This window comes from Mytilus edulis, chromosome 2 (assembly GCF_963676685.1).
Source record: "Mytilus edulis chromosome 2, xbMytEdul2.2, whole genome shotgun sequence".
NCBI classification, from domain to species: domain Eukaryota; kingdom Metazoa; phylum Mollusca; class Bivalvia; order Mytilida; family Mytilidae; genus Mytilus; species Mytilus edulis.
In genome coordinates, this window is record NC_092345.1 from 41,342,248 (window position 1) to 41,413,912 (window position 71,665).

At 32.3% G+C, this 71,665-nt stretch overlaps 2 protein-coding genes and 1 pseudogene across 6 annotated transcripts; all 3 read right to left on the reverse strand.

Annotated features, from left to right (window-relative positions):
- Positions 1-1,068: 1,068 nt before the first annotated feature.
- Positions 1,069-42,183, reverse strand: LOC139512155 (sodium-dependent glucose transporter 1-like). 3 transcript variants are annotated; one of them, XM_071299557.1, is made up of 4 exons: positions 42,125-42,183; positions 8,975-9,179; positions 2,816-3,101; positions 1,069-2,167 (listed from the first exon to the last, which is right to left on the reverse strand). In XM_071299557.1, exons 2-4 carry the CDS (start codon positions 9,176-9,178, stop codon positions 1,074-1,076), a joined length of 1,584 nt encoding a protein of 527 aa, XP_071155658.1. In that variant the 5' UTR covers position 9,179; positions 42,125-42,183; the 3' UTR covers positions 1,069-1,073. The 3 variants fall into 3 exon arrangements, with proteins under 3 accessions (XP_071155658.1, XP_071155657.1, XP_071155659.1); XM_071299556.1 differs by lacking the exon at positions 42,125-42,183 and adding an exon at positions 10,206-10,250; XM_071299558.1 differs by lacking the exons at positions 8,975-9,179; positions 42,125-42,183 and adding an exon at positions 10,206-10,420.
- On the reverse strand, positions 10,425-41,638 carry LOC139512154 (sodium-dependent glucose transporter 1-like). 3 transcript variants are annotated; one of them, XM_071299553.1, is made up of 4 exons: positions 41,532-41,638; positions 37,860-38,113; positions 24,459-24,744; positions 10,425-14,122 (listed from the first exon to the last, which is right to left on the reverse strand). In XM_071299553.1, exons 2-4 carry the CDS (start codon positions 38,097-38,099, stop codon positions 13,026-13,028), a joined length of 1,623 nt encoding a protein of 540 aa, XP_071155654.1. In that variant the 5' UTR covers positions 38,100-38,113; positions 41,532-41,638; the 3' UTR covers positions 10,425-13,025. The 3 variants fall into 3 exon arrangements, with proteins under 3 accessions (XP_071155654.1, XP_071155653.1, XP_071155656.1); XM_071299552.1 differs by lacking the exon at positions 41,532-41,638 and adding an exon at positions 39,932-40,049 and having other exon boundaries at positions 12,949-14,122; XM_071299555.1 differs by lacking the exon at positions 41,532-41,638 and having other exon boundaries at positions 12,949-14,122; positions 38,039-38,121.
- A 683-nt stretch (positions 42,184-42,866) lies between the features above and the next one.
- Positions 42,867-44,453, reverse strand: LOC139510851 (uncharacterized; annotated as a pseudogene).
- Between the last annotated feature and the right edge of the window lie 27,212 nt (positions 44,454-71,665).

Here is a 71,665-nt window from a genome sequence, read left to right on the forward strand (position 1 = left end):
AAAATATTTTTTTTGTAATTTTTCCATTTATAAAGGAGCACAACTCTAGAATAGATAAAGTGACTCTACCAAAGATCACACTTGATCTGTGTTTTGTGGTTATAAGCATTGTGTATAAGTTTCATAACATTTGGTTGAGGTAAACTTAAGTTAAAGAACGGACACCAATTTTGGGACGTACAGACGGACAAGGGTCATTGAAAACTTAATGTCCTCTCCGCTAAAGCGGGAGAATAAAACTTGTCACATATTCAGGTGCCACTTAATCCCAAGACAGAAACCTCGCCCGTGTGTGTATTATGTTGTCGATTCCTTATTGGATAATTAGGTTTTGATATCACATCTTTGATGGTTTCTGTTTGATTTATAGGCACTTTTATAGACACGGGACAATTTAGAGTTTAACATATTGCAAAGATATCTGGCTGTTGTTATAGTTTGCAAGTTGTCCCGTAGATGTCTTAGTTGATTGGGGTTTTTTTTTTGCCGTTTAGTTTCTGTCTCATTGATGTTTAGATATTATCTCCGTTAGGGACGACATCAAAAGATTGATGTAGGATAAAAAAAACTTAAATCAAATAGTTTGGGGGGGGGGGGGGGGGGGCAACATTGCTGCATGTTTTGTAAATCTAAAATCTAAATCTATTTTACATATATCCCTATTGGTCAATCAATTTTTCCCAAATTAAGTTAAGAGGGGGGGGGGGGGGGGTCAGTGAAAAAACTATGTGAATTAAGTTTTTTTATCCTTCATTGAACTTTTGATGTCGTCCCTTATTCATATATAGATATCATCTTAAAAGCACGAAATTGGATTAATTTGCTTTACGACAATCAAAGAGACTGTGCATGTGTGCAGTCGTTCATTCCACGTGCATTTTTTTTTTTATAGATACACAATGAATGCTATAACCAAGATTTATAAACTATATATTTAATTGTAGTTTATTAACTTCTTCTCTTGTAATCTTATTTTAACAAGAGATTCGTCTTTTTTTTTAATTCAATACGTCTTGCTTACCTGCCAGTGGCATCTGTTTTAAAACGAGTACAAAATAATAAGAGATGGAACATTAAATTTTATTATCACTTACAAGTGAATCAATAGTCTCTAACTTTATCATGGTTTCTCTTTCAAAATGCGACTGTTGCTTAGAACATTTTATCAACTTTGCTATGTATTCTCCAATGCTAAAACATAAAAATAGCATTCCACTTTCCACTAACAAAACATAGCCAAACCAAATCGGTGCGGTCTTCATTTTTCTGCCAAGGATAATTGGGTTGACAATCACACCTATCATTGCACATGTCATGATCAATGCAGTCATTTTACCGTCAACATGGAAAAACTTTTCTTCCGTCCATGAAAAAAAAATTGGAAAAAAGATTGACATAGCAAATCCTGCAATGACAGATGCCACCCATACACCTTCACCAATAAGATTTAATGATGTTACAAGCAAGCAAATAAATGCTGCAATTATCAGCAAACTGTACACCCGTAATAATCTAGCTTGTCTGAATATATTTACAATAAAAATACCAGAAAATCTTCCAACGGCAAATGAAGTCCAAAAAACTGACGTTGCAAATGATCCTTGCGCTTTTGTCCATTTTAAATGCTTTACGGTGAAAGTCATCAAAAACCCCGCATATGTGTCTTCCACCGCAGTATAAAAAGCAATTATAAAAGCTAATATAACCAACACAGATACTCGTAAACGAAACGGTATGGCTTCTTTTTTTTCTTCCTCAATTTGAATTTGTGACGTAGGACAACTCGATTCATTATTGAGAATGTAAAGAACTAGAAAAGGAATGGCAGAAGACAATGATATGAACGCAATTATTGTATATGCTTTGTACACTTCTGAATCTCCGTTACCTCTGTCATATTCGTTTTGACTGAAAACTTCAGATATATTAAATGACACATTGGACTGTTGTAGTGTAAAGTTTACTGCAAAAGGTAGAGTTGTGTTTTCGTTATGAATCTTGACTTCGGATTTATTGAGGCTTAAATCATTGTTTTGATTCCGAGACGATAAAAAGGATGCCGATATGATAGGTGAAAGAATTCCTCCAAAAGCAAAGGTGAAATGTAAAATTTGTATATATGTCTTCACAGTCTTTGCAAATATATGCAGCAAGATAGCATTACCAACTACAAAAGAAAAAAGAAAAGATGAAACTAATCGTTTACGAAATTAGAAAATATATAATTCTGAGTTGAGTCTTTGAGATGAAGAACAGCTATACAAGCGCGGGTCAATTGCTTTTTGTGTGTTTTTTTGTTTGTTGTGCATACACTGATTTTATGTCATGGATGGATACCCCATACCAAGGATTCGTATAGTGACTATATATATATATATATATATATATACAACTGAATCCTTGCCCACACCCTTTGTTTTTCTATTATTTTTTCCAATCATTGCTGTACATATACTGATTTTATATCAATCTAATCTTAAAGATATGTTGTTGCAAGTCAAGAACAATATCATCACATATTAAAGAATGATATGGAATGTACTTGTATCCCTCACCCATTTTCTCAAAATTTTGACTAAAAAGACTGACTTGATTGGTTGTAATATTTGAAAACTGAATTACTCAATAAAAGATATCTCATAAAATAAGTTTTATAAGATATATTATAAACTATCTGAGATATCTTATAAAGTTTGTAAGCTATCTTGAAGTTAGAAAAAAAGTAGAACGGCTTACCATACAATACTGTTTCATTTCAATTGGATATCCGCCTTGAATGAAGGACATGTAACAATAAAAATGGTAGAATATTTACCTGCATCAAGAAATCCCAAACAACAACCTTTGAAAAAATGTATGGTGACCATAGCTTCATATATAATGCACCACGGAATAGCTGCAACTACCCCGGACAATATAAGAATTGGAAAGAACATCTGCAACAGCTTGTTGAATCTTTCGAACATAATGCCGGTCAACACCGAAGATATTAGATATCCAATGGTATGGGCATTAAAGAAATATGATGCTTGATCTAAGCTACATCCTGTTATCATCTGCAGATCCAAGAGAGTTGGTCCAAACTGACCGATATTCAGACCCTGTAATGATAAGTTCAATATTTCTCGTGTAGGTATATACTATCTGTACATGGATTATTATTTAATTTTTTTAATGTGAGATTAAAGACTCAAAACACTGGTGCAAATGATATGTGGTAATACAAAAGTTAATAATATTAAAATCAGGACAGATAAAGTTAGTTAAAAAGACCATCATGACACTGACCTTTATTTGTAAAACATGTTAAAAGATACATGAATGAGAACTAGATTTTAAAGAAAAAAAAAAAAAAAAAATTATATTATAAATGTATATCATAAGTAACAATTTTTGATTTTTATTATTAACTCTTCTCCTCTACAGAGAGAGTTTGTCTACAATATCTTCAGACATAAATATTGTGCGAATCTATTAATTATAAAAATACATGTATGTACACACACACAACAACTGATATATGCATACATTTCCTAAGAAAATGTACAATTTTATGAATATAAACAAATGTATATGTACTTTATTTTATACATCACAAATCTCTGTAGTACACAGTTACATGCAACTCATATTTTTATGACTTATATTTACTGGTTTTAGTGTATGCTTATTTTATTGATCATTGTAAGCGCACATGATTTATACAAAAAAAAAAACTTGAAAATTTCAACATGGAATATCAATGGTTGTATTAGTAAGGGATTTAACAAATTTGAAGATGGTATTTTTGTTGACAATCTTTTACAGCAAGACATTTTTTGCTTGCAAGAAACCCACTGTGATCTGGATAATTGTTTAAAACTTCCAAATTTTCGAAGACCGGTTCATCTTATAAGACCTAGAACCAAACCTAGTGGTAAAAGACATGGTGGCTTGTCAGTATTTATCCTGCAATTGGGTGTCCTACTATACAGATACAGCCCTACAAATATCGCTATGCTGTATCTGTATACTATACAGATATCGCTTTAAAGCTCCGCCCACTGCCGGACTGAGTATTGTTTGAACCTGTGTGACCTCATAATGTGTATTTCAGTTGCATTCCAATGACGATGACAATTGTCGATTTCAAAACTTGAATGTGTATGATTTTGTTACAAAATCAATTTCAGCATGCATGTTTAGTGAATGTCAAGTCTGAAGCGTAGGACAACTCGTACATTTCTTTTTCAAATTTGACAATGTTTTGTTATTTGTTTTTACTGTTGATATTTAAGAATTGAATGCTTCTTTTTGTAACTTCATTGGGGTGTAAAAGCGTTGACCGAAGTACATTTTGTATGAAGCGCGGAAGCGCTTCATACTAAAAATGTGCGCACGGTCAACGCTTTTACAACCCTATGAAGTTACAAAAAGAAGCATTCAATACTTATAATTACATTTTTTTAGCAATGATCATGAAAACACGAATTTTATAATTGTTTTATTTAATTAACCGGTGCACTTTATTGTGGGACCACGTCTTATCATGAATGAAAAGTTTTAATGAGCAATGCAATTGCTTACGGAATAACACGTGATGTGCAGTTAGCCAATCAGCATAAGGTATCATAATGAAACATACATCTAATGTAATTATTAGTTGTTATGTTAAAATTGATAATTATTCACCTTGAGCAATGTATTATTGTTGACATTCGAGATTCTCTTTTGAGAACCCGTCTTCAGCGTAATGTGTGATTTTGATATTACTACGCGGGCCTCAGGGGATTACAAATCGAAAATAAATGCTAAATATGTTAGTTTTTTGTCTTTCAAAACACAAACAATATACAGAATTAATTGCAGGATAAAGACAATAACTGTTTAGTGTCTTTAAATATCAGCTGTATTTGTACTCGGCTCGAAACAGGTGTAGTAGCTCGCTAAAAGCTCGCATACACCTTGTTTCCAAGCCTCGTACAAATACAGCTGATATTTAAAGACACTAAACAGTTATTGTCTATATATACTTAATACAATAAGACCGGGTGTTAAATTTTTAGAACATGCCACAAATGATTTTATATGGTTAAAGTTAGACAGAACATTCTTCGGGTTTCAGAAAGATTTATACATTTGTTTTGTATACAATCCACCTGAAAATTCTTCCTTCTATAGAAATTTGAATTATAATATTCTTGAAATGATTGAAAATGATATAGTAAAATATTCCCAATCAGGAAAAATCATGATAGCAGGAGATTTAAATGCAAGAACTGCTTGTGAAATTGATCATATCCAAAAGGATTCAGACAAACATATTCCATTATTTGACAATTACAAATGTGATTCTAGTCTAATTCAAAGAAAAAGTAAAGATAGTTCTATTAACACTAGGGGCAGACAACTCCTATCTCTATGTATATCTTCATCATTGCGTATCCTTAATGGCAGACTAATGGGTAATTTAATGGGTGCACACACTTGCTTCCAACCTTTAGGAAGTAGTGTTGTCGATTATTTTTTAGCATCTGAGGAACTCTTAGAGAATAGCGAATGGCAAGATCAAGATATAATAAATTTAAAACAAAACTTATATCGAAAATACAAATTAATGCAAAATCACAACACAGATCCTTATGTACGAGGGTCCTTTTTTAAATGCCTGGAATCGTATCGAAAACAAAGAAGAGGAAAAATAAGAAAATTCAAACGAGACAATCACATCATGAATAAACTCGATAATTTATATGATCAAAATCCCAAAGCCTATTGGCAACTACTAGATAAAATTAAAAATATCTCAAATAATAGTCAAAACAAATCTGAGAATACTATCGACTCATCTGAAAGGCAAGAATACTTTCAAATATTAAATAAGAATGAACAATATAGTGATGATTTGATTAAGAAGAAACTTGAATCATTCCAAAATGAACATGTTTTTAATGAACTTGACTACTTAATAATACCTGAGGAAATAGAAAAAGCAATAAAAAGTCTTAAGAATTCTAAATCGAGTGGATTCAGCATGATCTTGAATGAAATGATAAAATATAGCCAAACCGTGTGTATCCCTCTAATACAAAAACTCTTTAATTTAGTATTTTCAAGTAGTATTTACCCAAAATTATGGGGCCAAGGCTTTATCACCCCCCTTCACAAGTCTGGATCTAATCATGATCCATCAAACTACAGGGGCATTACTATTGCAGATAACATAGGCAAGTTATTTAATTCAATTTTAAATAACAGGTTGACAAAATTTTTAAAAACTAGAAATATAATTAGAAGTGAGCAAATTTGTTTTACTAAAGGATGTCGCACAACAGACTATATGTATGTGTTAAATACCATCATTCAAAAATTTGTGAAAAATAATTCGAAGCCTCTGTATGCATGCTTTGTAGATTTTAAGCGTGCATTTGATTCAGTTTCACATCTCCACCTTTTTTATAAACTTAAATGTATAGGTGTTGGAACAAAATTTTATGACATTATAAAGTGTATGTATGAAAACACGGAAACTTGTGTAAAAATAGACCAACACAGGACAAACCTTTTTAAATCAAATATAGGAGTAAGACAAGGGGATAATCTCAGTCCCTGTCTCTTTAATATATATTTAAATGATTTGCCAACCTATTTTGACCAAACATGTGACCCAATCCCATTAAATACACATCCCTTAAATATTTTAATGTATGCTGATGATGTAGTTCTTTTATCATCATCAGAGCAAGGACTTCAAAATTGTGTTAACAAATTAAATAAATTTACAGTTGATTATAAAATGACAGTTAACACAAAAAAGACCAAGGTTCTTGTATTTAACAAATCAGGAAGACTTAAAAATATTAAAATATCATTAGGAAACCAGACGTTAGAATGTGTACAGAACTACACATACTTAGGTATAAATTTTTCATCATCTGGGAGTTTCCAAATAGCAAAGAAAGAACTTTATAACAAAGGAATGAAAGCATATTTCAAATTAAGGAAGACCTTTTCAGTGGAAAGCCCAAAACCTAGTACTTTATTACACATCTATAACCATACAATCCGACCAATCTTGTTGTATGGATCTGAAATTTGGGGTTATATACCACATAAGAAACAAATACATTTGGATAACTTTATATCAAAAGAAACTGATTATCTTGTACTAGAGAAAATTCATACTAAGCTTTGTAAATTTTCACTTGGAGTTAATATAAAAACATCAAATATGGCATGTAGAGGAGAACTAGGTTCACTCCCTACACTGTATTATGTAATAATGAATATGGTAAAATATTGGATCCATCTTATGAAAGATATTGAACCTTCAAATATTATTCTAAGGGAAGCCATAAATCTATCTCATTCTATGAACAAACATAACCAGGAATCTTGGATAGGAAGCATTAAACATTAATAAAACACAATTTCTAGACTTAGAATAAAATTGAGAAAGGAAATGGTGAATATGTCAAAGCGACAACCACCCGACCATAGAGCAAACAACAGCCGAAGGCAACCAATGGGTCTTCAATGTAGCGAGAATTCCCGCACCCGTAGGTGTCCTTCAGCTGGCCCCTAAAATATGCATAATAGTACAGTGATAATGGACGTCATACTAAACTCCGAATTATACACAAGAAACTAAAATTTAAAATCATACAAGACTAACAAAGGCCAGAGGCTCCTGACTTGGGACAGGCGCAAAATTGCGGCGGGGTTAAACATGTTTATGAGATCTCAACCCTCCCCCTATACCTCTAGCCAATGTAGAAAAGTAAAACAATAACAATACGCACATTAAAATTCAGTTCAAGAGAAGTCCGAGTCTGATGTCAAAAGATGTAACAAAAGAAAATAAATAAAATGACAATAATACATAAATAACAACAGACTACTAGCAGTTAACTGACATGCCAGCTCCAGACCTCAATTAAACTGATTGAAAGATTATGTCTTCATCATATGAATATCTATTTGTTAACCAGTCAAACTTTAAACAAAACCATATTCTAAAAAAAGTAAAAACATCTTTAACTATTAAATTTAAAGAAAGCTGGTTAGCTAGTTTAGAAAGCAATTCTGGGAAGTGTACTAATTTACAATCTGGCAATAAATTAAGAACTTACAGAAAATTTGAAAATATTTTTATGTTTGAACCATATTTAAAAATGAATTAAAAAAAAGACAGGCAAATAATCACAAGATTTAGAACTAGCTGTCATGATCTTGAAATCGAAAGAGGGAGGTATATTGGAATTAAAGCTGAAGACAGAAAGTATAAGCTATGTAAGAACGCAGTTGAAGACGAACTACATTTTCTTTTTAAATGTCCTGTTCTAAAAGATACTCGATCTCAACATCTATCTAATTTAAATTCAAAAATTTTTCAAGATTATCTGATGAAATGAAATTTGTTTGGATTCTTTCATCTGAAGATTTGTTTGTTACTTCAAACTTATCTAATTTATTGCACTCCCTTTTTGAAGAACGAAAGAAAATTATAGAAAATATTGTTGTTTGAAAAAAAAAATAGAAGAAAAATATATATAGATATATATATAGGAAATAAAATTGATCAGGAGTTGTCTCCCATAGACCTAGAACTATAAAGATTTATGTAATTTCTCCAGGTCACAGTGGCACCCATAACAACTATGTTTTGTCAATAACTTGGTTTATATCAGGTTAATTAGTGTAAATGTGTATTCATGTGGTTTTTTTGTTTAAATGTACTTTAATCATTCTAATCATTTTTTGTGCTTTATTTTGTAATTCATTTGATTGTATAGCTCAAATTTTGGGCACCATGATTGGTTAATAAAATTATCTATCTATCTATCTATGAGATACATGATAAAAAAGCTTTCATTTTCTAATTTAAAAATCGACAATGCTTAATTCATTTTAAGGTTATTGTAAATTTCAAAAATGACTTAAGGAAAAATTATCCCTGCAAAATGAAACAATATGATAGGTAAGTGGAACTTACCAATACAAGAAAGGCGTAACACAGGCAAATAAAAATGATAAATTTCCTTTGAAATAGCTTGTCATCCTTAAGTTGTAGGAGGAAGTCATTAACTGCTGATGATTTAGCATTTCCGCCCTTGTTCTCTACATGACCATCCAATAATGTAACGGCGTTCTCTCTTTGTGCAACGTCTGCTTCTATTTTATCTGATAGACCAGCCATTCTAAATCAGTTAAAACAGGTCGATTAACCATGATTAAACGGATTTAAGAAAGTTGTAAGAACCGAGGTAAGAACAATTCAGTTGAAATATGATATAATAAAGGCCAATAGTGAGAAACAGATATACAATAGGTCACTTTTTCAACATACAAATGATTTATACTGTCTAATGATCATGTTTTAGGTAAGAAATTCAAGAGACATTATGTAGCCAAGACATTTATAAAAACCAAATAACAGGAAGTACACCTGCTCCAAAGAATTCCCCAATGAATAAGCAATAAAAGTCAGGAAATGGAATAAATCGTATGAAAGTTTTTAAAGTTTGAGTCAAATTCGGGTGATGAAAAAAGACATGTCCTAGACAAGGCTATATTCTGTATAGGTAAAATACGTGCATTTTTTGTTAACAGTATATATTTAGGTAGATTCTTTTTTTTAATTACTTTGATTGTAACTGACTTAAGGAGGCATTATATATACGATTAATTGACAAAACAAAGGTTGATTTTTTTTCAAGAATAGGAGACAACTCTCCACCGTGAATAGAACAACTGACACAGAAATGAACAACTATGGTTACCGTACGGCCTTCAACAATGAGCAAAGCACATACCAAGTAGAATACAAGTGATATAACAATACGAGTTTGGGTTTTATTTTGCTTTGATTCTTAGGTTTGTATTATTGCATTCTGTTTTTTGTTAGTTTTTTCTTCTTTACCAAATCATGTCATATTTATACTAGTGGAATGCGCAAATGAAGTATATATATATTTTTTAACACAATAATCCTGGAATCTCATTATCAGAATATGCATATTCTGGAGTTAGTGGGTTGCCGTAGATTATGTTTCCTTGTAATTTAATCGCAAAAGGGTTGTCGTACTTGTAATGTTTTGTTTGATTACATACGAATAATTTGATGTAATATTTGGTAAATCACGAAAGAAAAATATGTAGGAGAAGTATGAAAACGCTGAGATATTTAGTCAGAATTTTATATAAAACAAAGAAATTCAATATACCTGGTTGTTTCCCCGTGTTATCGCCGACAAATATAAAAGTACGATAGACCATTGGGGCAATTTTGTTGTTGAATGGTTGTGCATTAGATAAGTAGGAAAAGGGGAAAATCTGAAGAAAGGAGAATGGGTTTATATGTTTATATGTTGTAGGTGTTTTTATATGTTGCGGTCGTATACTATTATGAGTTCTATGGCGTTGTCCAAAGACATCAAGTAATAATAAATGAATAATCTTTATTGTAAAACATGAAACCCTGGCGGGTTAAAATGCAAACATAGTACATTGTATACACAAGTGACAAGAAACATAATACAAGATAAATGTTTTAAACAAGTGAAGTTTATATTAATAATATATTTTGAGTTGTGTATATATATATATAATAATTGAACAATGTGGACCTTATTTTCGCAATTCCATAGTAATATAAATAATATCATTATAAAATAAAAATAATAAATAATAATAACTTTATTTACTGAGGGCATAGTTGTGTAATTCACATCTATGCAGAGGGTAAAATCAGTTAGTACAATACTAATTTCCCCTGATCATGCTGATGCCATCTGAATAATTCAAAATATAACAATAATATATATTATAGGGTAATTGCATGAATATTGGGGAATATTGTCCCGAGTAGAATTTTATATTGCACGAGCTTGCGAGTTCAATGTATGTTCTACGAGGGACAATATTATCAGATTATTACATGGCATTTTTCATATCGCATGTATTATCAGCCCTAGGTTTAATATCAGCCCAAGAGCCGCATGGCTCGAGGGCTGATGTTGACCGAGGGCTGATAATACATGCGATATGAAAAATGACATGTTATGATCTTTTTATTATATGCTTCAACAAAGGAGAAAAATAACAGATTCATATATTGATCCTTTTGCGTGGTTCCCAAAAAGAAGTTCAAAGACTGAAAGTTCACGGACGTAAGACCCCAAATTTAGTACATTCGATATGAAATTTTTCTATCATATGCCTCTGACAACAGAGAAGAAAAACATTTTGATTTAGACGAATCGAACAACAACAACAAAATTCAACAATATACATAATGAACACTGTTTGGAAAGTCAACTTTTTTTCAAGTAACTTTCTAAATTATGTTTGAAACTGTTAAAAATGCATTTACTTAATAATAATTTTTTTTTTTTTTTTTTTTTTTTTTTTTTAAATTATTTTACACAATATAATTTCCAGTATCCAAATAATTGTTTTGTACACTTTTTTTGTAATGTTTCACGAAAAACGTAGCATTCAGGTGTATTTTCCGGAATTTGCCGAGTATCACCGGAATGCCATGTGATAACGTTACGGAAAGGCATGTGATAACGTTCGAAGCATGTGAGAAACTTTTCATATCAGCCCGCTAAGCACCAATTCGAAAAATATTGAATTTACTTTGATTTAATGCTATTATCATACAGTAAAAATCATATGTTATTTATTTTAAGTATATGATAATACCCAATATTCATGCAATAACCCTTTTATTGTATAGCAATATAATATTTGAAAGTAAAAAATGATTTAAACTATGATTTTGTCGTTGATGACGTCATGAATTTGAAGATTTATTGCTCTACAGGTGCAATATTAGAATTTATTGCACGCTAACTTTTGGTTACTTTCTGTGGGAAATATTATATTGCTATGCAATACATACATATACATACATACAGCTTTTTTATGCAAAACAAATGGCGAAAAACATACAGAATCATTTCATGGACATATTTTGTTAACGATATACAAGACAAATAATGGTAAGTGTTGGTATTATTATAAATTTTCACTTCTTCGTACGATTTGTTTTGTAAAAAATATTTCCATTTTCAATTTAAATTGTATACCTTACCACAAAATTATTTTCATTTTACCTGTGTATATTATTGTATATTATTGTACATATAGAGGGTTTTTTTAATTGGATTATAAAAGACCCAAATCTAATCAAGATCTCTGATATCGTCATATGAGTTATGAGCACGCGTGTTACGATATATTAAAAGATCTGGAGTCTAACCAGATTGATAAGTGATGTTTATTCTAATTGATAAGACTGTTTCTCGAGATTTTCATTTAAATGATTTGTTATCAAAATCCTCCGCCGGGTGCAAGCTTGATATGACCGTAGAGGTCGCACCCTGATCAATTGAGGCAAGTATTGACACATCGGTTAAGCTTTTAAGAATTTGGATTGTGATGGAATATATGACACAGCATAAGTCAGTTGTGACACAGCATGCATAAGTGTGTGACACAGAGTAAGTTTATGACACAAAATGAATGTGATCAAAGAACTGAAAAATTGAAATTGGACATTTTCTTATTTATATGGTCCAATATCCAAAATCTACTGAAGGACATGGTTAGAATCAGCATATCAGAAAACCCCAAGAATTTAATGTTTGATGAAATCAAACAATTGTTTTTATTTATGACCCTTTGGACCTGTGGATCTCGGATCTGTATTTGTGTCTTTTTTGTTGGGACGTACAAGTACCAACATCCACTCTATATTTTTGTCAGATGTATTTTTATTTGTATCCATCTGATGAGTTGAGCCTTTTTCAACTGATTCTTAAAGATAAACAGCTTTACTTTCAACAGAATTTTGTGTTTGGTTTAAAAACTCCTTCCTTTTAATTATTGAGATAATAACACATAAATTGCCAAAATTTGTGATGGCGTTACCTCTGTCAAAGTTGTAAGAAAGAAAAATGATTTCTAGATGTCATTCTTTTAATTTAAAACGTTCTGATTTCAATAGTTAAATTAGTAGCATAACAATATTTTTCTCACTATAAGCTACTGATTTCATTTGAAGGACTATTACATTCTTTTACTTCCATAACCATATCACCTTCTTTACCGTGATTTAAACGTTCTAATTTGACCAATCGTGCTATGTAAACTGCCACAGCAAAGAATATCAACAATACTGCACTTTCCACCGTTAATATATATCCAAACCAAATAGGTGTAGTGTCCATAACTCTGGCAAGAATTATAGGGTTTATAATTACTCCTATACATGCGCATGCCATTATCAACGATGCAATCTTTCCGTCAACATGAAAAAACTTTTCCTCTGTCCACGAGAAAAATATAGGAAAGAAGATAGACATGCCAAACCCTACTACTGCAGATGCTATCCAAACTCCTTCGCTTACTTGATATAAGGATGTCACTAGAATACAAATAAAGGCTGCAATTATAGTTAAACTATAAAAAAGCAGCAACTTTACCTGACCTATTAAATTCACAATAAATATTCCACAAAATCTTCCAATAGCAAACGAAGTCCAAAAAACTGATGTTGCAAAAGCCCCTTTTGCCTTTGTCCACTTGAAGTATTTCACTGTAAAAGCGACTAGAAAACCAGCATACGTGTCTTCCAATGCCGTGTAGGAGGCGATTATCATACATAAAATGATCAATCCAAATACTCGTATACGACCAGTTACTTTCTCTGTTTTGTGCTCTTCATTTTCACTTTTTAATGATGGACATGTTGATTCGTCACTTCTACAATAGAGAACTATAAACGACAAGGCTGATAATAGAGTCAGAATGGCTGATATTGTGTATGCTTTAAAAACCTCAGAATCGCTAACGGTGCCGATGGAAAAATTAGATTGTATATAAATCTGTTCAGAGGCATTGATATGACTGACAATCAGAGATCCTGTTGTATTCTGGAAAAAAGTATAGTTATCTGTACTATTGTTCCACGTTGTCCTGTTGTGTGACTGTAATTCCATAGAATCTTCTGTTGACAAAAAAGGTGCAGATATCAATGGCGCTATAATTCCACCAAAAGCAAACATAAAATGTAGAATCTGCATGTATGTTTTTACTTCTGACGCGAGAAGATGGATGAGTAAAGCGTTTCCAACTGAAATAAAAATAAACGTGGTCAAACAGAGACATTTTATAAATTAATGTATCAATATTGTTATATTAAGGTTTCAGACAAGGCTCAGAGAAACGAACCCATAGCCGGGAATTTCAGATTAACACCTTGTCTGAAAACTGGAAAACTCATATTACGGATGACTTCTGCCTTAAAGTATTTTCCAGTACCAGGTACTTGTTGAACATTTACCTTCCAGTATATTTATTCAGTACATGTTTTTTGTAGGTACTTTGCTTTAATAAACAATTTTCTTAAATAGGTGATATTTTTGAAGTATAAAACTATTATGTTTGTGATTTTTTTTGTATTTTTAACTAACAGATATCATATATTGATACTAGTAACTCACTCCTATTTTTTCCACATACGTGAAAGATTTTGTTGTTTGCAATGAAAATAATTTCTCGTATATGCGATACTTTTTAACAATACTTGTAACCATTAATTTAGTATTTTAAAGTGTAAATACCGTAATTTCCAATTAAAAACCTACCATTGAAGGATTCTTATAATTATTTGGTCCTCAACGCTCTTCAACTTCGAACTTTATTTTGCATTTTTTAATTTTTTTTAATTTTTTTTTTTTTTTAACTTTTTTGGATTCGAGCGTGTCTTATGAGTCTCTTGTAGACGGAACGCGCGTCTGGCGTAAATAAAAAATCTAATCCTGGTATCTATGATGAGTTTGTTGTTAACCTCATTGTGAGCCTCTGACATTCTTTTACTGATTTATTAATACTGCGTCATAGTATAGTTATACTAGTTCCAGTTCTTTTATCGTTTGCCTCTGACCATTACAAGGATTGGATAATTAACAACCATTTTATCACCTGTTCCAAATATTGACTTGTTTTGAACGGTTTTCCATTTTGAAACAAAAAATACAGGGAATCAGAACCGAATAAATATATATTAAGAACGAGGTATACCATGGAACAACCAACGTCAGTAAGTACGAATTGTCAGTAAAACAACACTTTTTTTAATGACAGTTTGAAGTTAAAACAAGCGATTTGTTTTTGAGGAATCACATTTTACTATTATAAGAAGTAAAAATTCGTTGAAATTTATCAATAAAACCGAAGTAGAAATCGGTGTTTATCATATTGCGTGAAAAAGAAATCATAGAAACTTCGTCTGAACAGACCTCCAAACGATTCAGGATTCCGTAATTAGGAGTACCCAAATTCATAGTTAAATTCATATCCTTAAAAAATGAATAACAGATGTTTTGTTCCATTTCTTCAAATATTAAGAACAATCTGACATTGATCCATGATTACTATCCATTTTATAGGAAATGGATGCTTGTAACATATTTGTGTTGATCATTTTTAGAAGATGACTTTTTGAGAACGCATGACGACGTTTCCGTAGATTCACTATTTCCAGTTAACGCTTCATCTATTGATATTTACTGTAAACGTTTTGTGTATATTTCAATATATTCAGCTATGTTGAAAGACGTGTATAATGTCAAATCATAAAAATACGAAGTGTTTAGTTTGGAAGAAAACTTGAATAGGTGCAATTTGGGTACTGTGACGTTACCTGTTGCAAGCAGGTCATAAATGAATAACAAACAGTAATCAGAATCCATTATATATATGCGCCCTTTTTTAATGCACATATTTTTGTGACGGAATTCCGTTACAAACATGGTCACAAATTACCGGCCTTTGACAACAAAGGGAAGAGAACCAGTTTACGATCGTTATGATTAACGTGATTGAGGTTCTAAGTGTCTATTAAACTTAATAAATGAACTAGATAAAAATATTAGTGGGATAGGAAAATCGGTACATGAGAGAGGTCCACTTTCTCCATCACACATGCCAAGAAGATAGGCAGGTGACGTGTTGCAATACTCTTGAAGAAAGAACTGAACAATCTGCTCAACCCTTTCAGTGCCTTGGAAACGAAGGTATTTGATACGTCGAAATAAAAGAAATAATTGTCAAATTAATTCTTTTTTCTTATTAGATGCCATATAGAAGCTCAAACAATAGCACGGCTACATTTATAGAATATATCGAGATATTATATGAAATTATGCAATCATTTGGAGCAACGCATACAATTATTATTAGAGGAAACCCAACTTATTACCTCGAACATCAAAAGAACCCCATATATTTCTGTATTTTTTAAACAAAAGAAAGTAGAATACACAGAACGTCAGAAAGACTTTTATACACCCAAACGGCAAAGACTGTACTGCAATTGGTTATATCTTGTATCCTGAACACTTAACAGCTATGAAGAATATAAAGAACAAGTACTATTAATATATATCTGATCATTGTGACAGTGTGTGCCAATGTTAAATTTTGTTTCTCAGTGAAACCTATGCAAGGTATAAAGCAGTAATAGTGGACAAGCTCGTAAAATAGATTGAAATAAAATTGACAAAGATTTGTCATGTCAAACATGCCTTATCTGTTCAACTTGATAAATGTGACTCCACAATAAATGATCTGGTAGAGATTGATAAGGCAGTTACAAACCTCAAAACTGCAGTAATTTATGCATTGACAGATATTGTACCACTTCATAAAATGGAAAAATAAACGTAAAACAAAACTGAAATTTATAACCCACAATATTTATCTAGCAATCAAGGCAACGAAAAACGCCTTATGGGAATGAAAAACCAACGGCAGACAAGTACAATTGATGTTAAACTTTTTTTATCTTTAAATTATCCAAATATGGCTAGATGTCTACAGACAAGAAGAAGTAACTACTGATGAATTAGAAAAAAAACAAAACACTACATTAATTAGATAGAAACCTGAGCAGCGGACGTTTTTGGTAATACTATAGAATGCCTTCTAATTGAATGGGGCATTCTTACCTAATAAAAAATAAGGGAGCCATTTTGAGTTCAAAGTATGGATTTACTGAAAACACTGCTCCAATAAAAGTAAACCATGGAAAAAATCAAAGAAAAAGTAAGGATTTAGAGAAACCAACAAAATACGAAAGGTCTGCTTTTGATGCTACTTCTAAAGCTAACCGGAAAGGATGCATTTAATATCAAGCAAATTGTAACAACAAAGAAACATTTAGTCTGATGCATACAGGATTAATTGGAAGAAATGGTATAGACCCAGTGAAGACAATAAGTATGCTACATACATTTGTATTTCCGATTTCGGTTTATTGCTTAAAAATGTTACTGCTTACTGGAACAAAAATCTAAAATCACTTTCAAAACAATATAAACAAGAATGTGTCCATAGTACACGAATGCCCCACTCGCACTATCATTTTCTATGTTCAGTGGACCGTGAAATTGGGGTCAAAACTTTAATTTGGAATAAAAATTAGAAAGATCATATCATAGGGAACATGTGAACTAAGTTTCAAGTTGATGTAACTTTAACTTCATCAAAAACTACCTTGACCAAAAACTTTAACCTGAACTTCGCACTATCATTTTCTATGTTCAGTGGACCATGAAATTGGGGTAAAAACTATAATTTGGCATTAAAATTCGAAAGATCATATCATGGGGAACATGTGTACTAAGTTTCAAGTTGATTGGACTTCAACTTCTTCAAAAACTACCTTGACCAAAAACTTTAACCTGAAGCGAACGGACGCACGGACGAACGAACGACGGACGGACGAACGGAGGCACAGACCAGAAAACATAATGCCCCTCTACTATCGTAGGTGGGGCATAAAAATAATTAAGCAAATCCTTACTTCATCCGTTAGAGGAGCGAACCCAGCAATTTGCGTAATGATTACTTTCTGTTGAAGCAGTCATACCCAAAAAAACACTTATATGCACGACTTGATACAACTCAACTGAATAGAAAATTGCAGAATGCAGAACAACGTATAGAAATTGAAATCACCAATAGTAACAGTTGGTTTATTGCTAACAAAGCCGTCTTCTTTGCATATGCAATTGCTGATCCATACGTGTAATTTTGTACAACTTTGTCCAAAACACAATGCAATAATTTAGGTAAACAGAAAGTCTAGTAACTATTGGTCTAACCGGATTAAACAAGAAATTCTATACTGTATACAAACTTCATCAATTACAAGAATCTTGTCAGCCAATATTAGAGACGTCTCTAGATTACCAGTCCGACTAAAGGTTTAAACCGGAAAGTAAATAATACAGACAAAGACCAGTTTTATATAGAACTACATCTGATGGTATCTGCTTAATGACTTAATGTGTAAGAAGAACGAGGAAACCATGAGTCAGTTCCTTTGAAAAGTGTGGATCCAAAGCGCATACGAAATTCACTCATTTCAGAAATAATAAGCATTTGTAGTGTGTGAGTTATTGTTATGGTCATAATAATTACATTAGATGTATGTTTCATTACAATACGTTATTCTGATTGGCTAACTGCACATCTTTTGTTATTCCTTAAGGAGGGGGGGCAAGGGGGTCCCAATAACAGCAAAACAGCAAATTGATTTGGCTCATAACAGATAACAAGGAATTAAAATGGACAAAAACAGATAACAGTAAATGAAATATTAAAATAATTCGGTCTTTGACAAATCAGTATTTCTTATTACGGATCTAATCCTTTGTAATGCATTCCATTTTCTATGACTTTTCTAGAATGCGTTTAAATTACTACTCTATATATTATAATATTTTTTATACGCTCGTTTACGGAACGTATTATGGTATACTGTTGTCCGTCTGTTGTCAACATGTCGGACATTAACTCAAAAACTCTTTGACCAATTTGCATTAAACTTTGGGAAATTGTTTATATCTATTGACGTGAGCTCCTTTTTTGGTTGGTTTTTTTTATAAATTTTAGATTTTAAGTTTTTGGGTAATGGGGTTTTTATTCAATAAAATTTGTGCTTTTTTCAGTTTTCTGATAATATCTCAAAAATGCTTTCACAAAGCAAGGAATTTTGGTGAATTGTTTATATCTATTAACATGAGGTCACTTTCAATTCTTATAAATTTTTCAGACATTAACACAAAGAATGTTTTCAGCAGTTCTCATGAAACTTTCCTGAAATGTTTATATCTATTGTTGTAAACTCCCTTTCGATTTTTATTAATTTTAGATTTTATGTTATTGAGTTAAAGGATTTTATTCATTAGAAAAAGTTGGTATTTCTAGTTTTCAAAAATAACTCAAAAATGCTTTCAGCAGTTCTCGTGAAACGTTGGTGTATTGTTTATATGTATTGATTGAAGCTCCCTTTGTTGCTAATAAAAAAAAATGACCTAAAAGAGTTTGAATATTCTGACTTTTTCTAAATGACCATTTAATGAGGTGTGTGAATTTTTCTTAATAAGACTATGAGGCAAAGTGGTATATAGGGTAGAAAAATCAAAAGCACCAATTATAAGCATGCAATTTATCAAGTACTTCGAACGAATTTGGCACTCCAAAAGCAATTTATTCCACTATTTTCATAGGCCTTATTTGAACAATTTTTTATCAGCTGAGGTTTTTGATTGTACCAAGTGTACTTGTAAGTAGAATAATAGTTTAGTAGGGAAACAATGGCTTGAAACGAAATAAATCTTTGTTTGTAATGAGTTATGTGCAGCTTCGGACCCAAGTACATGGTTGGAACTTTCATTGTACAATGCATTTAGTTCTGCTTTGAAAAGAATCACAGAGCTAAGTCTAAGTACCATGTTATATAAAAGGTTAAGTGGTTGTTAGGACCTAGTCCTTAATTGAGATCCTTGTCAGATATTCCTGGCCATATGTTTTCCTATTTGTCATATTAAGAATTGTTTTAATTTCATATATGTTCGTACGGGAAACAAGGAACATTAGTCTCATACAAAAAATTAAGATAATTCTAAATACACATTCATAAAAAAAATGGAATTTATTACAAAGGATAATCATAAGATATACTTGAATTGTCCTGGACCTGACACTTCTGAGATGGGTATATGGTAATGGAATCCTTCTCTGAATACGGGACAAACATATTAGTAGTGGTAGACCCCAATGTCCAATGATCTTCAATTTATACCGAATATTGACTGTCAAAAAAAAATGCTTACATTCCAATTTTCAATAACAGTTAACAGCAAATACATTATCACAATAACAGATAACAAAAAAACTAAAAGCCCAATAACAGCTAACAAAGAATAAGACAATAACAGCTAACAGCAAATATATTTTCAAAATAACAGATAACAAAGAATTAAATTGCCCCATAACAGCATAACAGTTAAACCCCTTGCCCCCCCCCCCCCCCCCCCCCTCCTTAAGCAGTTGTATCACTCAATAAAACTTCTCATTCGTGATGACACGAGGTCCCACAATAAAGCGCACAGGTAAATAAAATAAAAACTTGATAAAAGGCGTGTTTTCACGATCCTATAGGTAAACATGTAATTATAAGTATTGAATGCTTTTTTTTGTAACTTTATAGGGTTGTAAAAGCGTTGACCGTGCGCACATTTTAAGTATGAAGCGCTTCCGCGCTTCATACAAAATGTACTTCGGTCAACGCTTTTACACCCCAATAAATTTACAAAAAAGAGCATTCAATTCTTAAATAACATTTTTACATAGTGGTAGTGTATAGTTTAGTTTATTTTCAACTTCAGATATTTTACTTCACTAATAGTTGTTAACAAAGCCCCTTGCTGTAAATACAACAATGGAACTAAGGTTCTTCCCTGCAGTTGATTACTAATAAAACATTAGCAAACTTCTTATTTGTCTATAAATCATTACGCTTTAGTTTCAATTTATCGAGTAATTCTGCAAGCACGTATACTTAGTGTGGCCTATAGCTATCGACTGAGATACAAGAAGCTTAGAACTGCGAAATTGCATTCCTTGTAATGGACTGATCGCATCTGGGAAATGTACAGTGTTTTGCCTCATAACTTAATATAGGTATTTACTACCTCATGGACCGGTTTATACTGGTTTGGATCTGAAAACGTAGATATCTTCCCGTTGGTTTGGCAATTGGAAGCCATATAGACTGAAAAATTATACGATCTGTAAATGTGTATGCCGTAAATAACAGATTTCATAGAAGCTGTTATAGTTTATATTGAATTATATAAAAAATAATATAATGCAGCAAACAGTAGTATACCGCTGTTCAAACGTCATAAATCGATTGAGGCAAAAGTATCTTGGTTACAAACTAAAACCGAGTATAATTTACCACTCTTATACTGTATCAATGTATCATAAGTCGTGTAGAGATAGCGCCACGCTTTTCCACGTTAAAAACCCTTGTTTGCCAGAACTATATGCGGGGTCCGTAATAGGTCTTTTGTAAGGCAAAATGCTTGCCACTTTCAAATATACACTCATGTTCCAATGGCAGTCAAAAATTCCCCGACCTTCATCTAGGATGGCCCCTATAACAGGACTTCCCTATTGCATTTGATGTTTCTTTTTCGCAATCTGAAAATGCCTGAAATATTTGCTACTGGACGTGAAAGACACCAACAATCAATGAATAATTATCCCTGAGACTTTTCTGGAAAAGACTTATTGAAAATTGTTCAAAGACATCTCTTAGCAGCAATATAAAAAAAAAAAAAAAAAAAATACCGAACTACGAGGAAAATTCAAAACGGAAAAACCTGAATCTAACGGATAAATCAAAAGCTCAAACATATCAAACTAATGGGTGACAACTATCACATTCCTGACTTAGTACAGGCATTTTCTTATGTAGAAAATTGTGAATTGATGGAAGTACACCACAAATTCATGGCCCCATTGCTTTTTATGTTAAATTCCTTAATTTCAAGCAGGCACAGCTCTTTCATTTTAAGATTAAATAAAATGACATTCATTGCATGTCAAAGCTTTACTTTATGGTGTCTTGTACTGAAAAAAAATTAACATACCTTTAATGGCATATAAGAAAGAACTGGTTCCCGGAACTTCGGATGTACCAAAACAGATACTTCAGATCTGACAAACAGGCAAAATGTTCCCTCTTTTTAAAATTTGGTGCAGTTTTTTTAAATATCCAAAATAAAAGTCAACCAGATGCTCCGCAGGGCGTAGCTTTATACGACCGCAGAGGTTGAACCCTGAACGGTTGGGGCAAGTATGGACACAACATTCAAGCTGGATTCAGCTCTAAATTTGGATTGTGATTAAATAGTTGACACAGCATAGGTTTCTGACACAGAATGAATGTGTTCTAATGAACTTAAAATTTTTGTTTTCTCTTAGAGCAATTCACTATGCTGTTGAATATTAATCCTCTCAAAAAAATGTTTGAAGAAATTTTCTTTTTTATTTATGAAATTTCAAATGAGAAAAATTGAACCCAATTTTTTTAATCACATCCCCCTTTCCCTTATTCCAAAACTAATCTCAATAAAAATTTCTAATGGAGTTTGCATCAATAACTACTCATTTAAATACATCATAAAATATTAAGATGTAAAAAAACTGCTTGTTATCACTGAATGGTAAAGATTATTTTAATTTATCAGTTGGTAGTAAAAAGTGAATATACATTGTATATTGTATATAACAAAGATTTAAGTTGATTCTGGACAAAGAAAGATAACTCCAATTAAAAAAAAATCTTGCTATTGCACAATATTTTGCAATTAGATATTTCTTGCTTACTATTCTGGACAAAGAAAGATAACTCTAATTAAAAAAAAAATTGCTATTTCACAATATTGTGCAATTAGATATTTCTTGCCATTGCGCAATACTGTGCAATTGAAAAGACTTGCTATTGCACAATACTTAATATAATAATTTTATATCCTGATTTGGACCAACTTGAAAACTGGGCCCATAATAAAAAATCTAAGTACATTTTTTGATTCAGCATATCAAAGAACCTCAAGATTTCAATTTTTGTTAAAATCAGACTAAGTTTAATTTTGGACCCTTCGGACTTTAGTGTAGACCAATTTGAAAACAGGACCAAAAATGAAGAATCTACATACACAGTTAGATTTGGTATATTAAAGAACCCCATTTATTCAATTTTTGATGAAATCAAACAAAGTTTAATTTTGGACCCCGATTTGGACCAACTTGAAAACTGGGCCAATAATCAAGAATCTAAGTACATTTTTAGATTCAGCATATCAAAGAACCTAACTGATTCATTTTTTGTCAAAATCAAACTAAGTTTAATTTTGGACCCTTTGGACCTTAATGTAGACCAATTTGAAAACGGGACCAAAAGTTAAGAATCTACATACACAGTCATGACAGTTAGATTCGGCATATCAAAGAACCCCAAATATTCAATTTTGATGAAATCAAACAAAGTTTAATTTTGGACCCTTTGGGCCCCTTATTCTGTTGAGACCAAAACTCCCAAAATCAATACCAACCTTCCTTTTGTAGCCATTAACATTGTGTTTAAATTTCATTGATTTCTATTTACTTAAACTAAAGTTATTGTGCGAAAACCAAGAATAATGCTTATTTGGGCCCTTTTTTGGCCCCTTAATTCCTTAACTGTTGAAACCAAAACTCCCAAAATCAATCCCAACCGTTCTTTTGTGGTCATAAACCTTGTGTCAAAATTTCATAGATTTCTATTAACTTAAACTAAAGTTATAGAGCGAAAACCAAGAAAATGCTTATTTGGGCCCTTTTTGGCCCCTAATTCCTAAAATGTTGGGACCAAAACTCCCAAAATCAATACCAACCTTCCTTTTGTGGTCATAAACCTTGTGTTAAAATTTCATAAATTTCCATTCACTTTTACTAAAGTTAGAGTGCGAAAACTAAAAGTATTCGGACGACGACGACGACGACGACGACGACGCAGACGACGACGCCAACGTGATAGCAATATACGACGAAATTTTTTTCAAATTTTGCGGTCGTATAAAAAGTGTTCTAAAATGATCACCTGCATTCATTCAGCTTTCATTTGATACCAAAAATACATAAATATTCTACATATTTAGAAAGTAACACTTATGGGTCTGAATTAGTGGTGATACACCTGATCCTGGTTTTATAGCTAGCTAAAACTCTCTTGTTCTTATTGAAGAAAAAAGTGGAAGATTTGCAATTGTTTGACGATAACTGAATCTGAAAACAACTTTTGTTATAAAGTATATCTAACCTTTATTTACGATTGCCTTATCCACAATATCTGTTGTCAGTGTTTGTCGGGTCAGCTGTACACGACTCAAGATACAAGATTTATTTGTCTACATGTTTATTACTTTGTCATTCATCAGCTAATAGTCAGTCAGACAAATAAATTGTAATTTAAATGCATCTAATGCATCGTCTACTCGTTTTTTGGACATTGATCCAACTATATATATAATGTTATTCTTTTATTATATTTTAATACTTCTTACCTGCATCTTCTATTCCCATGAAAAAGCCTTTGAGAAAATGAATGGTAACCATAACTTCATATACCGAACACCATGGAATAACGGCTACCACCACGGAAAGTAAAGCGGCAGCAACACACATTTGAAGAAGTTTGTTAAATCTTTCAAAGGTAAATCCAACGATAACTGAAGAAGACAAGTAACCCAAGGTATTGGCATTGAACAGAAATGAAGCTTGGCCAAGACTACATCTTGTTATGTTCTTCAAGTCGAGGATTGTAGGTCCAAACTGACCAACATTGACACCCTGCAAGATACAATTAAGTTTTTGTTGTGTTATTTTCGATGTTTATATTTGTTTTTTTCTTCATGTGTTACCTCTAGCTTAATAGTTAATCCTTGAATTAACCCCTAGCAAAGTCTGCTAATCTAGAGAATCAATTTTAATACAGAATTACAAGGTAGACTACCATTTTATGTATCTGTTCGAATATTTGATATTTAATATTAAAGATCTTAGAGTAGTGAACATACTATAAGATAAAATCCAAACCAGCCTAAGAACAGCTTTGTATAAAGAGGAATCAATATTTTTAGCTGCATTAATAACATTTTCTCTATGGATAAACAAAGTGTTGATCTTGATCTAACGATTGATTGATTCAATGGAGTGTATTTCATGGCATGTCAATGTATGGAAAACAAATAGATATAAGAACTTAAATACAGAACAGATTTCTCATATTTTTTCCTGCAAATTAAAAAAAACAAACTTTGATGTATACAATCGAAATTTGCAAAGAAAAAATAAACCTTCATGGGTTACCTTTTGAGATTTTTCAGTTTTATATTTGCATGTTTATTTTCACCCCTTATTTTATTAATTTTGTATTTATATTTTGTCATAGATCAAACATATTCGTTCAGTGTATAATCCCTTTTGTTTATATGTTTTTTTTTTATTGAATTAAGCCATTTCAATTGATATTTTATAGTGTGTCTTTCTATGTTGTGATGTTACACTATTGTTTCGGGTAAAGGTGAAGGTTGGTACCTATTTAAACGTTTAAACCCGCTACATTTGTTTGCACCTGTCCTGAGTCAGGAACCTGATGTTCAGTAGTTGTTGTTTGTCGATGTGGTTTATAACAGTTTCTCGTTTCTCGTTTTTTTTTATATAGATTAGACCGTTGGTTTTCCCGTTTGAATTGTCCAAGGAACTTTTTTCCCCTCCTCTCTCCCGAAAGTCAACATGCTAAGTAACCCACTGTATGTTCCATTCTAAGGTGGTTTTTTTTTTATAAGAGTTAGTTTTTAGGCTAAAGTTCAAATACAAATGTGAAGAAATTTAATCAATTAATGATTATTTGTGCAATACGTGAAACTATAAAATAGCTGTTTTTATTGAAATTTGATATATGTTCATGGTTATTTGAACAATGGCTTCATATTGATCATTATCGTTATCTTCACTAGTGATCTACAAGGTTTTTGTGATGCTTAAGGTTGTAAGCATTGGCAATTTTAAGTTGTGTGCTTTATGCTCTTAAAAGTTTTATATGGCAAATCTCTTTTGTTAAAAACAAAAACTTATTGAAAACTTAAACTCGCTTTGAAGATATTTTCCGAATGTCCCTTTTTATTTAGATGTTTTCTTATATTTCAAATTGTGGATCATGAAAAAGGCCTGCAAGTTTAATTGTAAAAATTGAATTGCACTATATCCTCTTCACCTTAAAACCAATGCATTAATTATAGCCTAGACAAAACAGCTTAAACCTAATGGTATGTATGTAAATTAATTCTTTTAAACCAGATGTATTCATAAGCACATTTCCCAAGTCAGAAGCATGTTGTTTAATAGTTGTTTTTTTTTTGTGCAGTTCATATTTGCATTTGTTTCAGGTTTAAAGTTAAATTATATTTGTTTTTTCTGTTTTCATTGTTTTATAACAGTGTTTTTGGTGCCCTTAGTAGGATGCTGTCCAATGTGACCCAAGCCTTTGTTATGAAGGCTACATTATAACATATAACTGCTAATTTTGACTACACTGTATATAACATTTCACGGAGAGTTGTCTCACTGGTATTCCTACCACATTTAAAAAGATATCCCCTCTGACATTTGACAAATTCATTAGAATAATCTAAATATTGAAATTGAACTGAAGTTGCCTTGTTAGTTTCTTATATTGACATATCCTTTTTCTCTCTTGCTGGATAGTTTTATGCTGGTCATTTGGGGGCACTGTGTAGCCTACTGATCAGTGAGATGGCTCAAAATCTCCTTACACTGTTTTACATTTTCGTATACTTAATATGAAACCGAAAATTCATCATCTGATCGTCTTCAAGAAGTAATAATTATTTATTTTTATTTTGACGAACATTTTGAAGAGCCTTAATTACAACAAGAACATATATAGTAAGATAAATTTATCTGTTCGTTGACCAAAACTATATAATAGAAATTAAATTTTCTTATCTCTGTCTGCATCTATCATCACTCGGTGTCTATAAATAGACGTTTGATATCTTATCGCTGATCCTGTTAAGTCTGCTAAAATTGCATGCATGATTAATTTTAAGGTTATCGATCGTAATTAAAGGGGCACTAGCTACGAGATATTTAAAAAATCTAAAGTTTGATTTTTTTCTGTTCAATCAATAATGAAAATGAAACAGTGAAATAACAATTCGCTTTTTGCAGCCAAAAAAAGGTTCAATTTTGTCAAATTACGCTAAGAAACATTGATAATTAGTCATTCACTTGCAAGTGAATGAGTCGACCTCTTTAAATCCGTATTCATGTGAACTTCAATTTAACCCCTAGCTAGAGATTGGCAACGCATGCATTGTACGTGTACTGGTTATTTAAAGAAAAGAATGTCAACAATGAAAGTGAAACTACGGTAAATCATTTGATTACTAATTCGATGCACATAAAATCATTCTTATACGGTTAAAAACAATGAGAAACATCTATTTCTAATCTATAAAATAAAATAAAACATACCTATAAAATCCAATTGCATGTGTCGGTTTAATCTATTCACAACAATTCAATTCAATTTAATTCAAAGTTTTATTGCCATATAAACTATACAGTTTGTGACATATAACAACAACAAAAACAAATAAAGACAATAACTAAGTAACTCAATATATATACACAAATTCAGGTAAATATTAAAGGGTCCCCTGTCAATATATATCATTTATTCTGGTATCACCTAAGTTGGACAAAGGTATACAGAAAAACACATTAGTTTACATTACATTACATATAAGTACATTTGTTGAGGAAGCATTAAATATGAGTTTTTTTACAACGGTATGATCAGTATAGCCGACAGGTTATTATCAGAGAGAATCCAGTTTGTCATTTATAATTCTAATAAATTGGCACAATTTTCGGAGTTTCGATTTCTGTTTTTGGTTCATAATAGTATTAAATTTTATAACATTACAGTTCGTTAGGTATTTATTGTCAATATGTAGTGTTCTATCTGTCAGGAGACTGCTGCATTCCATTACATAGTGGTATTCATCACCTATCGCAACTCTGCATACCGGACACTTTCTCTGTTCTCGGGGAATGTTTTGCCATCTGCCATTTTCAATCGGCAGTTTATGGTTCATTGTCCTAAACCGCGACATTGTTATTATATCTTTATCATCAAGTGCATTAAGGTAGTGTTCGAAATTGTGTGATGTCTTGTACAGGCGATAATTCAGGGCTTTCGGCGAATCGTTTACCTTTCAGGCGCGGATCCAGAGGGGGGGTTCCGGGGGTTCCACCACCCCCCTTTTGTTTGGCCGATCAATGCATTTGAATGGGAGCATATAGCTGGAACCCCCCCTTTACTCTGCGTTGGGAACCCCCCCTTTTTAAAATGGCTGGATCCGCCCCTGCCTTTCCTGTCCATGACTGTTTAAACTGATCTTCTAGTCTTTGTTTAATTGTAGATTTAATGTTAGGTGATATGTTTTGGAATGACCATAAGTAAGAGAATCCACAATTGTCTAGAGTACTTTTCATCTTGTCTAATGATCGCGATCGAAATGTTGTTTCTTGTGATAACTTTAAAAGGTATCTAAACATGACAGCAGCGAGCTTACTTTCTTTACCGGTAATCAACTTTGTTCAATAAGATATAATTCTAGTTTTGATATCTATTTCTAGGGGATACCGACCCAATTCTCCGTAAATGAAGTCGTTTTGAGTAGATGGCTTAAGATGTAAAAGTAGCTTAAAAAATTTAGTTTGAACTCTTTCTAGTATATCTATGTTTTCGTAACCCCATATTTCGCATCCATAAAGCAGAATAGGTTTTACCAGTATGTCAAATAAGTCTACGTGGCATTTAATTGATAAATTGTGAATTCTTCCCTTCCTTAAAATTTCGTACATTGCACTTATTGCTTTGTCCTTTAGATTTTGTTTGCATTGTTTAAAGCTGCCTGGTTTGCTGAAGATAATTCCTAAGTAGTTAAAGTGTTTTACAGTTTCAATAAGATGATTGTTGAATCGGAAAAGTTGAGGGTTTGTTGTTCTTCCTTTTGAAAAAATTAAGATCTTAGTTTTATCAATATTTACTCGCATCTTCCAGGTTTCGCAATACTTTTTAAATTTGTTAAGTGCATGTTGCAGTTGGTCAGGTGATTCTGCCAGGATTACAGTGTCATCTGCGTAGAGAATTATGAATAATTTCATTAAAGTTCCAAGTTTTTCTTCTATATCTTTACTAATTGTGTTCATGCCTAAAACATTTTCTGAGATGAGATAGTCTTCTAGGTCATTCAAGTATAAAGAAAATAAAAACGGTGACAGATTATCTCCTTGTCTGACACCGATTTCACAAGCGAACGGTTCACAAATTTGACCATTATAGCTCAAGCTGGATTTAATATTCTGGTACATGCTGAAAATAGTATTAAACATTTTCCCCTTTATATTGCTGTTCAACATTTTAAACCATAAGAAATTACGATTAACCGTATCGAAGGCCTTTTCGCCGAAGTCTACAAATGCGCAAAATAGTTTCTTTTTTGAGTGTTGTAAAACTTCAATTAGAGAGTTCAGAAGAAACGCGCAATCAATTGTTGAGTATTTTTCTCGGAAACCATTTTGATTTCCTTTAAGAAGAGATGTTTGTTCTGAGAATTTTTTAAGGCGTTCATTTAATACCGCTGTAAAGACTTTTCCGAAACAGCTCACAATAGTTATTGGTCTGTAATTTTTGGGGTTGCGTTTGTCACCTTTGTTCTTGTAGACAGATTTATCATTCCTTGGACCCATTGTTTTGGGATTTTTCCGGAGTCGAAAACTAGGTTGAAAACTTTCACATATATGTCGATAAGAACATGAGCTGATGTTTTTAAATATTCATTAATCAGTTTGTCTTCGGCGCATGCTTTGTTATTTTTCAGATTTTTCAGCGCTTTAAGAATTTCATGTTTTGTAATTCTGCTATTTAACTCATCGTTTATTTCTTCATGGGAAATATTACTTTCAATTTGTTGATTTTCTGTATCATCTCTCAGATCACTGTTTAACTCTTTGAAATATGAGACTAATTTGTCGAAATCAATCTTGGGCTGAGCTGTACTTTTGTTTCCATTAAGAAGTCGCCAAAATTCCTTACCATCATTTTGCTTTAGATCATCCATTTTCTTTCGGAAATCGCTTCTGTATTTCTTATGTGCTTTGTTCATTGTATTTTTATATCTCTTCTCGGCATCTAACACAAGTGCTCTGTGGAACGGTGACTTATTTTTATTTCGTTTCATCTTACGGAATTCTGACCTAGCGGCTTTGCAGTCATGGTCAAACCATGGTTTATTTTTTCTATGTTCTGACTTCTTTCCTGCACTGACTTTAAACCCAAAAGTGTTTCTTGCTGAATTTATTAACACTTTGCCTATTTTACCTATTATCGTATCTACTGTTTCTTGCGTCACTACTGTCGTGCCATCAATTTCAGAATTAATATTTTCTATTTCTGTAAGGTTCAAGCATTCTAAGAATTTGTCCTCAGTTCCATTGACTTTTTTATAAAGGATCCTAGTTTATTCACTTGTCTTGGTGTTGATGGGTTAAGTATATATATAACTTTGTCATTGTCAGTGAGATTAGCAAATGAATTACTTTCTCTGTTAATGCAATTAAAATATGTTAATCTAATATTTGAATTATGAGAACAATTTATTAAGAAATGTTTCTCATCATCTAGTACTTTGCATTTTTTGCAAAGTCTCTCTTCGCGAGGAATTTTAAAATGCCTTCCTTTTTCAATTAATAATGAATGGTCACTGATTCTAAGTTTTGTAATTAATTTTCTAAATTCAAAGTTTGGGTTAGAGAGGTAAGGTTTCATGAATAGATTTGGCTCAAGTCCTTTATAAAAATTTAATTTACTTTCATCATCAATAGATTTCAACTTATCCATCAACAGGTTGTTGTAATATGAGTTTATTTGGGGTTTAATATAGCTTTTAATATTTATTAATTGTTTTAAATAATTACAGGTTTTTAGTCTATCTATATCAATGTTAGATTCAGAAAGAATATCTTTTGCAAAAGTGAACCATGAATATGAGCCACTAGAATCCAAAGTTTAGTTAATTGAAAAGATTCATGTAATAAGGGATTCAAATTTGAGGTGAAAAGCCTTGCTAAATACATAATAGTTTGGGTTTTTATATGACATTCAATAGGCAGTCTTCCCAATTCGTTCCTTGTACCAAAATTTGAGGCACTCTTGTTAGTCCCAAGGGTAAACTTGCAATAACCAAGATGCAAGTTTTCTATTGGAGTCTTGTCAATAAAATTAAATGGGTCCACAATTTCTCCAGAAACCAAAGCTCTTTTTTTAGCTTTGAAATATGTTATATATGAGTCCAAATATGTTATTTCAGAATTATAAGTTAATATAGGTCTCACTAAGTTGTCGATGTCAAATAAGTTGACACTCTGATAGGAAGGCTGCCAAGAGAATTAGTATATGTTTTAATAGAAAACAAAACCTTTTTTGCCTTTTTTGTTAATTCAGCTGTACTATGACTGAGATTACCATTTGATTTAATCAGCAGACCCAAGTAAGGATATTCCATAACATTCTCTATTTTTTTTGTTTTTATATACAAGTATAGATGTTTCAGGCTTTTGCTTTGTTGTTGAAAAGTCCATACTTTTTGTTTTATTTATGTTTAGAGAAAGCTGCCAGTTTTCACAAAACATGGAAACTTTATTTAGACTATTTTGGAGACCCTCCTTAGATTCTGATAGTAAAAGCAAATCATCAGCAAACAGGAGGGAGCCTAGTTTACTGTTTATGAGCTCCAATGGACTAGAGTTGTCATCTTCCAAACCTTTAGTGATATCATTTATAAAAACATTGAACAAAGTAGTACTTAATGAGTCCCCTTGTTTCACACCTCTAGTAATGCCAAAATAGTCAGAAATGTGATCTTTATATTTTAAAGAGGATTTTGTATTTAAATATTGTTGTTTTATTACCCTGTAAAAAGACTTTCCTACTCCCATTTTGCATAATTTATATAGAAGGGCTGTCCTCCATACAGAGTCAAATGCCTTTCTTAAGTCAATGAAGCATGCATATGTTTTTTTGTTATTTTTGTGTATATATTTGTTAATTAAAGATTTTAATATGAAAATACTATCAGCAGTTCTGTGGTTTTCTCTGAAGCCAAATTGACAGTTATTCAGCTGTTTATCCACAACTGTGATTAGTCTATTATTGAGTACAGCATTGAATATTTTAGGAAGATTACTGATTAAAGATATACCTCTGTAATTATTGGGATCAGATTTGTCTCCCTTCTTATGAAGTGCTATTATACAGGAGTCCTTCCTTGATTTTGGGTATATACCCGTTTTTAGAATTAAATTAAATATTTTAACAACTGACTTAATTATTACTTGATATGAGGTTTTAATTATTTCATTTATAATTCTATCTGGTCCAGCAGACTTTTGAAGTTTTAGTCCTCTGATTACCTTATTTACTTCTGAACAAGATATTGGAGCATCTGTTGCAGCTTTGAAGTCTATATTATTTTCTAATAGCTTTAATTGTGATTCAATGTCTATCATAAAAGCATTATTTATAGATGAAGGTTTACATCTTTATTTATGTTTACATCGCTTATATGTTCATCTGAGGTCAAATCGATAGTTAATTAGATGGCGTCTGGACTAAAATACATACGAAACGAACCTATATATTATCTACCCCATGCTCTGTAAACTGTTTATTTTAGACTTTTGATAGTTTGGATAAATGTTTTACATCCCCTTTAAATGAAAAGCGAGTAATAATTTTATACTACTTTTATAGATTTTAGTTCTGACAAATCTCGTTTCGGAATATAAATAGCATTGTTTACATGATATCTTATCTCATAAATTAACACAGCTGGTTTCAACGTTTGACTCTAATTAAAATAATTACGCAGATATATGTAAGGTAAATATTAGCAGCTTGTAATTGCATGCAAGGAAGTATTCAAATGCTCATTAAAAAAGCTTGTGTCATGATAAATTTCGCATCATATGTAACATATTTCTATAGCAACTTAAGATGCTAATATAAATTGTAGAGGCCTGTCTTCTGATAAAATTAAAAGAAGAGATATATTTAGTAAATGTAGAGAAAATTATGATATGGTCTTCTTGGTAGATACTCACTGTTAAAAAGAACTTGAAAGTATTGGCAGGCAGAATGGGGTTATAAAATAATATTTGGGTCGCATACCACGAGCAGTAGAGGCGTGGCTATCTTGTTTAGAAGCACTTTTTCTTTTGAAATTTTTGGACAGAAAGTGGATCAAAACGGGAACTATGCAATTCTAGATATAAAAATTTTCAATCATAGAATGACAATAGCAGTGGTATATGGACCCAAATGAGGACAAACCAGTTTTTTATGAAATACTCCAAAGAGATATTGAAAATTTTGGTAATACTTCAGTAATAGTGGGGGGTGATTGGAATTTACCACAACATTATGATATGGATACTTTAAACTATTTGCATAAAAATAATCCTAAAGCTCAAAAAAAAGGTTAATGAAATGATGTCAGAAATAGATCTGGTTGATGTTTATAGGAAATTATACCCAGAAAAAAAAAGTTTTCCTGGAGAGGACCTAACAAGAAGCAGGCAAGACTGGACTACTTCCTTGTCTCATCTGATTTTCAACCACTGATAACCTCGTGTGATATTGGTGTTGCATATAGGTCTGATCACTCACCCATATCTCTGTCCATTCAATTAAATACAAATGAAAAAGGCAAAGGGACGTGGAAATTTAACAATGCTTTATTATACGACAAAGAATTTATTACTAATACTAAAACTTGTATTGCTGATTGTATTGATCAATATAAAATAGTTGATTCTGAAAATAGGGAAGAAATAGAATTTTCCATTTCCGACCAACTGTTTTGGGAAACTTTAAAACTGATGATACGAGGAAAAACAATTTCTTATTCATCTTTTAAAAAGAAAGAACGCAGTAGGAAAGAACAAGAACTAGAAAGTCAATTGAACAATTTGAACAATAATGAAAATATCAATGATAAAAGGGAAGAAATTACACGTATTGAACTTCAGTTAAGGTCGCTCAGAGAATCTAGAATAAAAGGGGCAATAATGAGAGCAAAAGCTAAATGGCAAATTGAAGGGGAGAGAAGTACAAAATATTTCTGTAATCTAGAGAAAAGAAATTATATTGACAAAGTAATACAAAAATTAACTTTAGATAATGGTGAATTTATCACTGATCAAGCAAAAATTCGTGCGGAACAAAAGTTATATTATGAGAATCTATATTCATCTAAGAAAACACTTATAAATAAAACACACCGAGCTAATTTCTTTTCTCTTGAAAACCCATTTATCAAAATTCTCTCTGATGAACAAAATGTTAATTTAGAGGGGGAACTAAAAAGCTCAGAAATTCATAATGCATTAAAAAATATGAAAAATGGAAAATCTCCTGGTCTGGATGGTTTTACAACTGAGTTTTGTAAAAAAATTTGGCACGACATTAATCCTTTCCTACTGCGTTCTTTCAAAGAAGCATTTCAAGAAGGTAAATTATCAATTTCACAAACACAAGGTGTTATCACCTGTCTACCCAAAGATGGTAAACCAAAACATTTTCTAAAAAATTGGCGACCTATTTCACTACTTAATGTAGACTATAAAATAGTATCAACATGTATTGCAAATAGAATTAAAAAAGTCCTTGATCACCTGATTAGTGAAACTCAAACTGGCTTTATGAAAGGCAGATATATTGGTGAGTGTACAAGACTTATATATGACCTCTTGAAAAAAGTAGATGACGAAGATATTCCTGGCTTGCTCGTCTTGTTGGACTTTGAAAAAGCCTTCGACTCTCTTGAGTGGAACTTTATATGTGAAACCTTGAAATTTCTAGGTTTGGATTTACTACAATTCAAAAAGCTGCATTCAAAATAATGGCTATCTATCTGATTTTTTTGTAATAGAGAGGGGGTACGACAAGGGGATCCATTGTCTCCCTATCTTTTTATTTTATGTTTGGAACTGCTTAGTGCATCAATAAAATATGACAACAACATTAATGGTATAAAGATTAAAAATTCTGAATTTTTACTCAGTCAGTATGCTGATGATTCGACTTTGATCCTGGATGATAGTGAAGAATCTCTCAACAGTGCTCTAAATAAGATAGACTTGTTTTACTCATGCTCTGGTTTGAAGGCTAATTTTGAAAAAAACCAAGTTATATGGATTGGGGCAAAAAGGGGCTGTGGTGAGGAGCTAAACACAAATAAAACAATAATATGGAACCATTCAGGAAATTTCAAACTCCTAGGCATTCAATATTGTTTGTCAAAAGCTGATATATGTGTTGGTAATTATTTAGAAAAAATTCAAAAAGTAAAAAATCTTTTAAGTGACTGGTCATTCAGAAATATTACTATATATGGGAAAATTGTAGTTGTGAAAACTCTCGCCCTACCAATTCTAATTCAATGTTTTACTGTTTTACCAGATCCATCCCCAGATTTATTAAAGCAGATACAATCTATGCTATACAGATTTGTGTGGGATGGTAAAGGGGACAAAATTAAAAGAAATATACTTATCTCAAATTACGAGGATGGTGGTGTAAAAATGCCACATATTGAATCATTTATAAAATCACTTAAGATATCCTGGGTTAAAAAAGTTTTAGACCCCACAAATTATTCCTCATGGAAGGTTCTATTGGCAGATCACCTTGAAATGAATGGTGGTGAAAATATGTGGCATTTATCAAAATCAGCACTCAATGAAATTAAAAAAGAATTTAACCCTTTTGATGTAATGTAATTTCATCATGGGCCTCATTGTGTGAGCCTCTGACCACAGCCCCAAGTGATATCTTGTCTCAACCATTGCTTTTAAATGAAAATATTATGATTGATGGAAAAACAGCTTTTTATAAAAATTGGATACAGAATAATGTATTTTTCATAAATGATCTCATTAAGCAAAATGGAGAATTTTACAATAATGATGAATTTATTAGAAATTATAATATAAAAAATCTTTCTTAGATTTCTATGGTCTAATCTTGGCACTGCCAAAGGAATGGAAGAATGTTATTCATTCTCAAGTATTTATCAAACTAAATACTGTCAGTCACAAAATTGTTACCGCCATTAAAACAGTTGATAAAGTATCAAAACATTTGTATAAATTTTTTCTAGATAAAATAAAGGAAACCCTATCACGCATACAAGAGAAATGGAAAATGAAATTGGGAATAGATATTGTGGCCGAAGAATGGAATTATTTTTTTAGTCTTCCTTTAATTATAACTGAAGATCCCACATTAAGGGCATTTCAATACAGATTACTCCATAGAATTCTAGGAACAAATACTTTACTTATGAAGTGTAAATATAGTGAAACAGAACTGTGCACTTTTTGTACCGAAACTAAAGAAACATACATACACCTCTTCTTTGAATGTAGTTATGTTCGAACATTCTGGCTTAATTTTTTTCAAAAGTTAGAAGATGTATGTAATGTAAGCTTTCTCCCAACCTTATCAAGTATAATCTTGGGTGTTAAACATCATCTATTTAAAGATATTCTTAATACATGTATTCTGATATTGAAGAGATATGTTTATTTATGTAGAGTTAGATTTACAGTCCCATCTGTTGCTGAAGCAATTGAATGGCTAAACTATTATTATAGGGTTGACATGGTCTCTATGAACTTGTGCTCTACCAGTAAAGCAATAAGATTAAAAGAAAAATGGTCAAGCATTGATAATATTATTAAGAAATAGAGCTCAATGCAGATGTACTCTGTATTCTGTTACTGACTTTGTATTTTATAATTTGAAACAAGTATGGTTAACTATATGTTTAGGATTTATAGCAGAATAATTTGTTTGTGCATCTTTATTTGTAGATGAGATTTGAAAATGATATGAAAATAATAAAAATATATATTACAAAAAAAAAAACTTAAGATGCTAATGCTTACTCAACAGGTCAATTGATAAGCTATTGCGCACGTACATGAAATGTGGCAATAGCAAGAACAGATGTTTTCCGAATAACATTAACTCGAATAATTCAAGCCCTTTCCGTGTCCGATTTTCTCCCACACGAGGAGCCTTCGTAGATCAGCGGAATATAACGACTGAATTATTCGGGTTAGAATAACATCCGGTGTTCCATATAATAATAATCCAAGATGGCTTCCAACAGGGGGAGTACGTTCAACATAGGACCCTGTGGGGAATATGTACAAATGTTTTCTTCTAGAGAACCAGTGAATAGAATGAACCCAAAGATGGCATGACTGTTCCTAATGAAGTGCTGACAAAGTGTGGTTATTTTGTAGCCGAACCATCACCCAAGATGACCGCCAGCAAAGCAGTTCGTTAAACATAAGAGATTCCCGCCAAAACTTCTATGGCTTCTATCTCAAAACAAGCACATTGACCTTTATTTTATTTTTGCTTTTTTGGTTCCTTTATTAATCCCCTATCAATATATACTAGTGTTATGAAAAGCTTGTTATTTTGAAACTGAGTAGCGAACTTCCTTAGTCCTTAATCATGCAACAGGGTATATCATCTAGACACTTTAGTGCAAAAAGTGATATTTTTTCTGTCTATTCGAAATAACATAAAAATTGTGATGCACAAACGCGGGTTATTTAGTGTGCACCACATTTTTGATGTTATTTCTTCATAGACAGAAAAAATATTACAGTCATTCCTTAAATAACATATAAAAGGTAAAAGATTGTTGTTGATACGATATTAGTATGTTTCTAACGTTATCTTTTCACAAAATCTGAACTGTTGGAAATAAAAGTTACAAAAATGTACTCACCAAAACGAAGAAATTGTAACAGATTGTAACAAAAATGAGAAACTTTTTTCGATATGCTTCATCAAATTTCAATCTAGTTTTGAATTCCAAGATGGATGACGTTTTCTGATTGTTTGAAACTTTTCCTTCGGGTGACAATTGCTTATCCTCGGAAGACTTAACGTTATCATCAGAATTACCATTGCAAAAGCCTTCAGTTACGTCTTTCTCATCGTTTTTTTCTATTGTTCCTTTTCTCATTGTTGCATCTAAATCTAAATTAAAATTAACTAATTATTAACTTATCTAAACTGTTGACACATAACATGACTTGCCTTATGTTATTTTGATAGTAAAATGCAAAAAATTAAAATCAAAATGGCAACACTTAAGAGGCCATGTCAATAAACATTGACTTTCATACTACATATACAAACCGTGAATGCGCATAAATTTATATTCAGTTTAAAATAAAATGCTCTCGTCAATAACAAAGATCATATATGTAAAAGAGAACAGATTTTTTTCGATCATGTCATCATGGTCATTGCATCTTAATAGTGTTTTTAAGTAACGAAATCAAAGAACATTACGAATACAAGTGTGGATACAGATCAGCGTGGATTGGATGTTTGACAGTGTTTTCTGACAACAAGAGATCTGTTTTTCCCAAAAGGTTCTATATTAAACTGTGTTGCACAATGACAGCCTACCTGAGCAAAACACTAAACATCAGCAGTGCTGTACATTTTTATTTTATATTTTGTTTTAAAGAGGCACTAGCTGCCAAATTTATGTTCCCCGATTTGACTCAAATTCTCATATTTTATTTATAACAATGTAAAACATTTTTCCAAACTTCCAAAAGTATAAAATAATCAATTTACAGGACATGGTCTCAATAAGATGTAGCTTTGTTTCGTGTGAATTTTAGCCAAGACGCCATCTAAATAACTATCGCGTTGATCTTCTATGACTATATAAGCGATGTAAACATAAACATAGATATAAATAGATTACGCAACTCGTGCACTTGGAGTTTTATAGGTCTGTTAAATTTTGTAGTATAGATTAAAAATTTATGTTTATCGTCGTTTTTACCTATTTAAGAATTATGTTTTGTGGATCGAATCAGTTAATCAAATTATTTACCTTTGTTTCACTTTAAATGATGACATTCTTTTCCTTTAAATAACCGTACACGGACAATGCATGCATTATTCTACCTCCCTCTACGGGGTCAAATTGGAGTTCACATGAATACGGATTTAATGAGGTCGAATTATTCACTTGCAAGAGAATAATTCATTATCAATGTTAGCTGATTTTGACAAAACTGAACTATTTTAGCTGATAAAAGCAAATTATTATTTCACTATTTCACTTTCATTAATGATTGAACAAAAAAAAATAATACTATAGATTTTTTATACATCTCGTAGCTAGTGCCCCTTTAATGTTCAAGACTGTGATTAGATGATATTTAATGGTTTTAAGTAATGAAAATGCCTGACATGATGCGTGGGGCTAGATAAGCTAGAAAGTAAACTTCTGTGTTATTTTACATAGTTCTTCTTCAAAAATTTCTTTTCCGAAGTAAAAAAAAGTTTTAATCAGTATGAACAGTCAGGATTCTACTTCGTCAAAATTATCTCCCCAGATTACGCCAGTTAATTTTCACAATCAAACTGGAAGCCATTGTAGGGATGATGCGCTGCCAATTTGTGCTCTTGAAAACTGATAAATTTATTAGCATAGTATTATTACGATCCTTATATGTCAGTTGTATTTAAAAAGACAAATGTATCTACTAGCTAATGAGCATCAGTTAATGATCTTGTCTGCATTGATTCAACTTAAAACTATTGTCTAATCGGTTGTCGGGTGGAATTTTTGAAAATTCATAAACATTTAAAAAAATTCTAATTAAATAATTCGTGAAGGGCAGACTAGATTTTTTTAGTAGTTGAAGACTATAAACCTTTAGTTATCACACACACACAAATATTTTTTGTTCGAAGATATGCATTTTTAACATCCTAAGACTGTCGTCAAGTACTTTTAGTTAAAAATAGATATTCGAACACACCTACTCTGTTTTTTATGATTCATTGGATAGGTATTTCACTTGACCCATATATTTCATCTTTTAGTACTGTAATTTTTTTTATGTTATAAAGTCAACCTGTAGGTTTGATTTATAAAAATGATATAATCTGAAACGAGATGATGTATCAAATATTCTTGCTTTGTACGTTTTCAAGACAAAATATTCAACTCAAACACGCCCTAACATAAAAAGGTGCTCTCGATTTTCTCTTTTTGTTACCCATTTTTTAGAATGTTTTCTTGAGTCACATAATGGAAGGGCAGACACGGAAATTTCTGAACTAATAGATCAGAAGTTATGCATTTTCTACATCCAACTTGATAGATACCCATGTCGTCGACTTGATATCTAGTTGTTCTGCTTAACTATGTAATAGATAAATTGAAAACTTATGCAAATGTTTTTTTTTATAATAGAACATTTCGTAATTGAGAAGAAAATTGTCATTTTATTTGTTTCTATTAACTTTTAAATTTTTTGTTACTATAGTAAACATTGCAGTAAGCATTTATCGCCTTCTCTAACAAAGAGCTTCGATTCTTTTGTTCTATTTCCACCGGGTTTCCGCATGTGGAAAATAATATCAACAAAAGAATAGAGCATGTTCCAAAGACGCATACCTACAAAAAGTCAACTTGTAAATTTCTAAAGACATTTTTTCTTGTCATTTAAAAGTTAAAGTATTCAAAACGACAAAAGATATTGCCAAACAAATAGTATGAAAGTGCTGTAATAAATATTTACATTTGTATGTGTGTTGATAGTTTTGTCATATGAGATTTCTATCACACATGAACATTGACTGAACTATATATTTCTGCATATCTTTTGAATTGATGTTAAGTTAAAATTATTGTTTTGTAATAACTTTTGATTGTATTTATTACCTATAATTTTGATAGTTTTTATTAGTTAATATTTTTTTTTTTGTGTTCGTTTTTTTGTTTTTAGGTTTTCGGTCTCAAAAAAAATAAAATAAAATTATTGGTCTTTAAAACAATGTCATTACTGAACTGAACATGCACGTTAATATGCCTGTAAAAAAAAATGTATGCTCACCACTGGGCTTCCATACGTCTGTTTGTTTCTTGTGTTATTTTTAGAACGAACTTTTTCCGCAGAAAAGAGCTGACGTACTTGGCCTCCAATGCCGATTTGTTTACAATCAAAATGTAGGTCATATCAAGGAAACTATGAAATGAAGTTCTTGGGCAAAATTATCGACATAATTAAGTTGTACCGCATTCCGTTTTTAAAAATAGTCTTCGACTTAATTGTATGTACGAATCTACCGTACTAATATTGGATAACGCTGCGGCTTTGGCTATATTAACCAGTGGCGGATGCAGGAATTTTCGAAAGGGGGGGTGCTAGCCCAGGGCAAAGGGGGGGTGCAGGGGGGGTGCAAACATATGTCCCGATTCAAATGCATTGATCGGCCAAAATAAAGGGGGGGGGGGTGCGAACCCCCGGAACCCCCCCTCTGGATCCGCCACTGATTAACGGAAATGAATTTTAGGAGCAATAAAATCGTGTACATACAATTGTTGTGACCTTTGTAGTAGCTTTTAAACTAAGCTTACCTTATAAAATTAGGCTGGTGCCAATGTAGATGATCTCGAATTTTAAGTGTCAAATTGTTAACCGAGTAGATTAGTGTAATTTACGAAAATACACACAAACCGATAACAGATAATATTACGGAAACCTATAAGCGCCACACATATTTTTTTTATAATTTTCTTCCTATGTTTGCGTTATAATAACGCAAAACTTTGCGGGTCCCGGTAAAGTGAGAAACGGAACAGAAACGAAACGAAACGAAACACAGCGAAACAAAACGAAATACGGCGAAACGAAAGGAAACATGTAAATTAGGAAACGAAACACAACGAAACGGAACAAAATCTGTATATTGCATGTATTGAGGAACGGCCCATCATGAGAAAATCTGCCCGACGATGGTGTATTCTAATGCAATTTATTCCTTAAATATCCTCCACTCCCCAAAGTCCGTCCACCTCACGAATATCGCGGTGCATTTTCAGCTACGTTTCCCGTATATTCCCGATAATTTGCAGTCATAAAGATTCAATAAAATTCTAACTTTTGACATGTAAAAGAATCAACAAAAGACCGTACGTAGTATAACGGAAATGCAAAAGTGAACACTGACTTGAAATCAATGCCTGTTCTACTGTCGCCCCTCAAGTTTGTCAACCGGATGTACAACCTTGTTACGTCACACAGATTAGGCCAAGCACATTGCATTTTCGCATTTTTTAAAAGGGTAAGTATTGAAAAAAAGCAACAAAATTAAATAATTAACAATAAAATTTTCAACAAGTAACAATAACAAGGAAATTTGGCCAAATTGTCTATTCCATGTCCGTGCAATGCATGCAGTAAAACTTGGTATTCCTCCTCACAGCCCTCCGCAGTTCTGTACAGTATTTCAGATGTGTCCAGTGCTTACACCTATAATTGTCACACTGCACCCATTTGGTAAGTTCAACACCAACCCAAGTCTAATTTGATTGGGGGTAAACTGTTTACACACACAGCATAATTCACTTCTGGAATGTCTTCATTGTCTGTATCGCTGAAGTCCATGGAATCATCAATGTATATGTGACTAGGTCCTGTTTTTTGAGACGTGGGGCTAGGTCCTGGTTTATTATATATGTGGCTAGGTCCAGGTTCAGTGTGGCTAGGTCCTGATGTAAGTGATGAAGCAGAAGAGGACGTATTCTTTTTATTTTGTTTTCCATTTTTCTTACTACTCTGGTTGCTTGGTTGATTTTTTCCTTGGTTTTCAACATGCTGTTTAACCTTTTCTGCTACCTCATTTTCAGTTGTTGGCATACCAGAGACAATCGTTCCAAGGGGTTTTCTTTCTTTCTTGTCATTTTCGGACTTCATTTTTTTAGTTTGTTTATTCTTTCCGCAAAGAAGTGTGGTACAGCAGTATCATGGTCTTGCATATCTTCAACAACATCAGTCACTGCACTTTCAACAGCTTCCGTTACTTCTCTATTCATATCAACTTCGACTACTTGCATGTGTATCTCATCTGTTTTTGGTTCATCTATAGTCTCCGTAGTTTCTTTGCATTCCTCATTTCTTGTAAAAACCTCTGATGGTTTCAGTTGATTTTGGTTGATGACAGTCTTATCCAGGGGGTATATTCCAGTTTTCCTAAATGCTGACTGAAGGTTTTCTGGGGACAGTGCTTTCTAGTATGCTTTGCAGGCTAGTTCACATATGTTGTATTTGGTTATTACTGAGGAGTTTTGACGTATGGTTTTGTGACATTCATTATCATGAATACGCTGCAACGGCCCATAACATCCAACATCCAAAGGTTGTAAAATATGTGAGGTATGAGCTGGTAAGACGTGAATGATGATGTGGTATTCCTGTGCCCATTCAATTATGTCATCTGCTACGTGATTTGTGCCCGTCGAGGAGAAGAAGTACATTGTCATTGTTTCTGCCAGGGATGTATTTAAGAAAATGATCTGTTAAATATTGTCTCAATATGTTGGTATTGGACCATCCTGAGTCTGATACTGCACCAACAGCACCAGGTGTTGCACCATTCATCAATTCATTATTCATTCTTTTCCCTTCAAATACAAAATATGGAGGAACAGCAAAACCCGAGGCACTTCCACATCCAAGTATGGTGGTAGTACTAGACCTTCCAGATGTTACTGATAATGTGGTACATTCAATTCAAGATACAACATTAGGTGGTTTACGATTCAGTGTTATACCCTTTTCATCAACATTTAATAGGACGACTTCCTTAAAGCTTGCAAAATATTTTCAACATTAGCAACAGAACCACATTTTGCACGTAGAATCTCCAAACTTCTAGGTTTCGCCACTCTAAAGTTCTGGCCATCTTTTTATGAAACCCTCAAACCATCTCAAGGTAAATTCTTCACTCCTTGGTTTTATTTTGATTGTATGGGCAAAATCAGTAGCTAGATCTTTATTCACACCATATTGTATGTTTGACTCTTCATGTTCTACTTTCGTCTTTAAACTAACCCAAGATAAAGAAAATACATTGTGTTTAGTTATTAGTCATTTATCTTGACACACTCCTACAACTAGCTAGTATCTACAACATTTTCCAGAAAAAAAGAAACTTCGAAGTACAAACGACATCTTCATAAAGTTGAAGTCGATGGTACCTGTTGCATGTAGTTTTTAAGGTTTACATGAACTTGTTTTTGTTTTGTTGCAAAGCAAGCAAGACAATCTATCTTGCTTGCTTTGCAACAAAACAAAAACAAAATACAAGAATGTCATGGACTGCCATAATAAAAAATCTCTGAGAATAAAAGAAAAGGAGATGAAAATAAAACAAGAATATGTATCCATAGGACAATACGACTCGCTTCACATATCACATTTTCATATTCATTGAATCCCAAAATATGGTAGAAAAGCCTATTTTGGCATATATTTAAAAAAAAAAAATACCATGTCATAATGTACATATAGTTTCAAGTTGTTGTGAACCTATTTAATCTACCTTAAAACCTGGTATTGATAAGACGGACTGACAGACAGCAGCACAGACCAAAAAACATTATGCCCCAATAACGTAGATGGGACATAATAATCCTAGTCACAAAGGAAAAAATCGCCAATTCTGTTTGAGACTGATATTCAAACGATCCACAGTAACAGATACTCTAATTTCAATGTTTCCTCATTTCTACACGTGGCAAGAAGCCTTAATATTTGAACAGGCTCTGTACATAGCATAGCTGACGCAACGAAGCCTCACATTTAACCATCAAAATTGATGAATTGCGAATAATTCACGTGTATATACCAATGTAAATGGTGAGTCATATTTTCTGAGTTGAATGAAATGTTCGGTGTTGGCAAACGAAGAAGGTGGACACCAAGGTCTGGCTTTTCAATCGTAGTAGCCTAATATTACCAAAGGACACGTGACCCTGAATCTGAAAAGAAACCAGATGGAATTGTTATAAATGATGGATGAATAGTGAGGACGATTTAGATCTTGACGTAATGATTATACGCCTGTTTATTGTTCACTTTTACCTCTAGATCTTTGTCTTTCGGTTGTTTGTGTCGGTGTGTTGCTGTATCATTATAACATTCACCCTACATCTCCTAAATTATTTTTTAAAGATTGAGTGGGTTTATTTTAGTTTCAGAGAAGACGATATTCAAACTTTTCATCATCAATGATTGTATGCATGATGTGCAATATTAAAAACCCTATTGTGACCAAAAATAATTGAACAGCGGCGTTGTCTGTTTTAACGTTATCATAAAGTTACTTAATAAGGACTATTACTGTATTGGTTTTTACTCAATAAGTTTGTGATAGCCTGTTATTTTATGTATTTTGTATATTTTTATATTCTTAGTAATTGATATTAGTACACATTTGAATAAAGTTATATTGTTAGCTTATTAATTACATTCTGTAATTAAGGATTAGTATTATGTGTTATTTACTTATTTATTGACATGGACTATTGACGGAGTCGAATTCTATTCTTTTTGTTTGGCTAGGTCTGATTTCACTGTAGTTATTACTTTATTTTCACGGTTGATTTGAGAGCTTTCGGACATTTCTACTATTGGTCAGTACTTTTGGCGGTTTAATTCTTTTGTTCTATGTTATGGTAAGACATCTTGTGATCAACACATATATTTTACCTATCTGCAAATTAACAACTTCAGAAATTAATCTATACAATAACAATTCTGTGATTGGAGTTTCATAAATATTATAAGGTCAGTCCTATATCTTTCTTTATTAATTATGCAATAATTGTCCAATAGTTTATATTTTACACGTATGCATGTTTAGATTGAATGTCGAGAACGAGAGTTTAATTTCATAACAAAAGAGATCGTAAATGTATATTAAAACATAAGAAGAGTTGAATTTTACGATCATATAAAATAATACTTCAATAGTTTATTAAATCTGGTATAATGATTTGAAGATAAAGTTTACATATAAATTGAATGATTGCGAGTGTCGAGTGGACCGAAAGAATGTTGTAATGTTTAAAGGTTAATCGAATTAAAGTAAATCGATATAAGAACTAAAAATAGATATCAAGGTTTAATATTGATTTTTACTATAAACAATTGCCCTGAACAAAGATTTATAATAATCATTTTTGTTATACAGATATATTTAAACCTTAGTTACCAAAGATGTAGTGGTTGTAATATAATGGTTTATATGGAAATGTGCCACTTGCACGATATGTGAGGTAAGCTAAGTGTATTTGTATTGTATTCTTGTTTCGCTTAGTTTTAGCTTTTAATATTTGCTTTGCTTTTATTGTTACTTTTTGTGATTAGTTGCTTTTTGATTTAACAAGCATGCAGCTTACGTTTTTAGTCGTTTATATTATCAACACAAGTATTGCTCGATAGACTTTGGTATGAGACAGCATAGTTTTTTATGAGAACATGTACTATAATAACTTAAAGTCGAATTGGTATAATTGTAATTGAGACAAGTAATTGCTATGGTATCCACATTATATATTTTTGTGATCAGATACATATGTATGCAGCTAAATAAGTTTGTATGATAATGAATTACGAACATTAGTTTTAATTATTATGACTTAGTAAACAGATTTATCTATCTGTAACTTATAAGTACATTTATATTTTACAGGGCTTTATTTACATATCCATTATAGAACTTCGTTAGTCTGAATAAAAGTTACTACAGAACCCTAGATTGACGTTTTAGTTATTCATTACTAAAAGCCTGAAGAAACCGGCTTTTACATTGGCGCCCAACGTATTTGGAAGCTTTCATCAGCGACGAAGTAGAAACCAGGAATATATTCCGAATTTTGATGCACAGTGACAGTGAATCCGTACGGAAATACATTATATAAACAAGAGGCTCTCAAGAGTCTGAATCGCTCACCTTGATTTTTTTCGCATTTATCTTTCGTTTAAGAGATTAAGTGTCCATTGTAGTTTGTTTTTTTGGTTTAATGCAGATCTTACTTTGCTGAAAATTTTTGTTGTTTACAGTTTATCTTTATCATTAATAATATTCAAGATGATAACCAAAAACTGCAAAATTTCCTTAAACTTACCAATTTAGTGGCTGCAACCCAACAATGGGTTGATAGATTCATCTAAATATTTTCAGGGCTTTTCAGGGAATTTGACCTAATGAACACTTTCATCCCATGTCAGATTGGCTCTAAATGCTTTGTTTTTTTAGATATAAGCCAAAAACAGCATTTTACTATGTTCTATTTTTAGCCATGGTGGCCATGTTTTTTGAAGAAACAGAAAATAAAACAGAAACTTTATTCTAGATACCCTTAGGATCATTCAGTTTATGTTTGGTTGGAATTGGTTGAGTGCTTTCAGAAAAGAAGATTTTCAAAAGTTAGAAAACATGATAAACAAATTGTGTAAAATTCTCCAAAGGGCAATAACTCTTTAAGGGGTCAATTGACAATTTTGGTCATTGACCTTATTTGTAGATCTTTCTTTTCTGAACATATTTACTGTTTACAGTTTATCTTTATCATTAATACTATTCAAGATAATTACCAAAAACTGCAAAAATTTCCTTAAAACTACCAATTTAGTGACAGAAACCCAACAATGGGTAATTAGATCCATCTGAAAATTTCAGGGCTGGTAGAACTTTACCTTATAAACACTTTAACCTGTCAGATTTGCTCTAACTGCTTTGGTTTTTCAGATATAAGCCAAAAACTGCATTTTACCCCTTATGTTCTATTTTTAGCCATGGCGGCCATGTTTTTTGACGAAACGGAAAATAAAACACAAATTTTATTCTAGGTACCCAAAGGATCATTCAGCTTAAGTTTGGTTGGTTCAATAGTTTCAGAAGAGAAGATGTTTGAAATAGTTTACTTCAGACGGACGACGACGACGACGACGGACGCCAAGTGATGGCTAAAAAAAGAATATGTGGTATGATTGCCAATGAGACTACTCTTCACAAAAGACCAAATGGCACAGAAATTAACAGCAATAGGTCTCCGTACGACCTTCAAACCCCATACCGCATAGTCAGCTATTATAAGTCCCCGAAATCACAAACGTAAAGCAATTCAAACGGGAAAACTAACGACCCTAATTAATGTATGAAAAAAGAACGAAAAACGGCAACAAATGACAACCACTGAATTACAGGTTCCTGACTTGGGACATGTACATACATACAGAATGTGGCGGAGTTAAACACATTAGCGGGATGGATCCCAACCCTCTCTTAACCTGGTACAGTGGTGTAAGTACTAACTGTACAACATAAGAACGAACCATAAAATCAGTTGAAAAAGCTTACCTCATCAGATGGATACAAATAGAAATACATCTTACAAAACAGAGTGGACGTGGCCGGGTACTTGTACATCCCAAGAACAAAAAGACACTAAGTACCGATCTAAGATTACTCGCAGTACACATCCAACGTCCAATGGATTTATTGTAAATACGTCTTAAGGAGTCAGAGAAAAACATGAACTCGGTTTTTTGTTGATCATTTGGCTGAGACTAAAAGGAGATCCCTGAGATCTCAAAACTAGTGTAGACCCACTACATAACCATTGATTTCGCCTGTCCAAAGCCCATAACCTCATACGTGGTTGTCCTACGACAACGTCATATATATCTGGATTTTTATTATTTGCAGAATTTTGTGTTGACAGCAGAAGTAGTTTCTGTTCGATTTATCAACAACTATTATAGACTCTGGGTATTTTTTAGCTTGACACATACAGATTGTTGAAGATTATATGTATTCTGCTTGTTTTGGGCGTAGGGTTGCTTTCGCATTGATATATACTCCACACCTTCTTTTGTTCTTATTCTTGGACGTTTAAAATGACGGACATAGATGGCAAGTATTGACAGAGAGAGGAGCTTACAAAGGCTAGTCTCATTTAGAAACATAGAGATATCATGCCAATTCCCCTAGCCTGTCATCATGGGAACTTGATATCTTGGAAATATACAAATCTTTGAAACATTGCAACAGTTTCCAGCTTAGTCTGCAAATTCTCTCTTCCTCGAGTGGCTTTGTTATTAAACATGAAAAACTGCAGCCCGTTTTTTCCAACGGACTTGGGGTTAAAAAGAGTGTGTAAATTATCGAAATGATATCAAGGAAGGGGGGTGGCGGTATAAGCGTTCAATCCTTACTACAGTGTCACATTGAATTTGGAGTTGTAACATCTTATGTGCTGATTACAAACGGATATACATTCAAATTGAAATAAGTACGAAATTTTAAACAATTGATTGCATACTGCATTAAAGACATTTTGTTGCCATATTTTTGCATTTTGTTTAATGTTGTTACACCATCGGACCATGTTAAGAAAAAATATGTTTAACTCCGCCATATCTTTATATGTGTCTTTCCAAAGTCAAGAGCCTGTTTTGCGATGGTTGTAGTTGATTGCTGCTTTTCATATTGGGGTTTCTTGTATAACTAATTCATAAATCATTAAGTTAGGTTTCTCGTTTAAATTTTTACACATTTTGTAATGTCGGGTGCTTTAATAATCGAGTAGACAGTTTTGAGTTATGCTAATTTTTGAGTGCCGTATTTTGGCCTATCGGTGCTTACATTTACTTGGACTCTAGTGAATAGTTGTCTCATTGGCAATCATACCACAATTCAGGCCTCAATATAGAAATAAAATTAATATTTTAAATTCTGCCTATTAAATGTCTCCTCCCCCCGAAAATAACGTTTAAAATTAGAACATATCCTGAAAAGTGAACCGCTCCTCTGTTTCAGTTTAAAAATCAAAAATTGTTACTCTAGACTTTGATCTATTTTTGGTGGCGGAGATAAAGGCAAAAAAACATGAATTCATGCTTCAGTGCTAATTAATTTAGGAAAGAAGTAACCATTTGGAACATCAAAAACATTACATGCAATATTACCTTTACAAAATATATGATAAGGACATCAATTGTCAAATCTAGGCAATAATATAGACGAAAATGAAAAAAATCAGTTCCTCAAAAAACGGATTTTGTTCTGTTTCGTTGTGTTTCGTTTCTTAATTTACATGTTTCGTTTCATTTCGTCATGTTTCGTTTCGTTTCGTATCGCTCTGTTTCGTTTCTGTTCCGTTTCTCACTTTACCGGGACCCCTAAAAAGTTACAAAATGCGTCGGAGGCATCTATTATTAATTACCTTCACATAAGGCTCCGTACCAATACAAGGTTTAAACAATCTATAAAATCTTAATATATTACCATTGACATTATTTTTATCATTCCATACTTCATGATGCCAAGATTCTTTTTCAAAAGTTTGTATAGAATCCCATACATTACTCAAATTAATTTCATCTTCTACATTTTGAATCAAACTATATTTACGAGCTAACTGTAAAAACTCTATTATCCCATGACGATTTTCTTCTAATCGCCCAGGTACGAACCTTTTTACATATATTACTGATATTGTCGCTTTTAAGACGATTCCATAGTTTAAAACCTTCAACTTTTAGTAGTGCACCACCTGATAAAAACTCATATCACCTCTAGCAACTAAATTGCTGCTTCTCTTGCTTAAGCCTAAGAATAATTTACAAGCATTGTTTTGCAAACTATTTATACAATAATGTATATTAATGCCCCATACTACGGAAGCATATGTAAAAATGGGATTGACTAAAGTGTCATATAATTTAGTAAATTCATCAATATAATTTAGTAAATTCATCAATATTCATACCACCAGTTTTACAAAATTTTGCTTTAAACACCAAGAGCTGTATTAGCTGACATACAATTCTTTGGAAATTATTGAATAATCCGAAAATTCATTCAAAAGTATACCAAGATATTTATAACAAGCTGCATATTCAAGACAAAGTTCACCACATTTGAACTGATAATTACTTTTTTGTATAGATTTATTCCTAAAATGAACAATTTTGGTTTTGTTTATATTTAGAGTTAATCTCTACTTTTCACACCACTTGTTTAAAATGTCCAACTGCTTTTGCAGTTTCTCTGCATCAGGTGCAATCAATGCAATGTCATCAGCATGTAAAAATATAGAGACCACTATGTCATCTACTTGAAAACCATAATTTGCTTCTTTAATATCTGAAACTATATCATTTACATAGATAGAAAATAAAGTCGGCGATAACACACAGCCTTGTTTTACACCAAGAGCAACAGAAAAAAAGGATGTCATAAAGCTATTTACTCTGACTGCACAATTGACATTACTGAATTTATAAGAAGTAATACAATTTAAAAACATACTGCTAGTAGACAGTCTCTTTCAACTGTATCAAATACTTTCTTTGCGTCAAAAAATTATACAAATGTATCCTTTTTTGTATTTTTCTGCTTTTTTATGACGAAAATAAACTCATCATAGATACCAATATTAAAGTTTTATATTTACGCCAGACGCGCGTTTCGTCTACAAAAGACTCATCAGTGACGCTCAAATCAAACAATGTTTAAAAGGCCAAATAAAGTTGAAGAGCATTGAGGACCAAACAATCGTAAAAGTTTTGCCAAAAACAGCTAAGGTAATCTATACTTGAGGTAGAAAAGCCTCAGTTTTTTTTTCAAAAAATTCACAGTTTTGTTAACAGTTATTTTATAGTTATGAACATATCAATGATAACTTAAGTCAACACGGAAGTCCCAACTACCGGGCTGGTGATACCATCGGGGAAATAAATCTCCACCAGCAGTGGCATCGACCCAGTGGTTGCAAATAAACTCATCATAGATTCCAGAATTAAAATTTTAAATTTACGCCAAACGCGCGTTTCTTCTACAAAAGACTTATATCAAACAATGTTTAAAAGGCCAAATAAAGTACGAAGTTGAAGATCATTGAGGACCAAAAAATCATAAAAGTTTTGCCAAATACAGCTAAGGTAATCCATTTCTGAGGTAGGAAATCCTTAGTTTTTTCAAAAAATTCAAAGTTTTGTTAACAGTTAATTTTTAATTATGAACATGTCAATGATAACTCAAGTCAACATAGAAGTGCTGACTACTAAGCTGGTGATACCCTGGGGGAAATAAATCTCCACCAGCAGTGGCATCGACCCAGTGGTTGCAAGTAAACTCATCATAGATACCAGGATTAAAATTTTATATTAACGCCAGACGCGCGTTCCGTCTACAAAAGACTCACGAGTGACGCTCAAATCAGACAATGTTTAAAAGGCCAAATAAAGTATGAAGTTGAAGAGCATTGAGGACCAAAATTTCCTTAAAGTTTTGCCAAATACAGCTAAGGTAATCTATTCCTGATGTAGAAAAGCCTTAGTTTTTCAAAAAAATCAAAGTTTTGTTAAAAGTTAATTTATAATTATGAACATATCGATGATAACTCAAGTCAACACAGAAGTGCTGACTACTGGGTTGGTGATACCCTCGGGGAAACAAATCTCCACCAGCAGTGGCATCGATCCAGTGGTTGCAAATAAACTCATCATAGATACCAGGATTAAAATTTTATATTAACGCCAGACACGCGTTTCGTTTACAAAAGACTCATCAGTGACGCTCAAATCAAACAATGTTTAAAAGGCCAAATAAAATACGAAGTAAGGCATTATTGATTATTTCTTTTAGGCGATTTTTCAATTTTACATGGGGAATGGTGGTATACAGGGTTGAAAAATTAAAAGTTTTGATATAGAACTAATTTCAAAAAGAGACCGAGATTAAGAATAATTCCGAAGTTCTTAAGAATTTTTAAGAATCCACATATGGTTAATACCAATACGGGAGTAAACAGTTTCACAGTATTTCTGTAAACCCTCTTTCACTGCGGACAAAATTTTAGTCAATCTAATGATCAATTCTTTAATGGAATATGCAGATGAGCCGGCAATGTACCGTTGTTTGTACGGAATTTTGAGAAGCTTAGGTATCCAATACAAACAAGGTAAGTCCTCCGATTTGTTGTTCAATGTTATGTTTATTTAAGCAATAAAAGACTTGTGATTCGCCAAAATATCCTTGTCAAATGATATGTTTTGTATGTGGGATTACCTGAGTGCTCATGTATTCCTAATTCTTTTACTAGACATTCGTAGTTATACGATTTACATAGAAAGACAATATTACTTGAAACTGTGTCCGAAGGAACTACAAGATACTATGAAGAGATGATGGACATTTCACAGCCCCTTTGTCTCTGAAAACGGACTTTTGAACAGCGGTATACTACTGTTGCCTTTATTTATATTCATTTCATAAAATTTACTGTTTGCAATAGCATTAATTGTTCTAAATAATAAGGATGTTCTTATCCCAAGCATAAAAACTTAGCCGTATTTGAAACAACCTTTTTCAACTTTTGATCTTCAGTGCTCTACAACTTTGTACTTTTTTTCGCTTTCGATCTTTTATATCTGGGCGTCACTGGTGAGTCTTGTGTGGACGAGGCGCGTTTTTGGCGTATTAAATTTTAAACCTGATGCTTTTTGTTATTCATTAATCATGTGTTTCTTTGTCTAATACGTTTTCCTATTTATTTGTATTGTAGTCCTGAAATATTATGTTGTCATTTCTATGTTATATTTAACATTCCCATTAAAGTGCGAGGTTTGGCATGCCACAAAACCAGGTTCAACCCACCACTTTTATTCCCCTTTAAAAGTGTCCTGTACCAAGTCAGGAAGATGGCCATTGTTATAATATTGTTCGTTTCGGTGTTGTATCGTTGTTCTCCTCTTATATTTAATGCGTTTCCCTCGGGTTTAGTTTGTTTCCCCGATTTTGTTTTTGTCCATGGATTTATGAATTTTGAACAGCGGTATACTACTGTTGCCTTTATTCGGTCGATCATTCACACAGTTTTTCAACTTGTGAATGCGACATTTTATCAGAGACCTGATTGTTTTGACCCATTCTGACAAAATGTCCAGTTCATCTTCTTCTCGTTTAGCCCATGCTCTGGCATAGACCTCAATGGAATCCATAATTATAACGAAGATATGGTTCCAATTGTAGGGCCATGAGAAATCACTTTTCGGTGGTTTTTATGTTGAATTATGTTTAGATCCCCATGCAGTAATAACATGGCCATCGTTGAATAATCAAATATTCTCTAACAATACTGCTGAAATTTACCCAAAGTAACTTACATCTTACAAAGTCTATCCAAATTATTTTTGCAAAGAATTCCGCTCAATTCTGTGCAAGGGGCCGTCTTAAACTTGCTGTGAGGTGATAGTTGGTTTTTTTTTCTGCTCCGTGCATGTTGAAGGCCTCACTATGACTTTGAGATGGAGAAAAGCAATACAAGCGCTCTTCCTGCGCTTTTTGTATGTTTTTTGTTGTGCATGTACTAATGATGTTGTGTCATGACTAGATACCCCATATCCTTTGGTTTCTATTATATTAACGGAGTTTGTTTCTCCTGCTGTGTGGAGGCCGTAGAAAGTTTCCCCTTGCTTGATATGTATGCTCTTCTATATTTTTAAAGTGATGGTGTGTTTATTTTTCTCTAATGTGTACCAATTTTTGGACAGTTTGTACATATACTAAAATTATGAAAAGACGCACACCACCTATTCTTAGCCCTCATTCCCAACTACGGTAAATTTTCACTTCAAAACATTTTATGGAAGTGGATCAATATACATGTATTCATACATCAGACCGTACTGCACTAATTACCGGAATTTTAGATACACCAAATATGGCACTTTATATCTGAGAAACCAGCAATATATGCCCTCAATTTAAGAATTCATTCATGCATTTTTGTATTAGTACACATACATTCTGTATTCTACAAGGATCACTTGTTCAATTACTGAAATATATGCTACATACTTTAATACTTTCCAGCATGTTATTTTTTTTAACGGACCCGAGCATTGAGGGTCCAAAATTCCAAAAAGTTGTGCCAAATACGACTAAGGTGATCTATCCAAATTATTTTTGCTAAGAATTTCGCTCAAGCCGTTGAAAGAGGGCCGTCTTAAACTTGCAGTAAGGTGAGAGGTTATTTTTTTTTTTGGCTTTGTGTTAATGGCTTCGCTGTTACTTTGAAATGAAGAACAGCAATTGCGGCGCTGATCCTTTGCTTTTTGTGTGTTTTTGCTGTTGTGCATGTCCTGATTTAGGCGTCATGAATATATACCCATATCCTTTTTTTCTATTACTTTAGATAAGTCAAACATGAACAAAAATAAATGTCTTTTCATAGATTTAGATATTTCTTGAGAAATCCATTTGCGTCAAAAATACATCCTTTTGAACCACAACTTCTTCTCTACAATGTTACGCTTGCACCACCGGTTTAAAAATTGCAAAGTATCATTTGCGCAAAAAAAAAAAATATACGATTGCGCAAATTAAAAGAAAAATCCTTTCCCTCCGTTTTGTCTTCTCTTGTTTTATCCGGGCTGCGGACCGGTTGTTTACACTGGCTCAGTTAAAGTAATTTTAATTCTTTTAGTATAATACTTTAAAAAATAAAACTATGTACAACTGAACAAAATATAGATTATATATATATATATTTATATGGAATTTGCAACCCATTACATAGACAGAGTCTCTGCGGTTGAGTTCTTCTTCTGCATATTTCTCATAATTTTTAACGGCAAATGTTTCCTTTTCTGAAACATGTCCATTTCATACTGCTGCTGTATAAGTACTTCGCAATTTAATGCATGTAGTAGCTTATAGTTTCACTACCAAGAGTAACAATTATTTCACAAATGATATTCTATAAGCCAAAACTTAGAATACATATATATATATATATTTTTTTGTTTATGTATGATAGATATGTGTACAGGTAAACTGGCACACATGAGTTCCGAATGTTGACGCAATTGATACATCTGAAGAAGAAAAAATGGCGCAAATGATACCCTTGAAAAACAGTAATTGGCGCATGCTACCCTTGAAAAACAGTAATTAGCCCATTAGTCAGCACTTCTGTGCTAACATGAATTATCCTTGATATGATAATATTTATAGACTAACTGTTTACAAAATTTTAGAAATTTTGAAATACTAAGGCTTTTCTACCTCAGAAATAGATTACCTTAACTGTATTTGGCAAAACGTTGATGAACTTTGGTCCTCAATGCTCTTCAACTTCGTCGCGTATGGCGTAAATACAAAATTTAATCCTGGTATCTATGATCAGGTATTTTTTTACAACCAATTGGTAGATGTCATTGCTGGTGGAGTTTTTAATTCCCCGCGGGTATCACCAGACCGGTAGTCAGCACTTCTGTGCTGACATGAATTATCATTGATAAGGTCATATTTATAAATAAACTGTTTACAAAATTTTTGATTTTTTTTAAATGCTATGGCTTTTCTACCTCATGAATAGATAACCTTATCTGTATTTGGCAAAACTTTTATGAATTTTGGTCCTCAATGCTCTTCAACTTCGTACATTATTTGGCATTGTTAACTTTTTGGTATTCGAACGTCACTGATGAGGTTTTTGTAGACGAAACGCGTGCCTGGCGTAAATACAAAATTTAATCCTGGTATCTATGATGAGTTTATTTACAACCACTGGGTCGATGTCACTGCTGGTCGAATAAAATTCCACACGGGTATCACCAGGTCAGTAGTCAGCACTGTAAACTAACTGTTTACAAAACTTTTGAATTTTTGAAATACTAAGGCTTTTCTACCTCAGGAATAGATTACCTTAGCTGTATTTGGCAAAACTTTTAGGAACGATGGTCCTCAATGCTCTTCAACTTCGTACATGAATTGGCATTTTTTACTTTTTTTACAAAATTTAATCCTGGTATTTATGATGAGTTCATCTACACAAAAAATTACTATTGTTTAATTTTTCATATCGGACGGTGATGTTCCTTTGGCATCTTTTTACAGTGTTTATATCTCCCAACTCATTTGCGATGCATTGCTATAACGTGTCTGTAGTGATGTTTAGTGAAGGATTTCATGACCACAAATTACTCAAAACCTTTACTAAATTCATCCATAGATACAAGGATTTGGTATATAAGTTTGGCCTCTTCCTGTAGAAAATGTATTTCAAACGGAATAGCATAATTTTAAGGCGATGTTGTTTGTGCTAGTGGATAAATACACTACACAATCTTGAAATTATGCACAGGAAATAATTTAAAATTGCGGGCACATTAATAGTTATATACAATTTGTTTTAAAAGTAAAATGTAAATAAGACAAAGGTCAGATGAACCCTGCTTCAGTCACACATGTACACTCTACAATCATAACATACACCGAATACAGTTGGCCTATTGCTTAGTTTTTAATAAAGAAACTGAGAAACATTTATCGCGTGTTGTGGAAGATCAGCTGCTCAAGGTAATGTTGCCTATATGCTAACATTGCCTATGTAAATTTTAAAATTGTTTGTATGCACATTGAACGACAAATCTATGTGACGTATAAAATTTTCTGACGTCAGACATATACGTTGAACCATAAACGTCAAAATCATTCAATCGCGTAGTGGAATTAACTATTTGTGGATTCTTATAAATTCTATTTACAACTTTTGGACTATTTTCAATCTCGGTCTATTTCTGAAATTTATTCTTACATACTTTTGATTTTTTAACCCTATATGCTAACATTGCCTATGTAAATTTTAAAATTGTTTGTATGCACATTGAACGACAAATCTATGTGATGTATAAAATTTTCTGACGTCAGACACACGAATCAATGAATGTGTTTATAGATAGATGTTTTTGTGTTCTGTTAAATTGTTCCTTTTAAAATTGTTTTTACGATGATGACTGATATACCCATATTTTGACTGTTTTATTTATTGTGTCTGTTTAGTTAACGCATCAATGTAAATATAACGGAATTTGATGAGACTGTCATCAAAGTGAGAGGGTTAGCGCTATAAAGCCAGGTTTAATCCACCATTTTTTACATTTGAAAATGCCTGTACCAAGTCAGGAATATGACAGTTCTTGTCCATTCGTTTTTTATGCGTTTTGTTAATTGATTTTGCCATGTGATTATGGACTTTCCGAATTGATTTTCCTCTAAGTTCAGTATTTTTGTGATTTTACCTTTGACTAGTTGGGAGAAATACTGGGTAGCTGTGAGTAAAGTATATCCGTGGTGCTAATTGGAGTTGATGTCTTCAGTCAATTGAATCACAGGCACTTGTCTCAGAATTTTTTTTATCCTATACACCTTACTAAAACACATTAAGGTATATAGGATTTTTTTCTGAGACAAGTGCCTGTAATTTAAACAGGCGATCGTTTATCTGCTCACTATTACTGGCTGGTATACTAAAGGCGAGTTGATGTCTTCAGTCATTTGAATCACAGGCACTTGTCTCAGAAAAAAAAATCCTATACACCTTACTAGAACACATTAAGGTTTATAGGATTTTTTTCTGTGAAATTGCCTGTTATATTTGTTATTTTCATAGGATTTTGTCTAATGCTTAGTCCGTTTCTGTGTGTGTTACATTTTAATGTTGTGTCGCTGATCTCCTCTTATATTTAATGCGTTTCCCTCAGTTTTAGTTTGTTACCCCGATTTTGTTTTTTGTCCATGGATTTATGAGTTTTGAACAGCGGTATAGTACTGTTGCCTTTATTTAAATAGGCGATCGTTCATCTGCTCACTTTTACTGGCTGGTATACCAAAGGCGATTTGGTGCATAGATTCATAGACCATTAGATGTATTATGTACAGTTAAGCAAACTGGAAATGGTACCCTTCATAGGAGATGTATTAGTCCAATTTATTTAATATAATGGTCAATGATTTGTCTTAATGTATTTTACAATTCACAGATGGGGATGCCATTTGGAAATGCATTTTTTTTTTTAAATACATAGGGTTTTTAAATTCCTCCACGTTTAAAAATTATATTTATTTGAAGGAAAAACGTAAAAACAAAATAACAAATATGTCAAAATCAAAAATCAAAATGTATTGGAAATAGTTTTTAGCAGAGACCAATTTAGCTTCTTTTACAAATATTTTATTTAGATCACATTTAAACTGATGCATTACGTAAATGTACAAGCTCAATGAGATTTGATTGTTTGAAATCTTTACTAAGCTGTAATTGGTGATCATCCACCTTATATAATAAGAAGATAAGAGTCTGACTTAAGAGACAGAACTGTTGATTTTTACACGTTAGAATTGTTTAACAAGAATCTTGAGAGGTTTAGCTAGCTATAAAACCAGGTTCAATCCACCATTTTCTACATAAGAAAATGCCTGTACCAAGTCAGGAATATGACAGTTGTTATCCATTCGTTTGATGTGTTTGAATTTTTGATTTTGCCATTTGATTGGGGACTTTCCTTTTTGAATGTTCCTCGGAGTTCAGTATTTTTGTGACTTTACACCTCATTTGAACAAGCTGTCATACATATTTAATTATAGATTATAATAAAAAGTTGAACAGCCATTAGAAGAATCTTAATAAAACATCCCATTTTTTTATTTGGAATTTTTCTGAATTTATTAAAGTCATAAGAAACCTCAAATTAAATAAAAATCATGCATATGTTTTTTTTATAACTAAATGGATAGTTTTCATTATACAACTTATGTTTATATACTTTTTTCTGAGGAAAATTATTTAATTTGTCCACATTTAGAAGAAGTTTATTTATTTTTAATTGCTTGCTTCCAGGAAGCAATTCGCCGACATATTTTCCGTATGCATAGTGACCTGAGCGTAACCCTCCTCGTAAAAACCCGGCGATCGCAATACGCATGGATCTTTCATTAAAATAAACAATTATCTGATTGTATATGTTAAACACGTGCTCAATACCAATGCTTTTTGTTCTTTGTTTACTATAAGGTGACAATCGGTAAACTTCGGCTTAAAACACGGCATTTAATGAGCAGCCATATTTTGTTAAACTATAACAAAGAGAGAAAAAAAATTGACGATTATACGATATATTTGCGTAAATAGTTATCAAAAGTACCAGGATTATAATTTAGTACGCCAGACGCGCGTTTTGTTTACATAAGACTCATCAGTGACGCTCATATCAAAATAGTTATAAAGCCAAATAATATAAAAGTTGAAGAGCATATAGGATCCAAAATTCCAAAAAGTTGTGCCAAATTCGACTAAGGTAATCTATTCCTGGGACAAGAAAATCCTTAGTTTTTTCGAAAAATTCAAAGTTTTGTATCAGGAAATTTATAAAAATTTATTCCTGTAATTTGTAAAAAATGACACAATCGTGCACAGCGTTCTTAGTTTATGATATATACATGCATTGGTTCAAGAATTGGATAAACATTATTGCATGAACCCCTGAGGGGTTCATGTTTATATTTTGGCGAGTTTTGGATGTGTCTATGGGCCACTCGATATATCTCGGCCGGAAGTCAGAATTAAATTCTCGGAACGTCTCGAAAATTTTCGGTCATTTATACAGGTCTTAACAGGTTGTTATCTACGTCTAAATAAACTGTCCATCAGTATAAAATACTTGACGTTCGTGTTTATTGATATTATATATATATATTCAATAGAATTTGGAAAAAAAAGTACTAACAGGAACGTTACTTTATTATAAAAGTTTTGTCTGTTTTAATAGTTTAACCTTATAGCATCTACATAGTTGTACTATGGTACGGTTTTGAAAATTGTATTCATTGTGTTGACCAACTACTAGTATCCTTCACGTCTTGATTCATTCACATTCACGTTTCAAAAGGACACTATCGGTTTGCGTTCTCAAAAATTCCGGATAAAATGTCAATGAATCCTGAGTCAAAACATTTAATGTAGACCGTTTGACATTCAAATTCAATTATTAGATTAAGATATGTGATGACGCAAATGCGTATTCTTTTCCCGAGTATCAGTGAGATGCTTTCTATTTACTATTTCGTGCGCTAAAATACTACTTGCATGCAATACTATTAAATGAACTCGTGAAAGCTTATTTTCGATTTTGTTAAATTCAGGACACGGCAGAAAGAGCTTTACATACATGTGACTTTCAAGCACGGTCATCATTACTAACGGTATACTGACCCTTGAGTTGTTTCTCTTTTAATTCTTTTTTGAGTCACTGTCCTATTATAAACTTTGACCTCTTCGAAAAGCTAAGGATTGTCTACCCAAAGAATAGGATTCCTTAACTTTGTAATTGTATTTAGCCTTTTTAACTTTTTTCATTCGAGCGTCACTGATGCTTTTTTGTAGACTTAACTCGTGTCTGGCGTACATCATTTTAATTATGATCTCTTTTTATGTATACATACCTTTTTATATAAATTGGTTATTTTGATAGTGTGTACAGGTACTCATAAACTTCTGAATTCAGAAATTCTTCGGCAAAACTAAGTTTCCCTGTAGAATGTTTGAATTGATTTAAGTAAAATCAGGAAATCCTTAAAATTTGAGATGTTTATGAGACCAAAATAAGTCTTTTCATAAGAGGTCCCAATCAATTTCATGCCACAGGTTTCACGGCATACAGCATCTACCATGAGTAAAGACAGATTCAAATACGAGTTGAGAATATAAAGGCATTCATGTAGGAAACAAAATATAAAGATATGATAGATAAAATAAATTCATCCAGAATTCCAGATTATAAAGCAAACTGATTGCATAAATTTATATTGCAATAGGTTTGTGCAATTTGCACAAGTCATCCGGTTAGTAGAAATTAGGATTTGCCAAAGGGTTATAATCGGAAAAATTATGTACATTCCCAAGTAATAAATAAAATAGTCGAGCTTTAAAATAACTTTTCAAATAGAAGCTGTAAATATAAACTTTCAACTGGCTTCTTCTATTCACAATCAATTATTTCAATTCAAAAGCAAACACAAATTCAGCAACAATCTTCTGGTGACCCGGCAGTCAGGGGTCTTAGGTTCATGTATTGCTTTTCTTTGTTTTTCACCACGCACTGGTTTCATATGACTTTAACTATTTTACATATATTATATAAATTCTTAAAATCAATATTTTAAATGCTATATAAAGTTAACACAAAATTCATCTGATGTTTGACACTTGTTGGAAACACGTGAGTTGAGTTTTTTAAAAGATGGAGAACCGTGAATAAACTGCGTCTTGCAACTCTACCTTCCTTAAACAACACTTTTACTTGCTATATGAACACCAAGCCCATTATTTTATTGTTTTATATTTGTAAGATACTCGTGGTTTGGATATTTAAAATGTTGAAGACCTTAGAACAAGAACGTCATTATTTGAAGTGTTAATCACTTTTAATATTTAAAGATCAGCATTTCTTTTAAAAATGTAGTAAATGAAATATATAATTAGATATTGACGTCATTGCAAACATGCGACCAAAGAATTTTAAGCATGGGTTTTCACAAATGGTTGCCATGCTGAAAAATGAAATGAAAGTTACATCACAAAAAGACCAATTCATATAAATATAAGTGGGCTTTATGCCAAAAATATGCAAAAGTAAGAATTAAAAATATTGTAAAAGAAGAATATATACGTGTGTCCCAATTGCGTATCCTACATATTATTCATGAAATGGTAACCCACTTTGGTGTCATCTGTCACCTGCGATACAACTTACAATTATAACTGATAATTTAAAAGTCCAGTCCCAAAAACACATTATAACAGGGGTTATTATAGTATTTGCTGTGTATGATTTCCACAGTACAAAGCTTATAAAGGAATATTTAAAAAAAACGTCCCAGGTTACTAAGAATGTTGTTTCAATTTATTACATGTTGTTATTCCCTATATATCAATTGATTTATATCTATTTGAGCTAAAATGATAATAAAGAAAAAAACACCTAATATACAAATAAACTCATCATAGATACCAAGATTAAAATTTTATATTACGCCAGACGCGCGTTACGTCTACAAAAGACTCATTAGTGACGCTCGAATAAAAAAATGTTTAAAAGGCCAAATAAAGTACGAAGTTGAAGAGCATTGAGAACCAAAAATTCCTAAAAACCTTTGCCAAATACAGCTAAGGTAATCTATTCCTGAGGTAGATAGCCTTAGTTTTTCAAAAACTCAAAGTTTTATTAACAGTTGATTTATATTTATGAACATATCGATGATAACTCAAGTCAACACAGAAGTGCTGACTACTGGGCTGGTGATACCCTCGGGGAAACAAATCTCCACCAGCAGTGGCATCGACCCAGTGGTTGCAAATAAACTCATCATAGATACCAGGATTAAAATTTTATATTACGCCAGACACGCGTTTCGTCTACAAAAGACTCATCAGTGACGCTCTAATAAAAAAATGTTTAAGAGGCCACATAAAGTACGAAGTTGAAGAGCATTGAGAACCAAAAATTCTTAAAAGTTTTGCCAAATACAGCTTAGGTACTAGTAATCTAAATATTCCTAAGGTAGAAAAGCCTTAGTTTTTCCAAAATTCAAAGTTTTGTTAACAGTTAATAAATAAACTCATCATAGATACCAGGACTTAATTTTTGTATATACGCCAGACGCGCGTTTCGTCCACAAAAGACCCACAAGTGACGCTCGAATCCAAAAAAAATAAAAAGGCCAAACAAAGCACGAAGCCGAAGAGCACCGAGGACCTAAATTCCCAAAAGTTTTGCCAAATACAGCTAATTAATAATTATGAATATATCAATGATAACTCAAGTCAACACAGACGTGCTGACTACTGGGCTGGTGATACCCTCGGGGAAATAAATCTCCACCAGCAGTGGCATCGACCCAGTGGTTGCAAATAAACTCATCATAGATACCAGAATTAAAATTTTATATTTACGCCAAACGCGCGTTTCGTCTACATTAGACTCATCAGTGGCGCTCGAATAAAAAAATGTTTAAAAGGCCAAATAAAGTACGAAGTTGAAGAGCATGGAGAACCAAAAATTCCTAAAAAGTTTTGCCAAATACAGCTAAGGTAATCTATTCCTCAGGTAGAAAAGCCTTAGTTTTTCAAAAATTCAAAGTTTTGTTAACAGTTTAAAATTTATAATTATGAACATATAAATGATAACTCAAGTCAACACAGAAGTGCTGACTACTGAGCTGGTGATACCGTCGGGGAAATAAATCTCCACCAGCAGTGGCATCTACCCAGTGGTTGCAAATAAACTCACGTATAACCTCCAATTTTGTATCCCCAAAAGGTTTGCATGTATGATTCATTAACCACAGCTTATATATGATTTATCATAACGGCTTTTGGTCCTATGGAAAGCCAGTACTATTCAATTTTCGCAGAAAAAGTTTGACAATTAGTAACGGGAAAAACAATATCGAAGTTTGACTGGGGATCTTTATGTATGATTCCAGTCTTGACTATTGTATCAGTGTCAAGGAATGTGAGATAAGAGGCAGTGAACAATACGTGAATTATATTGAGGGATATGCGTTGTTTGCATGCTGAATGAAAAACAGTAGTTTTTTGTTTAGTTTGATCCCACTTTATGTCAATATCGCCAATAAATCGAAAGAAAGGTAGAGGTGTGCCGTGTATAAAGACAAGTATTTAACATTAACTGTTATGATATAATAATATTGGCATAGGACGGTGTCATTTTCCCTTCTACTGGAGATAGTGTTCCCCATTGAATGTGAAGTTATTACTTTTCATGTGACATCACTTTGTGTGTTGAGGCTTTGGCTAAATCGGCTGTGTATTTTTATGTGCTGGATTAGGTTGTTTTGTGTAATGTATCCGTTTTTATTCTGTAGTTAGTCACCACTTCAGTTTTATCATGTATATCTGTTATATAGTTATTTTATCAAATTTACAGTTTGCAAAAGTATGACTTATTCTAAATAATAAAGATGTTCTTGTCCCAGGCAAAAAGCCACAGCCGTATTGGGCACAACTTTTTTGAACTTCTGGTCCTCAGTGCTCTTCAAATTTTAACTTGTTTTGGCTTTCGAACTTTTTCATCTGGGCGTCGCTGGCTTTTTTCGTCTGGCGTATTAAATTTTAAACCTGGTAACTTTTGTTAGCTATTACTTGTGTGTTTTTCTGTCCTATATGTTTCCCCATTTATTTGTATTATAGTCCTGTCATGTAATGTTGTCATTTTAATGTTATATTTAACATTGCAATAAAAGCGGGAGGTTTGGCATGCCACAAAACCAGGTTCAACCCATCATTTTTTCTTAAATGTCCTGTACCAAGTCAGGAAAATGGCCATTACTATATTATAGTTCGTTTCTGTGAGTGTTACATTTTAATGATGTGTTTCTGTTGTTCTCCTCTTATATTTGTTGTGTTCCCTCAGTTTTAGTTTGTAACCCGGATTTGTTTTTGTTCTCAATGGATGTATGAGTTTCGATCAGCGGTATACTATTGTTGCCTTAATTTCAATAATATCAAAGTATAAAGAAGCTGATCAAACATTATATATATATGTTAGCGGCAATAAGTGAAATTAGGCATTAAGCTTAAATCCTAGGCATTAAGCTAACGCCTATAGGCATTCAGTCATTGCCTGAAATTTTCAGGCATTGGGCTTATTTCCTGAAATCTGATGATGATTATTCATCCTATTGCCGAACATAATAATAAGTGAAATCTGGAATTTATGTATATTAGGTGATTTTTGTTCTTGATATAAAGTTGTTTCTTAATAATATTTTATTGTTTTTTTTTTATTTTATTACGCGCGATTCTTCTACATGAGACTCATCAGTGATGCTCAAATCAAAATAGTTATAAAGCCAAACAAATACAAAGTTGAAGGACATTGAGGATCCAAAATTCCAAAAAGTTGTGCCAACTACGGCTAAGGTAATCTATGCCTGGGATAAGAAATTCCTTTGTTTTTCGAAAAATTCAAAGTTTTGATATTCATGTCAATACCGAAGTGCTGACTACTGTGCTGGTGATATCCTCGGGGACGAAACGTCCACCAGCAGAGGCATCGACTCAGTGGTTTAGTAAGTTTATTTAGTAATTTAAGCAGTTAAAAACAGAATTAACTCATACTTTTTTTCATTTTTTTGTGGTATAACAAAATATTAAAAAGATTTTTTAAAAATTGATTGTATCTGATTAAAAAAGGGGGAGATTCTATAGAATAATTATTATATGTATTTGAAAATTAAGTCGAGCTGGTTTGAACTGGTCAAAAGTAGACAAAATTAAGATATGATTTTCTGCTCACACCATTTTCCAAATTTTGTATTAGATAAATAAATTGCTTTTGTTAACATCCACACAATTTTTTAACACAAATTTCTATCAAGTTTTAATTTTTTAAAACTTATTATTTAATGCGTTTTAATTTAAATAACATTTTTTATAAGTGATTTTCAGTATTTCCGGTCTCGTGGAGAGTTGTCTCATGGCAATCATACCACATATTCTTTTTTTTATATTTAGAATGAAACTGGGCCCTGCATCAGTAAAAATCGAATCTCTTCTCATTTTTACACGTATGGTATTTGCAGTAATAAAATAAATTAGTTGAAGTAATCACAATTTTTATGAAAGATGCACAAGATTTGCCGTTGAAATTTTAAGTACATGCATGAAACCATGACACTTCGAATTCAGCTCCCTCAAATTATTTAATTTTATCTATTTACAATTAATTTGTTCAATTCTAATATAAAACGTTGTTATATTTTTTTACTTATGTTTTGTTTCATAGAGTTTAAATGTACAATTATCAAAATTATTTATAAACTTTGATTTCTGAAAACTAATAATTATTATCTGATAATTAATTGGTTTTTAAATTAAAGTTGTTGGTAAAAGTTGATACAACATTCTTTTCATTTGATTTTTTTCTTTTACGCCAAAACTTAGGACAGCGGTTTAGCTAGGGCATATAAGATAATCCTTAGATAGCTTCGATGTGAATGCTGACACATGTCGTCAGTCGGTCCTACATTTTTGTAACTTTATTATAATTTCTATTCTAAGAGTATCTAATATATAGGACTGATCTTATCACATTTTTGATAAACAGGCCCCAGATCTCATAATGCTGTTATGTAACAAGTATTTTTTTTTTCTCATTTAAATGAATAAATGTCTTTTATTTACTCGCATTTATATTTTAGGCATTAAGCGTAATGCCTGCACACATTTTTCGGGATTTAAGACTAATGCCTAACATCATTTAGGCATTAGACTTACTGCCTAGGCGTTTGCCTTTTGCCGAGGATTTAAGCTTAATGCCTAATTTCACCTATTGCCGCTAACATATATATATATCAAACTGCAATTGTTTCATACAAAATGTATTCATATACCAGACAAAGAATTTAATATTTGGAAATGACATATTAATTGTGTGCAGTACAATATAAACTAAATGCAAAATCATTTCTTGCAATATATATTTAAAAATTCCTTTGAAACAGAACATCAATTTCCGCATGCAATGTAACCTTTCTCTTACATTTTCCTGCCTACTTGGGCGAGAAAAATCTTAAATGTCAATTTCATTAACAAAACTTGTAATGCTAAGAAAATTCTGAAGTGTCAAGCAATGAATAGTCTTGATTAGTATGGAGACAGTCTTACTTATTTTGGTCGGTGTGCTGACATTCGGTAGTATCATCTCAAATATGAGCCTTTTTATGATATTTTTAATCCCAAGAAGAAGAATAACCGCAATTAAACTATCAAGAATTTTGCCAGCAGGATTTTTGCTTCTGACTTCATTATTTGCATCTACACTGGATATGTACAGAATAGTTAATATAAAAGAAAACCCGCACTTGGTCATTCATCAAATTGGAGGTAATGTTTAGTGTACATATTTTATTAAATTTCATTTTAATTGATTTCCAAAATAGATATAATGTTTCAATCAAATCCCTTTCTTCTTATAACATGTCCTCGATTGCTGAGGGGTAATAAAAGTAGTCCTGTTTACTCCTGGTATGCCCACATTTATTTTTACTAATTATCTATTAGTTATTTAAACCAAAAAATGACACAAGGTTTGATGAGTATATACCAGCTGAAGGACGCCTCCGGTGCGGGAATTTCTCGCTACATTGAAGACCTGTTGGTGACCTTCTGCTGTTGTTTTTTTTCTATGGTCGGGTTGTTGTCTCTTTGGCACATTCCCCATTTCCATTCTCAATTTTATACTACCATGTACAGCCCGTAACAGAGTAGTGATCGAATTCGCGTTTCTTTACCGTCAGAATAAGTTACGTTATCGACAAACTTATTTCAGAAGTGACATAATTTAATTTTCTTCATCGACAAAATATTTCATGTCTAACGTGTAAGTTTTCATTGTTTAAGTCGAAGACAAGTTTTTTTAACACAGTAAAACATTTTTTTATAATCAACCTCTGTCATTGGCATTTTCATTTTAACGGTAAAGGATCAAATACGGGATCTCCGAAATTTCTATCATTTGTTACGAGGAAATCATTATTCAATCGAACATATGTCTTTGTTCATGACACATATTATGAAATACAAAGGAGTTGAAATGATCAAATACGAGAGAGTTCTTCAATGGGACAGGAATGTTCAATGTTTGATTTATTGGTAATTGTCACAGTGACTAAAAAGAAAATAAAAGCGTTCATATATTCTTTATACCGTCTATAATCTCTATACTTTCGTTTCCATTAAAAGGTAAATACAGCTTACGTTTACATACAACAAGAACGAATTGCACTGTACATGCTGTAGTTTATACATTGTTTCTTTGAAAGTTGTTATAAAGAATTATTTGCATCTCTGTATCCAGGTTCATTTAATTTTAGAAATCACCGATTATTGCCAGTGTGAATCGATTTTATATTTACTACCACAGAAACAATGACTGCGACTCGGATAAATTCATTATGAATTGCATAAATACTCATTGATTGAATGACATTGATCATGATTTTATCGGGGTCGCATCCATCGTTTCTACAATAAACATGACCTCATCGATTTGCTCAATGTAGATATTATATACTGCTTGCACTGTGAATATTTATGGGATTCAACACTGTAATAGTTTTTCTTTCGTCTGATACAGAATACCCCATATCTTTTCTTTTTCATACCTATCTGTTTATTATGTCCCCGGGATTATGTCAATCATACATTGTGGCAATACCGACATGCTTGTACTTTGTCACAGAAAAAACTGAAATAAATTTCCTTCAAATCGAAGTAAAAAATACAAATGTACCCTTTAACATTTGAAATGTTGAAGACAAAATTGCTCTATATCTTAAGTTATTGACGAATATTTGAAATTTAAACCTCTATAAGATGTGATGTACGGCATTTCATTTTATCATTGGTAATGATCCATATCTGACACAGAAGAAATATTCATAATTCTCAGAAAGTTTTCATAAATATTGTTAGATACCACTAATCGTTCCAACAATCAAGACAACAGAGACAAACAGGGGAAAAAATAGGAAAATGAAAAGATATGACTTAAGTGTTAGCATGTTCAGGGAGACGGGACTCAATTTACAAAAAAATAATTGATGTTTTAAGGAACTGTAGAGTTCTCCACAGGTTTTCAACAAGGGTAGAATTCAAAACCTTGAATATGAAAGCCTCGAAATCCATGATACTTTTTCTGTGCGGTAGTCATATCTACAAAATCCAATCATGTACACGACATATAATACATGTATATTCATACATGTATATTTATATATTGGGAATTTATTTTTGTTTCCAAACAGAATTATAAGGTTATGTATAAGTGCCTCCGTTCACTGCACAATTGTAAATTGTCTCCTAAAGTCATAAAAAAAGTCGTATAATTTACGTTATCGAACAAAAAATCAGAAATACGGAATATTATATGTGAATGGTTAGGAAATCCGTTTCCCTACATGTTTTAAAAGTCAAAGAAAAATGTTTTCCCTGATACAAACGTTTTAAGAACCAGCTTTGTGTAACCTATAGACAAATTCGACTGGATATAAGGAAGTTAATTTGTTTACTCTGATTTGAAATTAACTTTTAAACTTTTTTTAGTAATTGAGAACCTATGTTGTTTATGGGTAATAGGTGAATATCCCTCAAAATGACAGCAAGCGCAGTTTTCCGGACGATTTTCATTGGTACACTGCTAAAAACTGTCAGGTCCTGGCCATGGTATATTTTGGAGATTTTTTTTTTTACTGATTTTTACTAAAAAAAAATATTCTCTGTGTGTGCCATTGCAAGAAATAGTTTTGCTCGTTATTTTGTCATTCTAAAAAAAATTCTCAACAAAATTTTCCCGTTTAAACTGTACTAGAAAAAAGTTTGGCATGTGAAACGGACGAAGACATATTCTAACAGAAGTACAAATACTAGTCCTCCCTTTTGTGTATACATATGAGAAAACATTTTCAAAGTTATTGATTGAATTCAAATCCATCACACATAAGGTACACATTGTAGTCCGAAAAAATAAAGGACTTCATTCCTATCAAACACCTTTTTAATTGTTTACCAGTATATTTCTTTTAGTTTTGGGTAAAATTGTAAAGGAAATAATACTATCAAGACGTCCTTCCATAAATCTTTTTTTTCTGTTCTGACTTTGAAGAAATGACTACTTTTCGCCCAATCGAAATGGTGCATGGACATATTTTGTTTCATATTATTAGAATTATTTTCAATATTATCGGTATTAAACTTGATTATCGACACATGAAAGTTTGTCAGCATTGTCAATCTTTTTAACGTTAAAGTACCAATAGTTCGGTCACTACTCAATTAAGTTTGTCGATAACGTAGCCAATTTTGACGGTAAAGAAACATCAATTCGATCACTTCTCTGTTACGGGCTGTATGTATATTTTTTTTGACAAGCCTCTACCCCTTGCGACGCAAAATCTGACACCCCGAGCGACACTTTATATTTTGATGACAGCTAATTTTGACGGTAAAGAAACATCAATTCGATCACTTCTCTGTTACGGGCTGTAGTGCCTTTTGCAATTTTACAGGTATAGTTCATCTGTGATTTCTATACAGGCTGATACCAAATTAAATTTTAAAAAAGAGAAGTCAGGAACTCTTTATAATACTAGGTAAACATTGCCAATTTGGTAGATTTGATTTGTTTACAACTATTTCATGGGTACCCGTTTTGTGCATAAGCATAAATTATTTTGTTTGAGTTTGAGTGGACTATTGTGTCTTGAAAATGTATACTAAGAGTTAGAGGAACATTTTCTTTTACTAAAAGTGCACGACGAAAGACTTTACTTGTGGGTCTTTTTTTGTGCATAACCGTTTTCATAATGCTATAATGGCTTCCATTTTACGATTGAAAAATTCAGATGACGTACATGTACTGAAGAGATAATTTTGACGAAGTAGAATCATGTACAAGTAGAAAAAGAACATGTGGTATGAATGCAGTGAGACAACTCTTCACAAGAGACCAAATTGATACAGAAATTAACAACTATTATAGGTCATCGTATGGCCCTCAACAATGAGCAAAGGCCATAACGCATAGTCAGCTAAAAAACGCCCCGAAATGACAAATGTAAAACAATTCAAACGAGAATACAAACGGCCTAATTCATGTACAAAATAAAAATATAAAAAAAACAATGTAACAAAGCAACAATAGACAACCACTGAATTACAGGCTCCTGACTTGGGTCAGGTACATACAAATTGTGTCGTGTTAAACATGTTATCAGGCGCCCACCCACCCCATCCTGGGAAAGTGGTGTAATAGTACAACATGAGATCAA

What these genes read in the sequence shown, in the direction of transcription:
- LOC139512155 (XM_071299557.1), bottom strand. Translation starts at nt 9,178, where the DNA reads ATGGCTGGTCTATCAGATAAAATAGAAGCAGACGTTGCACAAAGAGAG. An exon ending in GTTACGCCTTTCTTGTATTG is followed by an intron (nt 3,102 to 8,974) that starts GTAAGTTCCACT and finishes TTATCATTACAG; the next exon opens with GGTCTGAATATCGGTCAGTT. An exon ending in TTTGGGATTTCTTGATGCAG is followed by an intron (nt 2,168 to 2,815) that starts GTAAATATTCTA and finishes TTTCTTTTGTAG; the next exon opens with TTGGTAATGCTATCTTGCTG.
- LOC139512154 (XM_071299552.1), bottom strand. An exon ending in GTTACAATTTCTTCGTTTTG is followed by an intron (nt 24,745 to 37,859) that starts GTGAGTACATTT and finishes TGTATCTTGCAG; the next exon opens with GGTGTCAATGTTGGTCAGTT. An exon ending in CATGGGAATAGAAGATGCAG is followed by an intron (nt 14,123 to 24,458) that starts GTAAGAAGTATT and finishes TTTTTATTTCAG; the next exon opens with TTGGAAACGCTTTACTCATC.